The sequence below is a fragment of the Cryptomeria japonica genome, chromosome 5 (genome assembly GCF_030272615.1).
Source record: "Cryptomeria japonica chromosome 5, Sugi_1.0, whole genome shotgun sequence".
Classification (NCBI taxonomy): Eukaryota; Viridiplantae; Streptophyta; class Pinopsida; order Cupressales; family Cupressaceae; genus Cryptomeria; species Cryptomeria japonica.
Window position 1 is genome coordinate 756,868,729 of NC_081409.1, and position 72,089 is coordinate 756,940,817.

The window sequence follows — 72,089 nt, forward strand, 5'->3', positions numbered from 1 at the left end:
TAACTCCCTAGAATATATCTGAATTATAATGCTCGATTACAATAATTTATACGATCCAAGGGGATCCAGTCGGCCAAAAAAGGATCAAATGTTGAAGAACAAGATCAAACGTGTAAAACCAATAGGTCGGCCTCCGCCACAGAGATTCCTCCGAAAAATCCAAAGGATGAAGTGTGGATCAAAGGGAAGGTCTAGCACACACCAAAGAACATTGGAATCAACACACAGGGCTCTGCAAGCTACAAAAGGGATCCAGTAGATTCACCAATGTAAATAAGTCCAAACAGTTCTGGTGCCAGAAAACTATTTCAGAATCTGGAATCGATTACTTGCCGCAAAATGATCCAAATGATCCACGATTTAGGAATAAGGAACATGATCATGTCCTCAAGAAAAATCCAACTCCACAAGATCCAGTGAGCCAATGCAAGAAAATGCATAATGAAATGTTGAAATTGCAAAATAGAAAACAAACAGAAAATAAATACTTTTGGTTGATGCAAGATTGCCATGAACCGAGAATGCTCCTACATCAGACATCCGAGGTTGTTGAAAAAAGTGAGTCTCTCACTTTGTTGGGGTCAAAGGAAAACCAAGGCGATCTACCTTTGCCTGAGAAATCCAAGATGAATCTTCAACTGGCATTTCCTTCCTTTTCACAAGATACTCCTTATACTGACTGCTTTGGGTGCTATGCCCAATCCTATTGTCCAAAATGTCTTCAATCTAATATGGCTCCTTCTAGGGCAACTGTTTCGCCAATTCTGCAATATTGTCCTCACTGAATTCTGGTTCATGATACTGATGTAGATCTGCAATGTCCAATATAGGTGAAGTACTCAAACTATCTGGTAACTCCACTTTATATGCATTTTTGGAACTGAACTTCCTCAATATCTTACAATGTCCAAACTTCCTCATCTGCAACTTGTTATAGGGTCCAACTGGAAATCTCTCTTTTCTCAGATACACCATCACTTCATTGCCAACTTCAAATTCCTTATGTTGTCTCTTCTCATCTACTTTCTCCTTATACTTGATGTTCATATCCTTCAAATGTTGCTTAACCTAAATATGCAAGGCCTTCATGTGATCTGCAAATTCTTCTATCCCTGCACCCAACTTGTCTTCATTACTGACATCTCTTAATTTTGATATACCTCTAGGGTGTACTCCGGTAACAATCTCAAAAGGTGTTCTTCTGGTAGTCTTGTTTACTGAATTATTGTAGGCAAATTTTGCTTGTACAAGAATCAAATCCCAACTTTAGTTCTTTTCTCCAACCAAACATCTCAACAAATTTCCCAAGCTCTAGTTTACTAGCTCTATTTGTCCATCAGTCTGTAAGTGAAAAGTAAAATTGAACTTCAAATCTGTCTCCATCTTCCTCCAAAGTGTTCTCCAAAAATAACCAACAAACTTAGTATCTTTGTATGAAACTATGCTCTTAGGTAATCCATGCAACCTTACCACTTCCTTGAAAAATAGGTCAGCTATATGCACTGCATCTGATGTCTTCTTACAAGGTATGAAATGATCCATCTTTGAGAATCTATCCACTACCACAAATATAGAATCATTTCCTCTATGTGTCTTGGGTAATCCAAGTATGAAATTCATGCTTATGTCCTCCCAAGGTCTCTTCAGTACTGTCAAAGGTTTATACAATCCCACATTCTGACAACTATCTTTTTCAACTTGACACTCTACAACTCTGCACAAATTTCCTAACATCCTTATGAATATGAGGCCAAAAGTAATGTTCACTCACCAATGCTACTATTTTATCAACACCAAAGTGTCTGGCTAATCCTCCACTATGCTTCTCCTTTATCAGATTCTCCCTCATATAACTCTTAGGTATGCACAATTGCACTCCTCTGAATAACATCTCATCCTAAATGAAATAATCTAACCACTTTCTTCTATCTACCATAACCAGTTCTTTACATGCTCTCCAAGGTTCTGCAAAATCTAGGTCATCATCATACAAGGTCTTCAACTCCTCAAATCCTAATACTGTCACTCTCATCTTTGTTAGCAAATTCCTCCTTCTACTCAATGCATCAACAAGCTTGTTAGATTTCCCACTTCTATGCTTCAACACAAAGGTGTAACTTTGCAAAAATTCTACCCATCTCATATGTCTTTGATTCAACTTACTCTGACTGTTCAAATACTGCAAATCTTGGTGGTCAGTATACAACATAAACTCCTTAAGCAACTGGTAATGTCTCAATTTCTTCAAGGCTTGAAGTATGGCATAAAATTCTTGATCATACACTGAATATCTCCTCCTAGTATCATTAAACTTCTCATTAAAATAAGCTACTGCTCTCCCTTCCTAATTCAATATGGCTCCAATTGCAGTTCCACTTGCTTCACAATCTACTTGAAACACTTTATTGAAATCTGGTAAAGCTAACACAAGCTGCTCAGTCACTTTCTACTTCAACAGTTCAAAACTTTTATTTTCTCTGGTTGTCCACTTGAATTCCTTCCTATCTCTCCTCATTGTCTGATTCATAGGGTTACAAACTGAATTGAAATTTCTAATGAACTTCCAGTAGAAACTAGCCAATCCATGAAATGATCTTACCTCTCCAATGCTCTCTGGTGTAGGCCATTCAACAATTGCTTTTACTTTCTCAGGGTCCATCTTCAATCCATCTACAGATATCACAAATCCCAAATAGACTAACTCTTCCTTCATGAAAGTACACTTCTTAAGATTTATCAACAACTTTTCTTCTCTCAACCTCTGCAAAACTTGTCTTAAATGCAACAAATGCTCCTCTTTTGTCTTACTGAAAATCAGAATGTCATTCAAATATACAATAACAAATTTACCCAAGAATTTCTTCAATACCTAATTCATCACTCATGAAAGTACTCGTTGCATTAGTTAACCCAAAAGGCATCACCAACCATTCATGCAATCCTTCATTTGTCTTGAACGTTGTCTTCCACTCATCTCCTTCTCTGATTCTGATATGATGATATCCACTCTTCAAGTCTATCTTTGTGTAGTATTTGGCTCCACTCAAACAGTCCATTATGTCATCCATCCTAGGTAAGGAAACCAGTATTTTACTATGATCTTGTTTTTTGCTCTAGAATCGATACACATCCTCCATTCTCCATTCTTCTTAGTTTCTAATACTGTTGGTACTGCACAAGGACTCAGACTTTCTGTGATAATACCTTTCTTCAGTAATTCCTGCACTTGTCTATTTAGTTCTTCATTCTCTGTCAGTGTCAACCGATGTGTAGCTTTGTTAGGCAAACTAGCTCCAGGAATCAAGTTCATACAATGACTAATACTTCTCACAGGTGGTAATCCATCAAGCACATTATCTGAAATGATGTCTTCATACTCTGTAAGTAATTGCTTTATCTCTTCTGGTTGTTCTTCATGCTCCACATTCTCAATCTTTTTAGGAACTAAGGCAGAACACACATTCTCATGTCTTATTCCATCTAGGAATTTCCTTTCATCCACTAAACAGATTCTAGCATTTGTACAGACTTCATTCTTCAGGGGTTCCTCCAAGCATAACAAGGTATGTTTCATCCCAATTGCTACAATAGTATATGTGTTCTTTCTCCCATCATTTATTGTGTCTCTATCAAACTGCCAAGGTCTACCTAATAAAAGGTGACAAATATCCATAGGCATAATATCACACAAGACTTCATCATGATAATTTCCAATTTTTAATTTCACCAAACATTGCTCACTTACTAACAACTTATGATCATCTTGAATCCATGTTATCGGATAAGGCTTGGGTGTTTCAATCTTTCCAACTTTAATTTATTCACCATTTCTTCTAAAACAAGATTATCCTAACTACCACTATCAATAACTACAACACTTATCAGATACCTTACATCTGGTTTTGAACAAATTTCTCCTTTGCAAGGGTTCCTCGTCTTCTTTGGTATGACACAAAGCTCTCCTCATCATCAATAATTCTCCATCTTCTTGTTTGTTAGTTGATTCGGTGGGGCATTCTTCTACCAATGTTTCTCTACCAATGTTCTCTTTCTTCTTACATTTGAAAGCACGATGTTCTTCTCCTCCACACTTAAAGAAATTTCCTCTAAACACTCTCTTGTCTTGTATTCTTTTATCTTTTCCAAAACCCTCATTCCGGTAGCCATCAATTTCTCTTCTCTGGTAGAAATTTCTATCATCCTTCTGGTATGAAATACCATCTTTGCTTACTTCCTTGTCCTTGTTTTGATCTATACAAGTTCCTCTTCCTCTAGAAAACCTTCCATGTCTACCTCTCTATCTTTGGTCATGTCTTTTGTTCAACTTCTCTTCTGCTTTCAGGGCATATTGATAAACTTCTTCAACACTCTGTAACTTGATCAAACTAAGTTCTTTATTCACAATCCATTCAGATATCTTGCAACTTGTTCAACCTCATCATCGACATGTTCAGACCTGATATTCAGGTTGTAGAATGCTTTAGTATACTCCTTTACACTATATTCCTTCTGCTTCAAGTTATGCAACTTCCAAAATAGATTTACTTGATAATCAACTGGCATAAATTTTGATTTTAATTTGGCAACCATCCGCTCCAATGATTTGATCTTCTCTCTACCACTTCTTTGTCTATCAACCTACAAATGTTTCCACCAAAGAGACACATGACCTTTCCACCGGGTACAGGCATATTTCACGTTTCTTTCTTCTGCGGTGTTCTCAAAATCAAAATAGTTCTCCATCTCTGAGATCCAATCCATCAATTCATCTGAATCCAACTTTCCATCATACTTCGGTGGGGTAATATGTGGTTTGGTGTTTGCCCTACTCAAAACCCTCAAGAACCTTTCTTCCTCTAGATCAATCATCGGTGGATTTGCTACTCATTATGTCGAGGCCCCTTCTTCCTCATCTTCACTCACATCTTCAATATGTCAGCCTCTTCTCTAGGTTGTCTCAATGGCTTCCAACCAGGCTACAATTCCTCGCAACATTTCCATCACAACAGGGTTTTCATTCTCACGTGCTCCACCATTCATATTTCCTCTTCACGCCATCTGCCAGTCCTCTGCAATTGTAGGTTGGATCCACAATCTGCCACCCCACAACAAAAATTCTTAGGACAACACAATATTCATAATGAAATCTCGCTCTGATACCACTTGGGGCAGTCACCAGTTAGAAGAGACCTCAAACACATCAATCTAGACCGGGCAGAAAGACTAAACACAACGAAAACAAGAGGATATGATGGAGAAAATGCAGAACTGAATGAATTAGATCATGAAAACTAGTTACAGATAACCATTAACATCCAAATTGCAAGATTCTTCTCACTGGCCTGCTACATACATGCTCAATTATAGAATTGGTCAACTCTGGACCTCCAAATCTAAGATCTATCTTCTATGTTCTATCTGACTCCCTAGAATATATTTGAATTATAATGCTTGATTACAATGATTTATACGATCCAAGGGGATCCGGTCGGCCCAAAAAGGATCAAACATGTAAAACCAATAGGTCGGCCTCCGCCAAAGATATTCCTCCGTAAAATCCAAAGTATGAAGTGTGGATCAAAGGGAAGGTCAGCCACACACCAAATAACATTGGAATCAATGTATAGGGCTCTGCAAGCTACAAAAGGGATTTGGTAGATTCACCAATGCAAATAAGTCCAAACGGTTCAGGTGCTATAAAATTGTCTTGGAATCTGGAGTCGATATCTTGCTGGAAAATGATCCAAATGCTCCACAGTTTAGGAATAAGGAAGATGATCGTTTCCTCAAGAAAAATCCAATTCCACAAGATCCGGAGAGCCAATGCAAGAAAATGCATAATGAAATGTTGAAACTACAAAATAGAAAACAAATAGAAAAGAAACATTTTTGGTTGATGCAAAATTGCCATGAACCAAGGATGCTCCTACATCACAATATGTGTACAAGTGTCCATCACAGGTTCACTCAACGTGATATCATTATGGAGTCACTCAACATGATGTCCACCATGGCTACTCCCATAGGGTGGATAGCACAAGTACAAGAGAATCATCATGGAGTCTCTCAATGTGATATTGTCATGGAGTCTCTCAACATGACATCCACCATGGCTACTCCTAGAGGGTGGAAAGAACCAAATATCCATCTCAGAGATGGACAATGGCTTTCACCTCAAATTTATGTCTCAAAGAAAAAATCCATAATAGTTGTAGATAGGAAAATGGAATACATCAAAGCAATACTAAACTAGCTCAACCAAAAAAACTAGATTGCAATGAAATTTATCCTATTACACACAATGAAGCTATGAAGAAAAAATGCTAATCAAATTGCAAACCATACAACGAAATCATCTCCTTCATATCTCTCCAGTGTCCTCCTTTCTCCTCCAAATAGCGGATTTGTGGATCTCACCTACAAGTGTAAGAGCAAAATATGAAAGCAAGATCGATTTTGATAGCGTGAGGATACTAGAAGCATGGTTGATTCTCATGAGAAATGCATCTAATTTATAGAAAAATTGGATAGAGGACAATAATTTGCAAGAAATCGATATTAGATGCAATTGGATTCAAAAATGGGAAAAATTAGATTTAAAAAGAAATGTCATTGCACACTTTCCATGCAAGAGGATAAGACTAGCCATCAAATATAATGTTAGGATAAGATGCCATATCCAAACTCATGATGAATAAGGAAACATGCTTCCAAATTAAAGCAGAAAAATAGGAGCCACTTGAAAGAGATAATGAGTTGGAAATTAAGATTTAGCAATTATGAAATTAGGTGGAAATGATGAATTAGAAATTAGGAAATTAGAAAGTGATGAAATTAGAAATTAGGAAACTAGTAAATTAGGTGAATTAATTAATAAGTTTTCATTCTTAATTAATTCACAGAAGAGGGGGAATTAATTAGCCAATTAAATAAATATTTAATTGTGACAAGAAGACTTAGGATAAATGAATAAATTATTTAACCTAGAGGGACAATGACAAATAGGATTAAATGATTAAATCAGAGAACCCTAGGAGATGAATTAGAAATGCAAGGATGATAATTAGGTCATTACAAAAGATAATTGATATAGGGTCGATTTGATCATGATTTAATGATGAAAATTGGATAATTAATAAAGTGTCGATGTTGATTGATAAAGATCAATGATAAATTGATCGATATTGACAAGGATGAAATTGATAGATGCCAATTGATGAGGACCAATGACTAATTAATCCAAATTGATGAGAAATAATTATTGATTGAGATCGATGACAAATTGATCAAAGATTGATAAAAGGTTGACTTGATGAAGGTCGAATGATCAAAGACCGATGACAAATCGGACGCAAATTGATAAGAGATTAATGAATTGATGATTATTTAGGACAAAACACTAATTCGACATTGAGAAGGGTTGATGATGTCCAATTGACATGATAATATTTATAATGATCAAAGATCGCAATTGATAATGATAATGTTGACAAGACCTAATTGAAAATGTGACAAATGCAAGAAACGCAGAAGAATGACAAAATATTGAGAAATAATAAAGATAAAGTGTGCGACATAGAAGAAATGTTAATAGGATGCGAAAACCCTAAAATAAGTTCACGTGGGCATGTTAAAGTATGACACCACAAGCGCTGACCATTTTTAGATGCCTACATTTTGCCCCTCTTTGAGACAATGCGATTATGAGCTTTGTTTCAAAGAACAACCAAGAAATATGCCACAAACAATGACAACATATATGGATGCCCCCTCGAGGAATTGGACAAAAAAATCCTGAATAGAGGCCAATTTATCAAAAATAATACTAGGACTAGACCAAGATGACTACAATGACTAACAAAAGAAATGTTAGTTAGAGAAAATTAGATGGAGAAGAGTTAGTGGTGAAGAAAAATCTTTCTTTCACAAATGCACAAAGAGTAGGTGAGAACCTTTATTTAATATTGCAAAATGGATGCAGTGCATCATGGCATTGAAGGCTAAAGTGATAATGCAATCCCTTTGCGTAAAAGAGACACATTGCAGATAAGGAATGAGTCAAAAACTGCTTAAGACAATACATGTGTCAAAGGTCGAGGTATGTGCGGTGTTTACAAAGAGAGCGTACTTATTGCAGACACCAAAGACATGCGTTCCTCATAAATGTATGAAACACTTCGCAAACAAAAAAGACAAAAACAAAAAATGATCATGAACCATCTCGACCACTCTAAATCACTTTGTGACATCATTGAGTAGCATAGGAATACGATCAAAGATAAATCAAAGAAAAATAAGATTCACAAGTTCAGACAAGTCAAACAGGCTTCCTGATATTCATTGCCAAAAGTGAGAATATTGTGTTTAAAGGACAATCATGTTGTCTAGTTCCAGGGAATGCAGTACCCCGTCTAAGACAGGACACAGTCTAGTTTTGAGTATACTACACCTTGCATAATACCCATGATAATGTTGACAAAGGACCGATAAGGTTGATATTATTGATTGATAGGACAAGTTTGATCAGTTTGAATTCTTGGTTGGTTGAACAGTTCATCTGTTGATGCATGATTTGTGAAGCACAATGTTTGATGTGTTTTTTGTCTAATGTCTACATAGATGTTTATCTATGTACAAAAGGGATAGTTAATTAGTGAAATGAAACAAAAGCATTTGTTTTTGGATTTTTCATGTTTTCTAATTTTTAGGGTTTTTGAATGTTTTATTTTTTGGGCTTTTCTCAAAACATTTTATGATGTTTTTGGATTACTTCATAAAATTTTATGATATTTTTGTAATTATATCAGGATATTTTCTGAATGTTTTTGGAATCATTTCAGGTCATTTTTCAATTTTGTTATTGATTTTTTTAGGACTTTAAAAGTTATGTACATGTCATAGCCTTCGAGTTGTTCACTATGATAACTCTGTCAATTGATCATGACAAGAGATTTGCCCCCAAGTGAGGTCCAGAATATGTATAATGACCAGGAGAGAAAACATATGTACAAGGATTAGCAATCGATCAAGAAAGATGTTAATGTTGGCCAATCATGAGCCTGGAGGACACTGGGTCAAATCAACATGGATGGGCATGATAAAAATTTGTGCTATGTAGAGAGGGAATCATGATAGACAGAGAAGAAATGACCTTGCTACACGTGGCACCTATTTGCCAGGTTTTCACTAGAGGGCGAATGATTTTTCTTTACTATTTTTGACATTTTTTCTTCTTTTTCATTTTTTTTTGCTTTCACACAAGGCACCTATTTAACAGGTTTTCACCAAGGTGATATTTTTTCTTTTTCACTTTTTTTTTCATTTTTTAAGGATCATATTGAAGAACTGCTAAAAGAAACCTATGTATAATACTTCCAGAGGTGCATGTTGTTCACGGGATCTGATAGTGGTTCTCCCTTCGGGGTTGCAAGATGACATGCACCTGAACCATATGTTGCAGTTATGATGAAAGGGTCAACCCAATTAGGTTAAAATTTGCCTTTGATGATCTCAATAGATTGTGAATTCTTAGGGTTGGCTTTTAGGACCAAGTCCCCCACTTCGAAGTGTCACCCTTTGACTTTCTTGTTATAGGTGTGATGGAGACGGTTTTGATATGCTTGCAAATGTGTAAAAATTGTCTAACACCTTTCATCTAGCATCTCAAGTTGATGCAACCTAGAAACTTTGTATGCTTCATCATCTAGCAGGTGTTGTAAGGAGACTCTTAGGGATGGAATATCGACCTCCAAAGGTAAGATAGCTTTCACACCATTCACCAAAGAGTAATGTGTTACACCAGTAGGGGTGTGGATAGAAGTGTGATAGGCCCATAAAGCTAGATTTAGCTGCACATGCCAATCTTGACCAACATCATTGACAATATTTTTTAGTATCTTGATAATGGTTTTATTGGATGCCTCAGGTTGGCCATTACTCTATGGATAATATGGGGTTGAGAAGCAATGTTGAATGTAAAACTTCTCACAGAGTTCATAAACATCTTTATTTTTAGATGGATGGCCATTGTATATGACTATAGAAAAAAGAACTCCATATCGACATATGATACAATTCAAAATAAACTCATAAATTTGTGTGTCAGTGATATAGGTCATGGGTATAGCCTCTATCCATTTTGTAAAGTATTATGTGGTCGTCATGATAAACTTATGTCCATTTGTTGATGTCAGGTGGATCTTTCCAATGAGATCAAGCCCCCACTGAGAAAAGGGCCATGGAGATATGACAGGAAGAAGTTATTGTGTTGGTGCATGAATGTAATCTCCATGCATCTAGCACTTGTAACACTTCTCAGCAAAGTCATGGACCTCTTTTTCCATTGTCAACCAATAATATCCAACTCAGACCAACTTTTTAGCTAGGCTAAGACCATTGAAATGGCCCCCACATATACCATCATGAACTTCATGTAAATTTGTTTGTGCTTCATCAGAATCCAGACACCTGAGGAGAGTTTGGTCAAAGGATCGACGATAGAGGGTATCACCGATGATGACATATTTGGCAGCTTGTCTAAGAAAGGCTCAACGTTGGTTGGCAGAAAGGTTTGGAGGTATGGTTTGTGATTTTACATATTCATAGATTTCTTTGTACTATGGGGAATTAGGACCAACGAGGACACACACCAGATCTGATGTCAAAATTTCAAAAGATGGGACCAACAACTACTCTACTAAAAATTCACATTTGTCCATATTCTAAGGCATATCCAACATAGAGTCAATAGTCACCATAGCATCTGTTAATTTGTTCTGAAGGCGGAGGACTTGATTAAATTTGATAATAGTGAATTTTGTCTTGAAATATTCTACCATGTGCTTATAAGGGAGAAGATTTTCATCTTTTGTTTGATAGTCATCATTTACTTGGCAGATGACTAACTGAGAATCTCCATAGACTTGCAGATGTGTAATATGCTACTAAATTTCTATTCCGAGTCCAGTAACCAAAACCTCATATTTTGCGATATTATTGGTGCAATCAAAAGTTATTCTATAGGATTTTGGAATAGCATCACCTTGGGGGTTACAAATAAAACACCTACCCCTGAGCTGAATATGGTGTGGGATCCATCAAAATATAATTCACATTCATTAGAATATGTGACAACAAAGACTGATTCGTCTGGAAAATCAGTCAACATTGGATGATCATCTTGGATAGGTGCATCTGCGAGGTGATCATTTATGACTTGTCCTTTTCTTGCTTTTCTTTCAGTGTATTCAATATCAAACTCACTTAAAATCATGACCCATTTTGCTAATCGGCCTATTAGAGCTGCTTTACTAAGCAAATATTTTAGTGGATTAGTCTTGGCTACCAACAAGATCTTATGATTTATCATATAATGTCAGAGCTTTTGAGCTGCAAATACGACTGCCAAGCATGCTCGCTCAATAGTATTATAGTTTAATTCATAGCCCACTAATGTTTGACTAATATAATAAATAGCTTTCTCTTTGCCTTGTTCATCTTGTTGGGCCAAAAGAGCTCCTAATGTTGTATCTGTTGCAGAGATATATAAAATGAATGGATTTCCATCTATGGGAGGCATTAAAACAGGTGGTGATAGAAGATAATATTTTAAATCTTGGAATGCCTATCGACACTGATCGTTCCATTTAAAAACTACTCCTTTGTGCAGCAGATGTTGGAAGGGGTGTCACTTGTCTGCCAATTGAGCTATAAATCGTCAGATTGATTGTAACTTGCCCTGAAGGCTTCTTAGTTGACAAAGTTTGGTAGGAGGAAGCATATCTAGGATTGCTTTGACCTTTGCAGGGTCAACTTCAATACCTCTTCGAGAACTAATGTAGCCTAATAGTTTTCTAGATGTAACACCAAACACACAATTTTTGGGAAGAAATCATTAATTGGCCAACTCCTAGGACCCTTGGAGAGGTAAGGAGTTTCCATTGGCTATCTACATTTTATAGGAAGTTCATTAAGAACTTTAGTCAGATATGTGCCCCTATGTTGGAGACAATCAAAGGTGGACAAAGATGTAAGTTTGCATGGACAAAGGTTGCAGGTGTGGAATTTGAACTCTTGAAGAAAAAGGTATTAGAACAACCTATCCTTACTTTTCCTGATTTTAACAAGATATTCACGATTGAGTGTGATGCTTCTAACATGGCTATAGGAGAAATTATCAATCAAGAGGGTAGACCCATTTCTTTCTTTAGTGAGAAGTTGAATGAGGCTAAGAGGAAGTACTCTTCTTATGACTTGGAGTTGTATGCTCTTGTACAAGCACTCAAGAAGTGGAGGCACTATTTGTTACCCAAAGAGTTTGTGGTATACACTGATAATGAGATGCTAAGTTATCTAAACAGTCAAGACAAACTGAACCATAGGCATATGAAGTGGGTGGAGTCACTTTAAGCCTATACAACAAGGTGGCAGATGCATTGGGCAGAAGAATACTCACCATACAGGAAGTGCAATTGAAAAGTGTTGGGATAGATGCACTCAAGACCATGTACCAGGATGATGATGATTGCCATGAGGCATATAAGGCATGTACTGATTTTTCTGAGTATCTACTTCAAGATGGGTTATTGTTTAAGGGCAGTCAATTGTGTGTGCCCAAATGTTCCATGAGGGAATTATTGGCCAAGAATGAAATCAAACATTAGGAGATTTGTTGAATCTTGTGTCATTTGTCAGAGGGCTAAAGGGGTAACCACAAATGCTGGCCTATACCAACCACTACCTATGGGTATGTGCAGGATCATGGTGTGCCAAACTAGGCCCTTAAGTGGCAATGAAATTTCAGAAAATCAGAGTTATGCAACTTGACATGAAAATTAGAATAAGTTGTGAACATTATTTTTAAAATATGTAAGAAGAGAATATATATATAATTGAATGTAGTTTCTAAGCTACTAGTTGTTTTTTGGAAAAAAAAAATCCTATTTGATGAAAATTTCAAATTTCAATGCAGTGGTACTAAAATTTCAAGAAAAAAATAAGAAGTAGACGTATGTCTGACCACCCTAATCATAATCAAATATTAATATTTTTTTATAATATTTATAATATAAGTATTAGACTCATGTCCGGATGTGACACATATTTTTTTGAATTTTTTATAAATTAAATAATTATTTATGAATTTTTTACTACAACTTTTCAGAAATTCAGAAACTCCTACGTCTAAACACCTTAACTTGGTCAAAAACTTATGAAATTTAATTTTTTTTAATTTTTCCCTATAGTAGACGAATCATAGGATGTGACGCATGTTTCGGTTTCAAAAAATGTTATACCATTTGAAAGTTATGAGTGTTTTTCAATCAGTATATCAATCAGGACTATTGTCAGAATTCAATTAGAAAATAAATAATAATTATTTATTAAAGTCGAAATAAGACAAGCCTTATATTGTTGGAAATTTGGGAATGTCCTTAAAAAACCCTTTTCGTTTTATCAATTTTGGTTACAAAAAAAGTCGTCAGCCACCAGTGTAAAGTCTAGCAAATCAAGGAATACTGAAAAACAGATTTTTTCAATTGACTTTCCAGGCTTGTCACTTCCAAGCCAAATACCAAAGCATTCCCGAGCCGAAATTTGAAAATTTGAGTACAAAAATCGGATATCGGATTTTAGTACAAAAATTTGTGGTCACCAAAAAATTTACCGTTGCCGCCATTTATTTGGTAAACTGCCACACAGCAGAAATCCGATATCCGATTAAATTGGATATCGGATTTTATTAGTCATATTTTAGAGAGAGAGAGAGAGAGAGAGAGAGAATATGACCTCCAACGACACAATTTGGTGTCTTAAGGGGTCCTATGGTGTCATTAGGGGTCATATGGTGTCTTGGGATACCATAGGACCCCTTAAGACACCAAATCATGTCGTTAGGGGTCATATGGTGTCTTAAGAGGTCATATGGTGTCTCATGAACCCTTATGACCTCTTAGGACACCATATGACCCCTAATGACACCATATTGGGTCACTTTGGGTCATATTGTGTCCTAAGGGCTCCTATGGTGTCCCAAGATACCATATGACCCCTATAGACACCATATGACCCATAACGATACCATAGGACCCCTTAAGACACCAGATCATGTCGTTAGAGGTCATATTGTGTCTTACGGGGTCGTAGGACACAATATGACCCCTAACGACATGATTTAGTGTCTTAAGGGGTCCTATGGTGTCTTGGGACACCATAGGACCCCTTAGGACACCATATTGTGTAATATAGGGGTCATATGGGATCATTAGGGGTCATATGGTGTCCATAGGGGTCATATGGTGTCTTGGGACACCATAGGACCTTTTAGGACATCATATTATGTCCTATAGGGGTCATATGGGGTCGTTAGGGGTCATATGGTGTCCTAAGAGGTCATAATGGTCCATGGGACACCATATGACCCCTATGGACACCCTATGACCCCTAACGACACCATAGGACCCCTTAAGACACCAAAACATGTCATTAGGTGTCATATTATGTCCTACGATCCCGTAAGACACAATATGACCCCTAAAAACATGATTTGGTGTCTTAAGGGGTCCTATGGTGTCGTTAGGGGTCATATGGTGTCCCATGAATCCTTATGACCTCTTAGGACACCATATGACCCCTAATGACACGATTTGGTGTCTTAAGGGCTCCTATAGTGTCGTTAGGGGTCATATGGTGTCCATAGGGGTTATATGGTGTCTTAGGACACAATATGACCCAAAGCGACCCAATATGGTGTCATTAGGGGTCATATGGTGTCCTAAGAGGTCATAAGGGTTCATGGGACACCATATGACCCCTATGGACACCATATGACCCCTAACGACACCATAGGACCCCTTAAGACACCAAATCATGTTGTTAGGGGTCATATTATGTCCTACGATCCCGTAAGACATAATATGACCCCTAACGAAATGATTTGGTGTCTTAAGGGATCCTATGGTGTCGTTAGCGGTCATATGGTGTCTTGGGACACCGTAGGACCCCTTAGGACACAATATGACCCAAAGCACCCCAATATGGTGTCATTAGGGGTCATATGGTGTCCATAGGGGTCATATGGGGTCCATAGGGGTCATATGACCCCTTAGGACACCATATGACCCCTAACGACGTGATTTGGTGTCTTAAGGGGTCCTATGGTGTCCCAAGACACCATATGACCCCTAACGACACCATATGACCTCTCTCTCTCTCCCTCTCCTTCCTTCTCTCTCTCTCTCTCTCTCTCTCTCTCCCTCTCCTCCTCTCCTCCTCTCTCTCTCTCTCTCTCTCTCTCTCTCTCTCTCCTCCTCTCTCTCTCTCTCCTCCTCTCTCTCTTTCTCCCAATCTCCCTCTCCTTCTCTCTCTCTCTCTCTAAAATATGACTAATAAAATCCGATAGTCGATTTAATCAGATATCAGATTTCTACAATGTGGCAGTTTACTAAATAAATGGCGGCAACGGGAATTTTTTTGGGGACCACAAATTTTTGTACTAAAATCTGATATCTGATTTTTGTACGAAAAACTGAGATATTATAATATATATAATATAATATAATACGTATTATATAATATATTATATAATATATTATATAATATAATATTGTATTATATAATATATTATTATATTATAATATAATATAATATAATAATATATTATATAATACGTATTGTATTATATTATAATACGTATTATATAATATATAATATAATATAATATTATATATAATATATTATTATATTATATTATATTATATATAATATTATATTATATTATATTATAATATATAATATAATACAATATTATATTATATTATATAATATAATACAATATTATATTATATTATATAATATAATACAATATTATATTATATTATATTATATAATATAATATAATATTATATTATATAATACATAATATAATATTGTATTATATAATATACTATTATATTATAATATAATATAATATAATATAATAATATATTATATAATATATATAATGTAATAATATATTATATAATAGGTATTGTATTATATTATATATAATATATAATATATAATATAATACAATATTATATTATATAATATATAATATATTATTGTATTATATAATATAATATTGTATTATATAATATATTATTATATTATAATATAATATAATATAATAATATATTATATAATACGTATTATATAATATATATAATGTAATAATATATTATATAATATATTATTACATTATATATATTATATAATATAATAACATACTATATATTATATAATATGTAACATATAATATATTTTTTAAATTAAAATTACAAATAAAAATCGGATATCCGATTTTATCGGATATCCAATTTGCATAGGTAATTACTAGGCCAAGCAAAAAGTCAACACGGATTTTCGCATTTTTAGGCGAGTGAGGAAGGCTATTTTTTTCACATCGCCACTTTTTGGCCCCCCTTGATCCTGCACTAACCCCTATTCCAACCAGACCTTGGGATTGTGTTAGCATGGACTTTGTGATGGGATTGCCTAGGACACAAAAGGGATATGATAGTATATTTGTGGTAGTAGATAGGTTCAGTAAAATGGCCCATTTTCTTCCTTGCAAGAGTACCAATGACGCCTCAAATGTTGCAGGACTTTTCTTCAATGAAATAGTAAGAATCCATGGGTTACCATCAAACATTGTATCAGACAGAGATGTTAAGTTTGTAGGGCACTTTTGGAGAACTTTATTGAGTAAATTGGGGACAAATTTGTCTTTTACTTTTGCCTACCATCCCCAAACTGATGGCCAAACTGAAGTAGTGAATAGTTCACTTGATAATCTCCCGAGATGCCTTACCAAACAGCATGGAGAGAAGTGGGATACAATTCTGCCTCAGGCAGAATATGCTTATAATGACTCCATTAATCAGAGTATAGGAAAAAGCCCTTTTCGAATAGTGTATGGCATACACCCTAGAGGAATTCTAGAACTCAGGAATTTGCCTAATGATGGCCAGAATAGTGCACATGGTGAACAGTTTGCAGAGAATATAAGGGAGATTGGTGATCAAGTCAAGGCCACATTACAAAAATCAGTAGACAAATACAAAGAGTAGGAAGATAAAAGGAGAAGAGATGTACAATTTTAGATTGGAGATTTGGTATGGGTACATCTCATGAAGAAAATACTTCCTAAGGGCAAGCATACCAAGTTGATGATGAGAAAGATCCGTCCTTGTAGAATCATCCAAAAAATTAGTTTGAATGCATATAAGATAGAATTACCTTCTAACATTGGCATATCACCCATTTTCAATGTTGCAGACTTGTCACCCTATAAAGGGGATGTTGTTGCAGGTACAGAAGCAAGTATCCATCAAGAGTAAGATGAAGAACTAGTCAAAGAGTTCCCACCAAGAAAACCTTTGAAGCTTGAGTGTATTTTGGATACAAAGATTATCAAGAAATCCGGGAGAAAGGTCTATAAATAATACTTGGTGAAGTGGCAGGGACTCCCTAAAGAGGAAGTGGTATGGATGGATGAGACAGATATCATCAAACATGGCAGCAACCTGGAGGAACTCATCTCAAGAGGACTCAAGATCAAATCACTCGAGGAGTATGGTGCAGGAGCACCTTCAAACCAAACCATCACTCATGGTATGTCATGAGTATAAGGATGTAACTATGTGTTTAGATGTGTCAAGGTCATGAGTATGGACCTCTTTTGATTTTGAACTTTTGTTTTGTAATAAGACCCACTTTGTAAGGCCATTGACATGTTTGGCACTTATAAGCCTACATGGTCAAATCTGGTCAATAGGATCAAGAATGAATAGGAATAGGAGCTTTGAGTCTTTTGATTCACTTTGGATCATGTGGAATCCAAATTAGTTGGATTGTTAATATGGATGATCAAAATTATCAAGTTGAGAAGAATGTTGCTTGGCAACATTTTTGACAACATAATGTAAACTTTGTCTTTTGGCCAACCACTCCTCCCAACGGTCATGAAATTTCCAAAATTAGTTGGGGGAGTTAGTTGAGACACATATAAGTCCCACAAAGCTGAATACATGACAGTTAGAGAAGGTTAGAGAAAGTTTGGAGATTGAAATTGAATGAGAACACACATTTTCCTGCAAATTCAGGTTTTTTGTGTAGTTCTTGTGGTGTTGTCAGATTGGGAATGTGGTAATATATGCATAGAAACATAGTATGATGTGTTAATATCATTTTGGCTTTGGTGGAATTCATTTTGGTGGAGTTTGTGACGTTCTAGAGATAGATCTCTGCTACCGGGTTTGAAACCCTCTTCTCACCTAGGGTTTCATGTTCAAATGCCTCTAACTTGACTCTCCCTTGTGGAAGACTTCCGGCCCTGAGGGAAAGACAAGTTTAGAGGATTTATTTTAATATTTTGAAAGCCTTGTGCAAGAGATTGTGGAAAGGTGTGAGAAAACATTGACCCTAGTCGGGCATCCTCATGTGGCCGGCCTATGTTGAGAAGCAAACTAATGCATATAGTGCAGATTTGGGATGGATCAGCCAAACCAATGCTTGAATTAGTGTTGGTAGAGTAAGACAACACTTCCAAAACCATAACCTGACTTGGGGAAGCCGTCGGTTGTATACTTCTTTTTGCAAACCTGTCCAATTAGGTTTATAGACCTAATAGGATTGATTTGGGGTTCAGACATTTACTTTGAGGGTTGGAATCTAAAATTTTAGAGTTTTGAAGAACTTCCAAAAGGGTATCTAAAACCTCCATTCTTTTGGGAAGTCCTTTGTGAGTTTGAATAAGTAAGGTCCAAAATCCTATTACATCGACCTAATCCAATTAGGCCTTCCTCACTAGCCCAATTCGGACAGTCATGGTTGTGGGGTTCGTGGGTTATTAAAACCTGTTGAATTGGTGTGTTTGTGCGTTGAAGAAACCCTCTGACTCACCCCACAAGTTGGTGAGTTTATTTCATGTGTTTAGTGATACCCTATCCTTGTAGGTGTTGGGCTTAAGGGGTAAATAGATGGATCTTGTTACATAAATTTTGGTGTGATGTCCTTTCTTGTATTGAGAAACCTCAAATCTTGTCTTGAGGGGTAAGTGGAGCCTAGTGTGTGTGTCTAGGCCTAATAACACCAAGTTTTCTTGTTGACTTTGCATTAGTCCCAAACCACTGCATCCACCATATCCCTTCTTCTACATTATGGTAAATCATTTGCCATATTGTTCTACTGGCAATTTGATAGGTAGATTTTCTATTGTATCTGCTTCATCTTTATAGAGCCATCTTGATACATCATCATCCAAAGTTTCTTTGTTTAGTTCACCCCACTTTGTAAATACGATGGGAGGTTGATATTGGATGACTGTTTTGGATTCCTTTTGCAACAAATATGGTTTTCCATGTGATTTTGGTGACAGAGGCAGCTTTCCAATAAGGAATGTTTGGGACATTGAATACCCTCCACAGCCTTGATCTTGTATTTTCATCTTACCTTTGATAGATTCTAACAATGTATTGGGATCCACATAATTAGGTGAGGATGCCTCTCTATTTACTGGCACTTGTTGCAGAGCATCCTTCAAGTTAGCAAAAAATTGAAATGGATTAGGATCTCCAAGAATTGTTATCTCAATTCCATTGTATGAATATTTCAGAGACTGGTGATAGGTTGAAGGAACCACTTTCATTGCATGAATCCATGGACAACCTAGGATCATATTGAAAGGGAGATCCAGATCTAGCACTTGTAGCAAAGTGTTCTCTATTGATGGACCTACTCTGATAGGCAAAACAATCACTCCTTTAGATGGGCATTCAGCATCATCATAGGATTTTATTGTTACCTTCCTTGAAGGGTCTATGTCATTTTCAGAGTAACCAAGGCCAATTATGACTCTCATAGTGCATATATTCAGGCCTGCTCCATCGTCTATCAAAACTCATCTGATTTTGCAATTATGGATGGACACTTCAATATGGAGGGGATCATTATGATGGGCTTTATTGCAAGGTATATCTTTGTCTGAAAAGACAACATCCTAGAAAGTTGCAAGGTGTCCTATCCTAGCTTGAAATTGGTCAACATCAATATCAGTAGGTACCATTGACTCAATTAGTGATTAGTCTTGGACAACGTGATGCATGGGAGACATTTTTAACAACTCAAGGATTAAAATTTGTGCAAGTTTTTTTCCCAAATGGTCAAGGAGATTGTACTGGCTTGTTGAGGTTAGCTTAGGAGGATTGGAAGGTTCTCCTTTTAAAACTATTTTGGATCGGTGAGTGGTCACTGCACATGAGGAATCTTATTATTTTATTCTTATGGTTGACACACACTCTTTTAACACGCGAAAGAAATTAATGACATTGTTATGACTTGAGTTGGTATAATTCAAATTACCTTTTTTATTTGAATTTGAAGAGGAGGCTTTTCCCTTGTCATGATCAAGTAAGGGAGTCTTGAAAATTGTATGATCCACGTTAGACGTTCTGGTGGATGATTCTACCTCAATCACACCTTGATCGAGAAAATCTTGAATAAGGTATTTTAAATGAAAACATGACGCAATTTTATGTCCCTTAGACCGATGATCATTCCACCAATGGGGTTTTACTAGTGGCTCATCTTTGATATCCGGCAACTTAATGAAATTAGCCCAAATCAACTATTTCATTACTCATTCAATAGGCTCTCCCAATAGTGTAAATTGATGGCAAGGCTCATCTCTTAAAAATGTAAAAACTTCATTCTGGAGAGACTCTTGGTGAGAATGTCAATCGTTTGTTCATCAGTGCAAATATATCTCAACTGAATAGCTTTCCTCTGTACCATATCTTTGATGTAATAGTATTTGATCTCAACATTTTTTGTTTTTTCATGAAACGCTAGATTGACATATAGCTTCACAAAGCTTTGATTGTCACAGTGAATAACAGTCGGCTCCACTGATTGTCCAAATAATCTTGCAAGGAGCTTTCAAAGCCACATTGCTTCTCGAGTTGTTACACATGTTGCAATGTAATCAACCTCTGCAGTACTAAGTGCTACAAAATTATGCTTCCTACTACACTAAGAAATCATGGTAGACCCCAAGCTGAAGCAACAACCAAATGTGTTGTCTATGTCAGTTACACTCTCAACCCGATCAGAAACAGTGTAACCTTGTAGCTTCAGATCTGCACTGGAAGTATATCTCAAACCATATCCTACTGTGTCATGCAAGTACCTCAAGATATATTGTGTTGCAACTAGATGAATATGTCTTGGCTCACACATAAACTAACTGAGAGCACTTACTGCATAACAAATGTCAGGTCTAGTATTGACTAGATACATCAATGAACCAATCAACTGTTTGTACATAGTAGGATCCACCAAATCTAAACTAGTTGCAAATTCACTCAAATTTTTCAAATTTGTTTCCATAGGTGTAGACATGGACTTACACTCCATCATCCCAAATCTCTTTAAGATATCAATGGTGTATTTCCCTTAACTTAGAATAATCCCATTGGGTCTTTGTCATACCTCCAATCCTAGAAAGTAATGCATAAGAACTAAATCATTCATCTCAAACTCAGAAGCTAACTCCTTCTTACATTGTGTCAATAAGATGATCTTCTCCAATAATAAATAAGTCATCAACATAAAGAACCAATATTAGAGTCTCACCATTAATTACTTTCAAGTAGAGATTTGAATCTGCATCATTCTTTGATAAGCCCAAGATCATTAAGTATCGATCAATCCTCTCATACTGAGCATGAGGAGCCTTCTTAAGTTCACACAAAGCCTTCTTTAGTCTACAAACATGAGACTCCTTCCCATGAATCACAAAGCCATCAGGTTTCTCAATGTATACTTCCTCTTCAATCACACCATTAAGAAATGTTGTCTTCGCGTCCATCTGATGAAGCTTCCATTTCTTTGTTGTTGTAATAGCAATAATAGTTCTGATGGATGTATAATGAGCAACTGGAGAAAATGTCTCCTCATAATCTATTCCATCTTTTTGAGAGAATCCTCTAGCCACAAATATTTCTTTGTACTTCTTCATACTTTCACCAACTGCATGCTTGATCTTGAAAAGACATTTGAAAGATACAATTGATTTTCCTTCAGGTCTCGAAACAATGTCCCAAACATCATTCTTTATAATAGATTGATATTCTTCATCCATAGCATCTCTCCATACATGCTGATTTGAAGCTTCCTCAATAGTAGAAGGCTCAGAATCAATGATGTGACTCATCAATTCTACATAGTCTGAAAACCTTTGTGGTGTCTTGCTTTCTCTAAAGGTGCCTCAAGGAGCTACATACTTTTCTACCTCTTGCATAGTCTATCTAGCCAATAGAGGTCTCTTACAACCTATAAAAATGTCTCTCGAACCATTAGTAGGTTCCAAGAGCTCAACTGGATCAATAGCCTCTACTGGTTCAGTAGACTCCCTCTAAATCTTAGGAGTATGATCAATGTGCATATCCTGATAAGTCTCTTTTTCTTCATTATCTATCTCCATGTGTGAACCTTTGGATCTTTTGAATGCAACATCTTCTTCAAAAGAGACATCCCTACTAATCTCTATCTATTTCTATCCTAAAATATAAATCCTTTAGTCTTTTGAAGATTCACTATAACCCACAAATATTCCTTTCTTGTCAGATGGTTCTAACTTAATTCTTTTGTCTTTAGGCACATGAATATAAACAGGACAACCAAAGATTCTCAAATGACTAACCTTAGGTTTCACGCCTATAAATTCTTCTTCAGGAGTCAATTTTTCTAATATTCGATGCGGGCTTTGATTTTAAACATATATTGCAGTTCTAGATGATTTTTCCCAAAGAAAGGTTTGTAACTCTTCATCATTGATCATGGATTTGGTTGCCTCAACTATAGATATATTCTTCCTTTTTGCAACTCTGTTTTGTTGAGGATTGTAAGCAACACAAAAATCCATCTTAATCCTTGCCTCAATACAAAATTTATGAAAACCTCAAGAGGTGTATTCTCCTCTATTATCAGATCTCAAAACCTTGATCCTTTTCCTGAACAAATTTTCTACTTGTGCCTTGAATTATTTGAATTTATCAAGAACCTATTCAGGTTATCTAGATTTTAAAAAGTAAATCCAAGTCTTTTTAGAGTAGTCATAAATGAAAATTACATAATACCAAAAACCACTCAAGGATGCCACAGACATTGGTCCGCACAAATCAGAATGAACAAGATCTAAAATATATTTTGATCTACTTTCACTACTATGAAAAGGACCTTTAGAATTCTTACCCATTGTGCATCCTTTACAAATATCATAATGCTCTGGACTAATTTTTGGAAGGCCTATAACCATATTCTACATGCATGGAAGAGCTTTGAAGTGAAGGTGAGTAAGTCTCCTATGCCATAGCTCACATGAACTGGAAGAATCATGCAGTAATGCTTAAACTGGGCTGGTGGAAAGTTTATAAAGACTCTCTTGGTGAACACCAATCACCTTAGCTATTTTGATGCTATAGTTTTTCAGCCAGGAAAGAACTTTCCCTTCTGAGAATGCAACTTGATAACCTTTATCCTATAAACCTGAAATTGATATTAGGTTCCTCTTGATGCCTAGTACAAACAAGACATCACTCAAGTGGAGAGGAATGTTTGAATCTAGGTGAAGGGAGGTGGTTCCAGTGCCTTTCACTAAATAGAAAGCATCATCTTTGATTATGACTTGAAGGTTGGTTTCTCTTTCCACCAAATCTGAAAGATGCTCTCTATATCTGATAATGTGTTGAGAAGCACCACTATCAATCAACCATGAGTTGTTATCAGTTAGAACATTGCTTGATAGGGAAAACATGAATAGAAACCCTTCTTTGATGTCCTAGATTCCCTTTGAGGAGATACTTTACCAACAATTGTCATAGAAACATGTTGTTTTGTTCTTGTAGGGCAATCTCGAGAATTGTTACCATATTTGTCACATTTGAAGCATTGAATTTGGGAGAGATTTCTCTTCTTCTTTGAATCAAGAGTAGCATCTGATTTCTCGTCTCTATTCCTCTTGAAATGTCCTTTTCTCCCTTCTCTTCCTTTATTCTTTGAATTTTGTTAGCAAGAACATGAGTGTCTTCATTGAGAGAGATTTGACCAATCCCTCTTGCAGCCAATCCAGATTCTTCTTGAATGCAGTAAGCCCTAAGGTGATCAAACTTTGGTAGCTTAGATCTTCCACTGATACCTTGGATAAAGGGTTCCCAATATTGACGAAGAGTATTGATAGCCAACATCACTAAGTCTTTATCTTCAACTATATCTCCAATAGCATATAGTTGGTCCTTCAACTCGATGATCTTCATGAAGAAGGGGATGACTGAATCTTCTTTAGCCATCTTGATTTAATGTAGTTGTTGTCTTAAGGCAAGAGATTTTCTGGTATTATTGATCTCATATAATCCTTCCAAATTCTTGAACATCTCTCTCGCCCTCTTCAACTTGGATATAATAGGCACAAGGTGATCCTTTATGGAATCAATTAAAATCTTCTTAGCCTTTGTGCCTTTCTTTCTCCATTGAGTTTTCTCATTCTCAATTTCTCATCATCAAGTTCGGTCACTTCCTTCTCCACGAATTCAAGAATATCATTCTCTTCTAATGTAATTAGAACCCTAAACTTCCAAGAGGTGAATTTAGAGGTACCATCAATCCTATCTTCGACATTGAGTCCATTCACCATTTTGATGCAAGGATAGACGCACTAAGAATGAGAAGAAAAAATGAGGATTTGATGCTTAATCAATTCTAATCATGATCTTTCTTAAACCCACTCTAATACTATGTTGTTTTTATGATTAGAAATAGATTAAGAAGAAATAAATTAATTGGAAAACCCTTCTTCTCAAGGGAGAAAAAACCCAGCAGCAATATCTCTTATATATATTGAATAGGATCAATTACAATATGGACAAACATGATTCCAATTTGTAACTATGATAAGAGCTCCTCTTTATCAACAAGGACAAGTATTAATCTCCTTGATCAAGTACACGAACTGTTGTGTGAATGGAGAAAACTGAAGGTGATTATATTCAATGCCAATAAGGAGATCTTCAGTCTCTATATATATATGATCGAAGACCCTTCCTCAAGAGTCATACCTCTTCACAAGAGGAATGACTTACAAATTGATTCGTGTCTCTTCAAGGAAAGAAATAAATAAATAATAAATGCAATTATCGTTTGTATATTTAAATCATGGGGAATAGGTATCTCCCACTGCTAACAATAACATTTACATTTATCAAAGAATAAATTTTGAAACTTCTAATGTGTGGTTTTGGAAGATATTTTGTTAAAGGCATTTTATAAATCTTTTTTCATTTTTTGATGTTTTTTATGTGTTATTTATTTAATCAGATTAGAAATCGGTATGGAAATTCAGTTCCACAATTTGAGTTGAGTTTTTTTTTTTAAATGCCTTTTAATCTTTAAGGGATATTTTGTGATAAAAAAAATATATTTTCAAGTTTTTTTTCAGAGTCTTGCCTTGGATTTCATCACCAAAGAGATGACCTCTAACTCTAACATTTGAATAAAGTAGTGGGGAATTAATTAAAAGCCATGCTTCTTAGAAGAAAAATTAATCATTTAGACCAAGACCCTAACATGTCTATACCTTTAGAAAGTTAAGGAGAATAGTGGGTTACCTTCCCCTCTAGGCTATTTGAAATCATTTATTTTCATGTACACAATTAGGTCTCATGTACCTTGGTGCTATATAGAGCATACCCCTAAAAATCTTTGTGTAGCCTAGCTTAATACTATTGACCATCATTCCTTATGGTGCATCAAATACCTATTAAGATTGAGAAAATACCCATACCATACATTCATAGTGGGGAGATATAGCGAATTTTATGCAAGGCTTTGGCCTGTAATGTATAGGTTGCATAAGTGGTCTATGACCTTTCATTCCTTGGTTGTCCATCACTTGGTAGATAATATACTTGTGGGCTGAAAAGGATTGATACTCCTTTCTTATAAAAATTAGGATTGTTATTGTGTCTTCTTCATTGGGTGTTGTGAATATTAAGTGCTTGTTTGTAAACCTAAAAAAAAGTCAAGTTTTCATAACTAATTATTCATTTAAAAATATCATCCAAATTGATATCTTTAAAAAATAAAAGTTGAAGAAAAGTTAAGAAAAACCATCATTCACAATCTTAGTTTAGCCTTAGTCTCAAAAATCATTTCATGTAGTCTCAAAAGTTACAAAAACCATCATCCACACTATTAGTTCAACCTTAGTCTCAAGAATCATTTCATACTATCTTAATCTAGAGTCAAGTTCATTATCCATATAGTTGAAATGAATACATCTGTATTCCAACCCATAATATATTTCTTGAACTCATAGTCCATATTTCATATCTATAATTAAATATTTGTCCTTGTCCATAATCCAAATTCAATATCTTTCAAATCTTATAATTCATATCCATTACCTTTCAACACCTACTCTATTTCCTAAACCTTAATCCTTGTTCATAGTAAATGTTCTTTGTTCATTGAAATCCATAATCTATAACACCTACCCATTATCCTTTCCATATTAATTATCATCTACCATCCAAATCTTTGTCTATTCTTAATCACCCATCTAAACATCAAACCTAAAATCTTGCATCCTAATCCACTTCTAAAACCTTCAAAACCTTATCTAAATGTAGCATCGTAAATTATCACTGGACCAATTTATACCTCATGTTGATGCCCCTACTTTAGCATGTCCCCTCCTCATCTTCTATCTAGGTCCGTTTTATGCCCAATCTCCAGTTTTAATGCCATGTACACACACTAATTAAATTCTTGGAGGGGTGTCCTTCTCCATGGGGCTTAATGGTGGTCCCTTGTTGAGAAGGACCAGGGTGTGCATCCTGGTCCTAGGACCAAAGTTCAACTTTGTGACTCTGCATGACCATTGGAGGTCGGCCTAATCGGTAAATGGCCTAGATACCCCTATATAAATACATTTGATCAACCTAATTTAATCCTAACTCATTATCTCTAAGAAATCAAGCGTCCTTGCATCAATGAAGCGTTCATTATCAAACATTTTCAGAGATCTTCAAGGCTCCATATTCTCCATTCAACCATTTTGGAGAAAAAATAAATCATTCATATGAAAGCATGTGTGTTTGATTAGGGTCTTGTCATTTCATACAACATATGTGATTACATTCAAGAAGCAAAGCATCATCATCAACAATTTCAGATCTAAGGTATATCTTTTCATTGTTTATTTTAGTATTTGTACTTATTCATTCAAGGTTAATTCCCAAACTAAGGTTTGACTTAGGTAAACCCATATTCCCAACCATTTTCACCTATTCACTGTGTGCAGGAATAGGTACATAGTTGTAACTTTCAATATTGACATAATTCGCAGAGATGAACAAGTTCCCCTTTAGATGGTGAAAAGTGTGAAGGACCAAAGAGACCAACACTCTAGTCCCGATAAATTAGGTCGGCCTTTCGAGAACAAGTATGAACACTCACATATTGCTCAAATCTAGGTTTGTGGCTCCATTTGATGATTGTAGCTCACTGTTTATACATAATTGCTTCAATTTCAACATATTTTCTCTAATTTCAATATCTTCAACAAAATCAATTCAACTCAAGAGAAAAAAGAGGCACATCCAAAACCCCTGGAATCTGATAAAAAAACTAGACTTATTAGGTTTAGATCTATCAAATTCCTATCTTTTACTAATGTAATTGGTCCCAAAGAGAAACAAGTAGTTTTATTACCCTAGTGGTGGAAACCCTAATTTTCACCACATTACACTATATTTCTTTTGAACTAAATCACCCAAATCATAAATAATCTCTAGAACATCCTCATATAATAGTATCCCCCTCATCCACACCAAAATTTAACCTATTCCTAATACCATTTAAATTAGTCTTAAACACTATTCCCCACCCAAATCTACACAAATCATAATCCAAAGTCTACCAATCCTTTTCAATCCAATCATAATCACCATTAATATTAATATAAATCATCATATCATCCACATAAATCCTTGGAAGATCAACACTCAATCAATCCTAAACCTAATTCAAATATCAATTGTCGATATCAAATATAATTCAGTCCAAAATTTATCCTTTCTCCAACATTAATCTCAATTCTTTAGTTATCATTAATACAAATTATCCAAATCAATTCCAAAACTATCCAAAATTCAAATCATCCATGATCTAAAACATCCAAGCAATAAAAATTCAAGGACCTAACCAAAATAATGGATCAATATCCCACACAAACAAAGTCAAAAACCACAATCAAAGCAATACAAAAGACCATATTTCAAGGGTAAAGCAAACACCATGAGCTCCTTAGATCAATTCATATTCCCAAATCAAGAAAACAAAAATATAACAACATTGTTAATCAACCAAAATATGGCCCATGTGATGATGATGGTCTTGTTGACCAAACATAATATAATCCTTATGATGATGAGGATGGTTTTGTTGACTAAATTGAATATCATCCTTACAATGATAATGAAATCATTGACCAAGATGATATTGATGTGATCATTACGATCCATCTTACTATAGATTCTTTGTACCCAAGGTCCACAAACAAATAAGACCCCTTAAACCAATGGCATGCCAATAGTGGCTATCCCATGAACCAAAATTAAGTATTCACAAGCTAGTATTATCACAAAATTTGCAAGGGGAACACTAATTAAGAGAAATATCCCTCATCTCCGAAGTCCATGTCATATGAATTCTCCTTATTATTATCACCCAAATACTTTGAAATCTCCATCTTCACTATTTTTTCTAAATCATTGCATTTTTCTCGTCCTAATAATTGTCACAAATATATTTTGAATCCTTCAAATATTTTCAATCATCATTCTCCTCCAAATTCTCCATCCAATAATATCTAAAAGCTATCCATTCTTAGAAGCTTGACAAGTCTCATCCATTTTCTATATATATTGTTCAAGAGATAATTTAATGGTATAAAAATAAAAATAAATCCAAGAAATCCATGTCCACAACACCTATCAATGAATCTCCTACAACTATACCTATCTCATATTAAACACCATCACACACCCCACCACCTAGAAAGATCACTCAATAGCTTCCTAGATCCAAGGTTATCATTAGCATGTAAAAATCCTAAGTCCACGTGAGAATCCCGAATCCTTATCTAAAACAAAATGCTATAATTTGAACCACTGGATCTATGTCAAAAGAAAATCCTGGAGCATGATGAAATAAGTATTCTTCTAAATTGATATCAAGTTACTCTAACACTTCCCATGGATGGTAATTAAATCCAAGCTAATCCCATATTTGATCAAATCCTATCCCAAGTAATCTGATCTTTGATCATGATCCTACTTATGACCAAGAATCTCATGATGATCATCTCATCTACCTTTATCCCATCCATGATCATTAAATTGAAATTAATCACACCAATACTCCAACAACCTCCATTTCCCAAGTTGAGACACACAAACACTCAAATTTAACTAAATGGATCACATCAAACATGTTGAGACTATTATTTGATTAAAAATCCATAATCCTAAATAAGGAGAAAACACAAACATCATATAAACTTGGTTCAATTACCTTCATATGGTTTGGCCTTCTCATATATGGGAAAATAGACCTCTCTATGATGTCATGGTTATATAAATTTGGAAATGTTGCAATATGCATGCAGCTTGTCATTGATGTCAACTCTTAGGTCAAGAAGTAGCCTGGTATCACTTAGCTTGGTTTGGTTAAGTACAGTTTATGTATATATGGGATAGATATTATCTGGATGATCATATTCTATCTAATGTGGTTTATAAGGTCAAGACATATTATCATGATGTGTTTCTGGAATATATGGTGATCATATTTTTGTTTGGATTAAGGGTTAGTGTATATCAAACTATCCCTTAAAGGTGTTTGTGGATATTCGGTAGCATGCAGAATGGATTGATCTCTTGTACTTGATGAATCCGACAATATACACAATTTTGTGTGTTTCGCATTGGTGGAATCAATTGTTTTTGGTTCAGTGGTAATTCACATGTTACATCTTTTCTTGGTTGACCTCATGATGTATACAATTTTGGTTCAGATGGTATAAATATGTCAAAATTGCTTTGTAATAGGTGTCTATAATGGTGTTGTGATAAGAAGACATATAGTGCAAGAGTGGTGTGAACGTGAAGCTAATCAAAGATCTGAAGATATATTAGAGGAGTCAGATGAGTACTTAAATTGTGAACTATTATTTGCATTTGTTATATGATCTTTCTATTACAGTTCAAAATATATTTGAACACTTATTGTGTACCTTTCCCTAAAGAAGTGATCTTTGGTTTTGCAAGTCCTCTTTTGTATCTTGCCTAAGGTTGTGCACCTTAGTTAGCAAGTTCAGAGAAGTAATCTCTTTAGCCAGTGGCCACAATCACTGTAAATAGTTGATATACATATTGTGAGTTAGATTTTGACTGTGATTTTTCCACATAAAAATCTAGTGTTCTTGTGTGGATGCATTTAGTGTTTCTGCTATTTACTTTCCAACATATTGTTATGAATGAATGGTGAGTTTCAAGTATCTTAAATTGCTAATAGTTTAGTTCATGTTGATTCACCACCCCCCCCCCTCTCAGCATCTAGTAGTTTTCAATAATTGGTATCTGAAGAAACAGCTTAATTGCTAAGGTAGATACGGGATTTTAACACTTTTTTTCAATCTATTGAATGGATAATAAGAATCATCATAAATGGGAGATTGAAGGTGTTGTCAATATGGAATGAGGACTGAGATCTTCTTTGATTGACCTGGATGAGAGAAGATTCATGTGCGAAAAGGCTGAAGATAAAATTAACTATTTAGGAAAGCTACTTTATGAAGAAAGAAAAGTGATGGATGATCTTCATACAAAGCAGAGGAATGTTCCAAACTTGAAAAGGAAGAGCATAAACCTAGGAAGGAATTGAAGGAGGTGGAAGAACAAATTGACAAAAGGTTTAAACCTGAAAGGAGGAAGTGAAGTACTTGATGTTGTACTTAGTGCTCAAAAGCAAAATAATGACAAGGATGGACTTGGTTATGAGAAAGGTGAAAATTCCAAATGAAAAGAGAAGGTTGAGGATACTAACTTCATTCTGGTTCAGAAGAACAAGAATTAGAATGACAAAATATTTTCTCAAGCTGGATCCAGGTATTCTTTTAATGATAGTTTCTTTTCATGCAATATGTTTGCACATAGAGCTAGTGAATGTAGAAGTCAAATTAGAAATCAATCAATTAGCATGGTATGCTACTCTTGCAATAAGGTTGGGCATAGGGCTTCTAAATGCAGAAGTAGGATGACAGCGAATAGATATAGGAGTTTTAATCATGCTTAATCCTTCAATGGAGTGTGTTATGATTGCAATAGGTATGGACACAAAGTTGTTGAATGTAGGTCAAATAGAAGGTTTTGATATAACAAAATGAATGGTGGCAAGTCTCAAAGAGGTTTGGTATGCTATAATTGTAACAAGATGGGTCATCGGTGAAAAAAATTGATATCAATCATGAAAGAGAGAAAATGAAGATGACTCGGGCGAAAAAATCAGATGACGAGACTAAAGAAAAGACTAAAGCTAGATCAACACCTGCTGAAGGTGTCAAGCCCTCTTCCAAAAACTAATTAGATAGCAAGGTCTAAGGGGGGGATTTGAAGAATTATCATACAAATCCCCATGTAGTTTGATGTTGAAGAGTGTTTTTAGCATGACAGTTATTGAAGAGGAATTTGTAGTTTGGATGTCTTGTTGGCTCCACAGTTCAACCAGAGTATTTATCATATTTTTGGGTTTTGTGCATTTATGACTAACAATGCATTGGAAAAATGAATATACTGGTTTTTTGGACTTATTTTGATCACTTGCAACTTGATGATTTAGAGAGCTCACATGCAAAGAAGTGTTAGTGTGCACCTTGTGTTAGAAGAAGCAAACCTTAGTTGCACATACAAAGTCAATTCCGATTGTTGTCAATGCTAATCTCAAGCCATGACCAGTGTTGAAGCCTTACTTGTTTGTGGAAATAATCAAGGATAAGGAAGGTGTATTTTCAAGTGTGCCAATTCATCGTTTATATATAAAGGATGTTTGAAATTAAATTCATGCAGAAATTGGAGAGGTGAGTCATGCAAGCTTTGATGACCTCTGGGAGAAAACATCAGAAAGTGATGAAGTCTCTCTCAAAAGTGAGTATACGAACATCATCGAGTTAGGGTTAGGCATTTAGCGGGTTTTTTCTTGATTTTTCTTATGATTTCTAATGGATAAGGATTATTCTAAGTAGAATTCATGAAGACACGATGTACTTAGATAAACCCTACAAGATTACAAAGAATGACATTAGGACATTAACTGGCTTATGCAACAACAACTTCATTTGAGCAAAAAGATCTGTGAAAAATGATACAATAATTGAGTTGACAGGTGCTAAGTGGGAAGGGAGAGCCATGATGATTGAAGATATTGCTAACCCTAGAGTCAAATATGCAGCCAAGGTTCTTGCATACAAAATTTACTTCCAGAACCATGAAGGCACTGGACTGTGATTGCTATTCACACTACTTTTCAGATGGTTGTGTGTGGAGAAAAATTTGACCTATGTGATCTCCTACTTTAATAGTTAATGAAGAATCTAAACAAAATGAGAAAGAGTAAGTACCCATTCAAGTTTGATGCTTTGATCATTTGTCTTGCATTCATGTGCTTCCTGGAAAACATAATTATGTTTGAGAAAAATTCACACCTATTAGAGCATAGATAGGGTTGTACATCAAGGATTTCAATAGTTAGTCCTACAGAAGGATAGTTGGTGGATGGTTTATGCACTTTAAAGCAAAAATACAGGAAAGATATAGGTTTCTTCATATTTGGTTTTGAAATAAAAAGAGGCATTTACCTTCCTAGTTAGTAAAGACAATTGTTATATTGTGGTTGTTGAACCAAGTATCGCTTGGATTACAGAGTTTCCTTATGAAGTTTCTATACAGTTAGTTGAATCAAAAATTTATGAGATTATTAATATCCATAAGGATCCCAATGAATCCTGCTTTATTGTTGAAGAGTTGGAAGCTAATTTTAGAGAGGAGAGGTCCAAGAAGGGACTACATAAAATAATGAGTCAAAAGAAGTCAAGTCAAAAGAAAGATGGAAAGTAGAAGGAACAAAAAGTAGAACCATCTTTTAATGTGGATGGTCTTGTTAATTCTATGTATTAAAATGAGTTTATAAAATATGTTGTATTTTTCTATGATGAAGCTCAACCTATAGATAAAGAAATAATTGAGAATGCAATGGTAAGATATTTGATTATCTATAATCAAAATTTATGTGATATTCAAGATTCGGTCCCTATTAGTTTATATGAGGCCTTGACAAAGAAAAGAAGCAAGGTTGTACCAAAAGGAAATGATATTCAAATTGCATCTATTGAGAAAGTTTGCAGTCCTTGTTTGAAGACACTAGAAGCAAGATTCAACTTTCTCTCAATCCAAGATTCCACAAAAGGGAGAGAGTAAATCTAATAATGAGTGGAGATCTGACTGACACCAAATAATTTATCAGACAACGGATGATATTGTAGTTGAAGTTTCTCTGGAGGTTGTAAAGTCCTTATTGGATCCTCCAAAAAATGTAAATAAACTTTTTGTATTGGTGAAACTAGTGGAAATATTCCTATGTTGGCGAAAGAACGAAAAACAGAGCATTAACAAAGATCAACCTACAGTAGTTCTGAATAGTGAAGTTCAATTTGAACAAGTGTTTGCTATAGATAAAGAATCAATGGCTGAAGCAGAAAAACATAATGCTAGTATACCAAAGAATGTTCCTTATGATCCATGTGATCAAGTCATAAATGAAGAATTGGAAACTTTTGCAAATACTTACAAAGATGTAAATATGGAGAAGATACTAAAATAGGTATGATGTAGAAAGAACTAGATAGGTATGTTATAGGTGAAAAGAAATATAAGAATGAAAAAGGTGTGGAAGATGTTCAAGAGACAGAAGGAGCATGTACAAAGGAACCTCTCACTATGCCTAAAACAACAAAGTTGAAGATGGTCATTGAATTGGAAATTTCATCTAAGGTACTACAGGTATCTAATTCTCAAGGAAGATTAGATTTAGGGAAATTATCCCCTCAACAAATTCTTGAGCTAAGTAAAACTTTTCACTTGGAAGCAACGAAAAAGAGCTATATGTCCACAGGTTTGGTAGAAAATATTGCCAGGGTAGGAGGTGAAGTAATTGAAGTCACTCTGCAGGTTATAATTGAAATTTCAGGAATTCTTACGAAAGGTGGGCTGATAAACAAAGGTCATATCAATTTTGATGAAGTGATTAATTCCTTTCATTAGGGAGATGAAAGAAATCTTGTTTTACAAGTGCATAAGGGAAGTACAAAAGGTATAAACAAAACCAAACCTGGATGAACCGTGGAAAACTGTAGTCCTCTGGCTCATGAAGTTTTTCACTTGTGAAGGAAATATGGAATAGTTTCGGGCCTAGAAATGTGACTATTGATTCACCAGAGGTATGCAAATACCAGACCTGAAACTCGGGTAAATATTTAGTCTTTTCTATTTTTGCAAATTTCTTCTATGGTAGCTAGGGTAAAAGAGAAAGATGGACAAATAAAATACCTTGGGTTAATTCATATTATTGTTAAACATCACTTTCTAAAGAAAGAAACAGGAAAAGAGAAATGGCTTGAATTTTTGTCCTCACCTATTAATAGAGCTAAGAAAGGGTCTATGTTAAAAAGTTTAAAGATAGAAAAAGGGGAACTCTCCAAAAAAGGGGCAAAAAGGGCATCCGAGAATGTTGAAATTATGGAAGAGGGCCCATCACACAAAAAGGGAAAATTTCAAAGTGAACAACCTAAAGTAACTAGAGTTACTCATAGCTCTACCCAGAAGGCTTCTTAGCCACAAAAGAATGATGAATCAATTCCTCCTTCTGACACCCACAGTGCTCCTGATGACCCCCCTCTAGCAAACCCTGAAGAATTTTCATAGCAAACTATAGAAGAAAGTCTTTTTGCTGTGTATAATGAAGCTTCTTTGTCAAACCCTCCAACCCAAGATAATATTGATGATACCAACCCTACTACCTCCATTGAACCGGTCAACCAAGTGTTGATGATCTACCACTAAAAGAACAAGAAATTGGTAAAGTTCCTGAACAACTGTCTCCTCAAATAATTTATCTTGATGATGATTCTTCTGATGAAGAACAAGCACAACAATCTCCCCATTCTTCTACACACTTTGGAGAAGACACATAAATTTTAGAAGCTCTTGAGTAATTTGAGACTGCTCAAATTTTCTCCTCTCCTCCTCATAGTTTTGAACCTCAAATGCCCCTATCTCCTTCTCAATTTGTCAGAAGAGGGAAAAGAAATTACTCAGACTGTAGATAAAGGGAGAGAGGAGGAGGATGTTGAATTGATAAAATCCATGATGATGTCTCATGTGGAAACAAAACTCTCTAATGCACACAAGAAAATAAGTTTTATGGAAGAAATTCTAAGACAAAAGGATGAGGAAATTAGAAAAGGTACACAGAGCAATGAAACAGTACAAAAAGTTGCTCATGAAAGAGAAGAAAATTGGAAAAAGGTTGTAGAACAAACTGAGGAAGGTTTAAACCAAACCACTGCACAATTGTTACAAAACAATGAAGAAATCAAGAAGTTGAAGGAATAATTGGCAATGAAAGAGCTTGAAATAAGAAATCAAAGACCATCAACATCAACTCAATGAACATTAACTTCTTTTCCCTTTCATGGGAACTTTCCTTGATTATTGAAAAATTGTAGCAAGAAAATTTTGAGCTCACAAAACATCTGGAAAAAGAAGAATAACAAAGAGGTAAAGCAGTTCATCAGATAGAGCAAATAGCAAAACTTTCATCTGCTCTATTATCAATGAGGAAGCCTTCTGGTCTCTATTCTTTGTTTGTGCGTGAAAAAATCCTTAAATGGAAAATAAATCAATTGGTTCTGGATATGAAAAATAGACTATGATGATGACTGTGATTTCCTTGAAGACTTTTACAAAAGTCGCCCCATATACCAAAATCAGATGTGTGAATTTTTCTTGCATGGGTTTTTGTTGGGACATTATTATCAATCCTTCCTAAATATCTATGTGGGTGATGCTCAAGTTAGAGATTTTGTGTCCTTATTGTAGAATCGGGTAGATTGGGAAAACTAGTTAAGTCGGTACAGGGAAGCACAAAACACACTAGGCCTTCCTATAAGAGATGGAACTTCTAATTCCTTGGCCTTCTGATTGAAATTTATTTCAATTTCATAGCTATGGAAATTTCAACCTACATATTCCAGAAACCTTGAGAACAGTATAAGGGCATTTAGAGACTTTCAAAACCAGCTCCCGTATAGAGCATTGCAAGCAACAAGAGACAGGTATGATACTATATGCAGGAAAAGTGGTGCAATGAAAAGTAAATTACAAAAAATATTCAAAGACTTGCCCACACACCAATGGGACTCTTGGTGCAAGTTATGGAGCTATGTGGAATAGCTCAACTTCCCAAGGGGTGTTCCATTGTTCTCTATCTCACAAGAGCCCTCAAGCCAATGCCTTTTCTCTCAGATCACTAAGCAAAGTGACTTAGGGATGACAATTGTAAGAATGAGGGATGATTTTGATCAATCTTAATATGAATGTATCCTATTTATGCATGATTTTAGATATGAACTAAACTAGTGATGATAAGATGACAAGATTAGCAAAATACTATCCTAACATGATATACTAGTTTATATGATTTAATTAAGATGATAGAAATGCTTCCAAAATGATTATTAGATTTATTTCTATTCCAAAGAGAGATTAAATGCTTTGCTAAAGTTGAGTATAAGTGTGATGCTAAAGACTTGGATGATGAGAATGAGGGAATGAGGGCTCTATTTATAGGAAAAACAGGGCAATGGATGGTCAAGATTGGATAATCTTATCAAGGGCCGGGATTTGAAAGTTATCAATCCATGTTTACAATTGTCACCAATGAAATGGTGACAATTTTCAACCTAAGACTTCTTGAGAGGGGATGTAAGAAGCATTAAATGCTTGAGAAGACCTCATGGTTACCTTAGGAGGTAAGGGTTAAGGTTAGGTTAGGGTTATCCATTGGATAAAGCTTTTACCCAAAGGATAAACTCTTGTGCAAGGGTTAAAGGGATAACCGTGGTCAAAGAAATAAATTCTTGATGAGACCCCTGGGTTAGATGAGGGTTGAGTTAGGCAAAAATTCTCTAACCATGCCACAAAGGGTTAGTTAACCATTAATGGTTTAAAAGACTTTGGGGACAAATTTCTAAGAGTCCTTCCAAATTTGGGGGTATTCAACAGGTTAGCTTGTTCAAGGCATAAAGGCTTTAATGCCTTTGGAAGACTTTGCTCCAAATTTGAGAAGTGACATCCTCAAATTTAGGGAAAGGGGTTAATTGAAGGATTTAGGCTAATTGATTAGGATTAGATGGGTTCTAGAAGAATTTAGGAAGGAGATTTAGGAGGCAAGTGGGAGATGTAGGAAAATGCAAGTGGGTGAGGGATAATAGAATTTAATTAAAATAAATTCCTTTATTTCAATTGTGGTTGCAAGTGGAGGATTAAATAAATTAGATTTATTTATTTGGGGTGAACTATTTAATTAAATGTAAATTTAATTAAAAGTAGAGAGAAGGGATTTGAAATGATTTATTCAATTAAATGATGTGAAAGGTTTAAGTGAATTTAAATAAATAAATTGAATAATTTATTTAATCAAATAGAGGAATGTGGATGATTTAACTAAATAGAGGAATGAACATTAAATATTCATTTAGGAATATGGTAATTTTTATACATCTACATTTTGCTCCTCTTTGAAGTGACGTATGTGCACATGTTGATTCAAAGAAAATTGATGTGTCATCAAAATTTGATTATTATTAGTGTGATGTCGTGTATCGAGATGTCTATGTTGTGCCCCAGATTTGATAAATGATGTTGATAATGCCCCCTCGGGAGATGAATCAAAAAATGAAAATTTGATGTGATTTTAATAATTGTTGATAAATTTCACCGCATTTTAAAATTTGTCTATGTTGAATGTGTTAATTTGATTCATCTCCCGATAATAATGTTTTTTAGGGTTAGAAGCGAGACCACGAGCAATTTACATGTTCCTCCGCCTAACCCTAATTTCCGTTTACCCTATAAAAAGGTAAAAAGTGGTTTTATTTGTATCATTTGTGCTTATTGACTTTGGAGAAAGTGATATTTGGAGAGAAAGACAAAATGTCAGTTCCCCGTGCTTCTCATCGATTCGAGTGCGTTCGTCGGTACTAGAGGCCTGCCATGTATGGACCACTAGTAAGTCATCAATTTTTGCCCCTTTTTGCTTTTTGTTTTGTCATTTTTGGTCATGTTTTTTATTTTTTACCATGGAATTTAACGAGTTAGAGCGTAGGGTCTGTACCTTAGCACATACGATAAAAACTGTAGCGCGTAGAGTGTTAAAAACTAAGGTAGCATTGGGGTTAGGGTGCGTAGCGCATAGGCAGCTTAGGATAGCGCATCGAGTACTTTTAGCACAGAGGGCTAACAGGCTAGAGCTTAGGGGGGAAGGGGAACATATAGGTGAAACCTAGTGCATAGGGTCAACAGGGTTGCGCATGGGTAGAATAAGATAGCGCGTAGGTAAAACCTAGCGCGTAGGGTTAGGGTTGCAGTGCATGGGTGGATTAGGATAGCGCATAGGGGTTTTCTAGCGCATAGGGTTAAAGGGGTGGCGCAAGGGTAGAACAAGGTAGTGCATAGGTGACTTTTAGTGCATAGGGTAAACTCGGTAGTGCATGGAGGGATTTGGCTAGCATATAGGTAGCAGCTTAGTGCATAAAAAAAAGTTCTTAGCGCGTAGGCAGAAAATGTAGTGGAAATTAGGATTTGTGAAGGGATCTTTGAGATGAATGAAGATAGGTTGGGGTAAGTAGGTGTCTGCCAATTTTTCCTGTATGGAGGCAATAGTCAATTTGCATGCCTATTGTGTGTTGTTTGAAAAAAAAATTGATGTCCGATATGAATTCCGATATGGTTTTTTTGATATGGATTTTTGATAGATAACTTGATTTGATTTGCGATGTTTCAAGTTGAGAGATGTGATGTTGATATGGATTGGATATGCTGTGAATTTTGATATGAAACTTGATTATATTTTCAATGTTTCAAGTTGATAAGGATGTGAAACTTGAGTTGTTTTTCAATGTTTCAAGTTGATATGGATGTGAAACTTGATTTGTTTTTCAATGTTTCAAGTTGATATGGATGTGAAACTTGATTTGTTTTTCAATGTTTCAAGTTGATATGGATATGAAACTTGATTTGTTTTTCAATGTTTTAAGTTGATATGGATTTGATATTGATATGGATATGATGTTGATATGAATTTTGATATGGAACTTGATTTGATTTTCAGTGTTTCAAGTTGATATGAATGTGAAACTTGATTTGTTTTTCAATGTTTCAAGTTGATATGAATTTGATATGAGTTTTATATGAATTTTTTATTTGATGGGGGGACTGATATTGGACATGTTTTTCTTGTGACAGGAGTGGCTTGGTGTTGTGCAGTCGCGAGAGTGATTTCTGAGGCCGTGGTCTCTAATTTCATGATTGACACAGACAGATAGGGACATTATTGAGAGATGTGGATTATCCTCTTTGTTAGAGATGCCCCGATATATCATTAACTGGGGTTTATTGACAGCTTTGGCAGAGAGGTGGCATAGCGACACCAACACCTTTCATTTGGTGATAGGTGAGATTATCGTGACACCAAAGGATTGCTATCGGATTTTGTGGATTCTTGTGGTAGGTGCACTTTTGCCAAATGAGCAGACTGAGGAGGGCGGGACAGAGGCTCTTCGCCGGATTTTGTATGATGAGCATATTTGCGGATATGAGATCCCGTGGCAGGAGTTCATTGATTTGGATTATGCCCCACTACCATCAGTACTAGTAGGTTTCGTAGGTGGCTTCTTGTGTCCTAACCATAGGTTGAAGGGACTGGCAGTAGGATGGGGGTTGGTCCTGGAGGATATGGTGACACAGGGTCACCGGTTTGCATGGGGGTCTACTATGTTGGCCCACCTATACAAAGACTTGCATCAGGTGCTATACTTGGGGTATAGCAGTTTATTAGCCAGGGTTACTTTGTTATAGGTATGAGCGTGGGAGCACATTCCCGCAGCGAGGCCACTTGTAAATAGAGATAGTCCAGTTGGATAGGCCTATACATATGGATATATAGAGGGATAGTTGTCCAGCGTAAGCTAGGCAAACTAGAGCATTGGAGGAGGGTACTTGATGATATCAATACGGTTGTCTGGAGACCTTATATGGAGTGTGAGGTGTGGGAGGAGGATGGGCTAGAGATGCCCTATGTGTACATGTCTTGGTTTTTGATAGGGAGGATGCCCTTTGTGATCGAGAGATTCCTGCACAGCCGAGTTCAACTGCAGTATGGACGATAGCAGGGTATACCACAGGGAGCATGTTTATAAGCTTGATGTAGGTAGGATGTGCCAGAGTGGTGCCCAACCATTGACAGTGTTGCGGCGGTTGAGGAGTATATGCACCTAGCTGGCCAGATATGGGACTATGCCTATGGGGTAGTGGATGTGGGAATGACTGAGGAGTTTACAGCGCTCTTTGTGGCTCATGTTGTAGCCCGGATATCGGATCCAACAAAGATGATTCCTATTTTTTATGACGATGAGGATGAGCAACCCGAGAGGCTAGGGAGATGGAGAGAGGAGGGAGAGGAGTTTGATGAGGGAGGTAGGGATGGTGGAGGAGGTGGTCGAGATTGGCATGGAGATAGAGCGGGGAGAGGAGATCGGGGGAGGAGAGGAGATAGAGGTGGAGTTGGTGAGGATAGAGGGATACGAGTTGAGAGAGTAGTGTGGCGGGAAGTGGAGGATAGAGGCAGGGGAGGTTTGCCGATTGGAGCTGGGGGTGGTGGGCAAGCAGGGGATGTGATAGCAACTATGGGTGGGATAGATGATTTCAGACTACCTACTCAGAGGAGGAGATTAGATGTTCTACCCCCACCATTACCGAGGATAGGGAGAGGGATAGGGGGTACCACGACACAGGTACCCCTCCAGATTTGGATTCCCACTCACTGAGAGGATGCTCATATTAGATTCTTATAGTTGTCAGTGCAACATCTACAGGCACAGTTACTGGCACATCAGTGTCAGATTACACAGCTGACCATAGAGCGTGATATAGTTTTGGAGCACTTGGGTCGAGCAGAGGCTTGAGCAGATAGTCTGGAGAAAGCAGTAGCTAGTGGCTCGATGAGAGACACTTTGAGGGAGATGCAGTATATAGCCAAGGAGGTTGAGTACTACCGGCAGCTATATGAGGAGTTGGTGCCTAGGGAGCACAAAGCTCCTAGTTTTACGACAATGAGATCTAGTCGATCTAGGCAGACCGGTTCGAGGACAGAGAGCAGAGGTGTGACTAGGCCGACTCGTCAGGATCCACCTGGAGATCCAGGTGCTGGGACATCTACTACGAGATCGTCACCCTCAGGAGATAGTCATACCTGAGAAACCTTGTCTCTATTGTATTTTGATCATTTGTTGTATTTGGGACAGACATGACATTTTTTTGTGTACTTGATCATTTTTGAGATATATATATATATATGACACTATTTTCTTTGATCCACATGTGATGTGTTTGATGGATGATGCTTTACATATGATCTTGATTATTTTGCAATGCTTAGATAGATGGATGTGATTTGATATTTGATGGATATGATATGATGATGCATGATGTATGACATGTGAGATGTATCTTGAAAATGAGATGTATGATAATAATATGATGTGAGATGTATCTTGAAAATGAGATGTATGATAATGATATGATGTGAGATGTATCTTTAAAATGAGATGTATGATACTGATATGATGTGAGATGTATCTTGAAAATGAGATGTATGATAATGATATTATGTGAGATGTATCTTAAAAATGAGATGTATGATAATGATATGCAACTAATTGATCATCCTCATTCTTTCGTTTGTCATTGTTGTATAGTCACATCTTGTTGCTTTTCATTGTGTTTATCATCATTGAGCATTTGGGATATGTTTGAAAATTTATACAATCATAATGGTATAATTGAACCATAATGACCTGAGAAAAATTTACATGATTTTTTATTTTGCAAGATGGCACAAACGTCGAGGTATAATTGAACCAAGATGACCTGAGTGTGGCTTGCATATAAACAGACAAGATTAAACCATTTGTATGCGCAAAGTGGAACCATATCTTCAGTGATATGCTTTGAATCACATCGCGAGATAAGTATTTGCACAGTACAAGTGATCGCTTCACAGACAGAAAACAAAAAAAATATTGGAGTCCCAATTACTTTCTCTAGCTCAATGCATTGGTGAGAAAATTTAGAGGATCCAATAGTTCAAAAAAGTTTAAGTGCAAAAATAGTCAAAACTTCATGCAAGATGCAAACATTTTATACTTCAGAAAATCATCCACCATGTGTTGTCAATCTGTTAAGTCTATCAATGTTTTGTTCTCTTGATTGTTGAATGCTTGTGTTGATATGATTTTCTTGGTCTGTGGCAAGTTTTTACTTAGGACGGAATGTTGATTAATGTTGCCCCTAGCTAATTTTACCTCCTTACATGGATATGTATAGTGATTACCAAGCCATGGTGGGATATGATGAAATGATTTTTGAATAAACTAGGATAGTGACTACGCTAAGTATATCCTAGATAATGTTATTTTGATAAAGTGTTGGGCAATGGTCGATAGTGCTTGATTGTGGATATAAAAGTTCAAGAGTATAGATAGATAGAGGAGTTGTCCTCTCACAATAGCGCCTGTTGCCAGGTTTTCACAAGTTGTTTTTATTGCACCTTGCTTTTTCTGATTTTTATTTTTTTGTAGTTTTTTATTTTTTGATGTTTTTGATTTTTTGAGTTTTCCATGCATTGACTGCCCAAGTGTAGTATTTCTTCAAATGGATGTTGTTTGTTGGTTCATCGAGCACATATCCTTCTAAAGTTGTTAGCTGATAGGCACCTAATCCATAGGCTGATATGATGGCATAGGGACCTAACTAGTTAGGTTCAAACTTCCCTTTCTTTTCTCGATCTTGTTGATTTCTGGGATTTTCTTTGAGTACGAGACCACCAATTTGAAAAATCCTAGGGATGACCTTGTGGTTGTAGCTTCGGCACATGCATTTCTGATATGCTTTGAGGTGAGTATAGGCATGTTTTCATTTTTCATCTAGAAGTTCTAGCTCTTGCAGTCGGTTTACTCGATACTCTTCATCTGGAATGAGGTGTTTCAAAGATACTCTGAGAGATGGGATTTCTACCTCCAGGGGTAAAATTGCTTTTGATCCATACACCAATGAATATGGTGTAGCTCCTATAGGTGTGCGGATGCTATTTCTATATGCCCAAAGTGTTGGATTGAGTTGCACGTGCCAATCTTTTCCTGCATCATTTACTGTTTTCTTGAGGATTTTCAATATTGTTTTGTTGGATGCCTCGGCTTGACCATTTCCCTATGGGTAGTAAGATGTAGAGAAATGATGTTGTATTTTGAATCATTCACATAGTTCTCGCACATCCTAGTTTTTGAAAGGTTGTCCATTATCCGTGATGATGGAACTTGGAATGCCATATCTGCAGATCAGATAATTAAGAATGAAAGAGGCAATTTGTTTTCCAATCACTGTGGTCATGGGGACCGCTTCAATCCATTTGGTAAAATATTTTGTTGCAGTGATAACGAACTTGTGTCCATTTGAAGATGAAGGGTGTATTTTACCTACTAAGTCCAATCCCCACTGGCAAAAAGGCCAGGATGTTGTGAATGGCTGCAATTCCTATCTTGGTGCATGTATAAGATTGCCATGGATTTGGCATTTAGGACATTTCTTTGCAAAAAGATAAGATTCCTTTTTCATTGTCGGCCAGTAATATCCCATTTGTAGAAGTTTTTTAGCAAGAGTAGGACCACTTGAATGTGTTCCATGGATACCTTTGTGAAGCTCTTGTAAAGAAGAGTCAAATTCATTATGATCAAGGCAACGGAGAAGAGTACCATCTAGACCTTGACGGTAAAGAGTATCAACAGTCAGAGTGTAACAGGCAACTTGTCGGATAAAGTTACGTTTTTTATTTTGAGATAGGTCAATGGGTAGGGTATTGGTTTTGAGATAGTCGTATATTGTGTCGTATAATGGAGAATCTGAACCGGTTAAGGCATAGATAACATGGGATACAAAATTATCATAGGCTGGGGAAAACAGTTGCTCTACCAGAAACTCGTAATGACTCTTTTGTTTTCAAATTTGTAGGAGTGAAGTGATAGTAACCATTGCATCGGTTTCTCTATTCTCCAACCTGGGTATTTGGTCGAAGGTGATGTGTACAAAATATTGTTTGAAATCATCTACCATTCATTTGTATGGTAGCAGCTTGTCATCTTTTGTCTGATAGTCATTGTTGATATGATTGATGACTAGTTGTGAATCTCCATAGACTTTTAATTATGTGATTCTCCATTCCACAACCATTTTGATCCTTGTAGCCAGTGCCTCATATTCAGCAATGTTATTTGTGCATGGAAACATGAGCCTATAGGTCTTGGTACGGTGTGTCCGTCAGGAGTGATGAACAGAATGCTAGCACCTGAGCCATGTTGAGTGTAGGAACCATCAAAGTATAGGGTCCATTGCTTGGTGGTAATAGTAAGAACATCATCTGGAAATTCAGTCGCCATTGGTTGTTTATCTGGGAGTGGTGCATCAGCTAATTAATCTGCAATCACTTGTCCTTTGATAGCTCGACGCTCTATGTAGTGGATATCAAATTCGCTGAGAATCATTACCCATTTAGCCAATCTTCCTATGAGAGCTACTTTGCTGAGTAAGTACTTTAGAGGATCAATTTTTGCTACTAGCTTGATTGTGTGAGCTAGCATGTAGTGTCGGAACTTTTGAGAAGCAAATACTACTGTCAAACAAGCCTTCTCAATGAATGTATAATTGAGCTCATATCCATTCAAAGTTCTACTGATGTAATAGATAGCTCTTTCTTTTCCTTCTTGATTTTCTTGTGCTAATAGAGCCCCCAATGATACGTATGTTGTTTATATGTAAAGAATAAGTGGCTTGCCTGCTATTGGTGGTACCAAAACTAGTGGGTTCATTAGATATTGCTTGATTTGATAGAATGATTCTACACATTTGGCTTCCCATCTGAATGGTACATTCTTATGTAGCAAATGATTGAAAGGTAGGCTTTTATCTAATAGTTGAGCGACGAATCACCTGATTGACTGGAGTCATCCTTGCAAGGATCTGAGTTGGCTGATGTTCTTAGGTGGTGGCCTCTCCATGATGGCTTGGACCTTTGCTGGATCTACTTCAATACCTTTTTCTGATACGATGTAGCCTAATAACTTTCTTGATGTTACCCCAAAGACACACTTCTTAGGGTTGAGTCTGACTTGAAATTTCTCCAACCTTTCAAAAAAAATCTCTAATATGCTACTCGGGTAAATGACTTAGCTAGTAAATCATCAACATAGTCCTCCATGAAGGTATGCATCATGTCATGAAAGATTGTTGTCATTGCCTGTTGATAAGTTGCCCCAGCATTCTTTAAGCCAAAAGGCATGACATTCCAACAGTACGTTCCCCAAGGATAGGTAAATGTTGTTTTATCTTGATCCTCTGGAGCTATCTTGATTTGATTATAGCCAAAAAAACCATCCATTAGTGATAGCATTGCATGGCCTGTTGTGAGGTCTACAATTATGTCGATATTGGGTAGAGGAAAGTCATCCTTTGGACAGGCTTTGTTGATATCTCAAAAATCGGTGCATATCCGGATACTACCATCTGGTTTTGAAACTGGCACAATGTTAGAAATCTAGAATAGTCGATAGGTAGAATAAATCCGACGTTTATTAGTTTCTTTAGCTTTATTAGTTTCTTTAGCTCAACTTTGACCATGAATTCTACATGTGGATTCATCTTTCTCAATTTTTGCTTAACTGGCTTGGCTCCCAGAGCAATGGATAAATGATGCATGATTAAGTGTGGATCAATCCCCGGCATATCTGCATATGACCAAGCAAAATTGATTTGCTTCTCTTTGAAAATTTTGATAAACTTTGTTTTTTCTTCCTCTGTCAGAGATTCTGCTAGGTGTATGTTTTTGGCTACTTCTATTGTACCAATGTTGATTGATTGAGTGGGTTCAATCAATATGGGTGATCACTCCTGATAATGTCCAGGAAGAGCGTCAAGTCTCTCATCCTTAGGTGCCTTAAACATGTTTTCACCTGCAGATGCATCCTTTATTTTTACTTTTTTGTGATCTAGTGCTGCCATTGACTGGTTTTCAGCAGTAGATCCTTTATTTCATTCATTTTTGTGACTGAGAGACTTGACACTCCCCTGATTGCAGATGTCGTTACTTTGTTCACTGGTAGAGTTTTTTTCTAGGTTGACGGTACATAAGTAATGGATAATAGAATCATCATTTGGGAAAATTGGTATCATGATTTTTCAAGTTCATTCCAGTCTATGAGGTCAGGAAAGATGAGTGGTAAGGAGTCATTGGGTGGGTCGAGTTCAACTGTTGTAAGTGTTAGGATGGAGGTATCATCAAGGTTGGTCGGGATATTAAATAAGTTAATGATTTTGTCAAGGTCTTCGATGGTATCATCTTCCATGTAGACTTTCTCATAATGTCACTGCTCATTTTCCTTGGCGTCATAAATATTTTGTGGACCAAATTCAAGTGGTCTAAGCTCTATGCCTTGTTCTTCTTGAGAAAGGGGTGTATGACTAGCATTTACAGCAATATCTTTAGTAACATTGGAACAGATGCCCCATTCATATTCATTTGAATCAGTCTCAGAGGTATTATACCAGATTCTTTCAGTATTGTGGACTAGTATGTTGTAGGGTGAAAACAGGTCCTTGATAATTGATACTAGTCTGATAGTTTTCTTTGATTTGGTATCAGATCCTGCTTCTACTCTTTGCATTTGCTCATTTATTATCTCTCCTCGAGGAGTAGTGATGTTATTAGGGGGCGATTCTTCTTTGTTTGAAATAGGTTCTTGAACATGATGTACTTCTGCACAAGGTGCTTCTTTTCTTTGAATGGCCAACTCCTCGTGTTGTTTCTCTTTTTCCTGGTATTCACGTTCTTTTCATATTGTTTCTTCTTATTCAAATAGTGCCTCTTGCCATGAATCCTCCTTGTATTTCTTCTTTGCTTTCCACTGAGGTTTTTGATATTTACTTGGTGTCTTCTTTAGGGGTAGAGTGTGTTCATAGCCCAAACCTATTTTGTCTTTATAAAACTGGGAAGGAGGATCCAATGGTTTTGTGACACCTTCCTAACACTTGTTGATAGGTCCTCTGCCAATATATCCCATTTGTTGCATGATCAAGTAGCCTTTTCCATACAGTTGTGTTGGTATAGCTACTTCCATAGTAGCTGCTCTGACTTCTTCTTCATCTTTGTATAGCCAACTAAGGATGTCCTTCTCTTTTGATTCATGTGCTAGTGTGCCTAGTTGAATAAATTTGCCATCAAACTTGGTGATGGGTTGTGTTGCTTGATGTATTGATGTCGAAGGTAGCCCATGAGATTTAGGCGATGCTTGCAAGTTTATTAAACACAAGGGTTCCAAAGAGTACTCTCCCATGCCTTGTTCTTTGATTCCATCTTCTGTTTGAAATCCATAGATAAAGATTTAGGTTTTTCTGGTTGCAGATTTGGTGTTGAGGAAATTTGTTTTTCTCTGTTATGTGGAAGTAAACTGTCTTGGGTTGCCCCCATAGCATTACAATGTTGAAAAGGGTTATGATCTGCTGATATAGAAATCTCCTGTCCATTGTAGGGGAACTTAACACACTAGTGATAAGTTGAAGGTACTACTTGCATTTCATGTATCCAAGGTCGACCTAATAAGATATTATATGTGAGGTCTATGTCTAAGACTTGGTACATAGTGTCCTTTTGTATCGATCCTACTTGAATTGGCAAAACCACTGTTCCCTTGGATGATCTTTCTTCATCATCATATGCTCTGATAGTGATCTTTTTGCATGGATCAATAGACTGCTCAGAGAAGCCTAATGCACGGATAAGTTTTAAGGTATAGATATTGAGTCTAGCTCCTCCATCTATTAATACTCTTTTAACTCAATGTTTGTAGACCAAGACTTCAATATGGAGTGGAGTATTGTGTGGATGGCTTAATGAAATATTATCCTGCTTAGAAAAGGTGAGATTATGAGGCCCTATCATGTGAGCCACCATGGCTTGGAATTTGTCAGTATCCAGATCCTGAGGTACATTTGTTTCCAATAGTGCTTGTTCCAAGATGTCCTTGTGTTTTGGTGAAAGCTTTCGTAACTCAAGTATAGATATGTGAGCAGGATTTTTACGCAGTTGACTGACCAGATCATATTGAATTTTGGGGATGATGTTTGCTACTGATGTTTATCCCTTCAAGAAATATTTTTTAGCTCTGGTGGTTACATTGATTGAATCATGTTCGCGTTTGTCCTTGATTTTAATAACATTTATTTGATTTTCATTGGTTGATATATGATTGATGGTGTTATTGTATATGTGATTGATACGAGCTCTACCTGTATCGTTTGATGTTGAAGCTCCATCCTTGTTGTAGTTTGGAAGAGGATTTTTAAAGGACCCATGGTCACCATTTGTCTTGAGACCATCGACTGTTAAATCACCTCTATCAATCATGTCTTGAACAATGTTTTTCAGCCTCATGCAACCATTTGTTTGATGTCCTTTGTTTCAATGAAAATCACAAAAGTGTGATTCATTCCACCAAGGTGGTTTGACTTGTGGTTCAAAGTTGTTGATTGCTAGTAATGAGATAATTTTGTTTGGCAAGAGCTCTCTGAATGCAGACTCTAATGATTGCCCTAATGGTGTGTAAATGCATTTAGGAAAGTTGTTGGTGTTACCTCATGAGTTTGTATTAGGTCCTCGATTGGTGTTATTGTTTTGGGTATTGTTGGTGTTGTTCACATTTGAAAGTTCTAGATTGGTATTTGGTGCATAAGTGTCAGTGCCTTGGTTAGCACCCTTTTGATTCTTGGTAGCCTGAGGATTACCTGATAAGGCCAACACTGATTGTTTGGACTTCACATCATTAGCCTCGTTTACTCATTCATTTCCAGTATTTTTGTTTTTGGTCCAGAACCTGGATTTGTCTAAGTTGTTGTTGTTGTTTTGGTTATTGTAATGAGAGTTGGATGAATTTGTTCCTTCTTTGAAAAATTTCATTGTTCCTTTCTTTACACATGCCTCCTCTACTTGGATGCCATTTTCAATCAATTTAGAAAAAGATGGTATGCATTGGAGCTTGAGTATGTAACTCATCTCGCTATTCAAATTGTCAATGAAAATTTCCATCTTTTCTTTTTCGAGCACATCTCAAGGATATTTTGAAACCATTCATCGCCAAAGTTGAAGAAACACCATGAATGTTTTGTTGTTCTTCTATTTGGTATTGTAGACATCTAGCATGTTGATGGCATGTTGAATGTTGTATGAGTATTGAGTGATAAATTTGTTGACTAATTCATCAAAGGATCTGATAGGAGGTGTGATTTTGGATAACCATTCCATTATTTGTCCTCCCAAGCTTATGGGGAATAACCTCATCAAATAGGTGTCATCATGGGCAAATTCCAAGCTCATGGTACAAAATTCCCGAACATGATCACGCGGATCGCTTTTCCCATCATATTTGTCAAATTTGGGAATATCTGAATTTGGGAGAAAATGTACCATGTTTAATCTTCTGTCAAAAGGATAAGGATAAATTTCATTCAAGGAATACCATACTGTTGATCCTTGTTGCATGTCTTGCATTTGCTTTTGCAGCATTTGCATTTGTTGTGTGAGAGAAACCAAGGGTGCATTTGTTTGTCGAGGGAAGAGTTCTTCCTTCTCATTATTTCTAATTTGGAATGGCGTGTGTAGTGGTATGTTTTTCTCAGGGATGTTTTGCTCAGGTATGTTTTTCTCAGGTATATTTTGCTTAGGGTTCCATGTGTCCTTTTCTCTTTGTTGTTCTTGATAAGTATAGAGTTGAGACCTTGTTCTAAAAGTGTTTGTATCAAAGTCTTCAGGAATCCTAACTCCATTGCTTGTGAGCATGAGTAGGTATTTTTCTTTGTCATCCTCTATGAGTCTTTCCATAAGTCTTTGAAATGAGGCACTTTCTTGACATTCTTGGAGAAGCTCTTATGTGATCTCTATGTCTTCAAGATTCGGATAGCCGAAGGAATTTTATAATCTTCGCCCCATAATGGACTCTGGTTGTGTTTCGCTTTGTTTGTTTCATTGAGAGCGAGTGATAGCGGGCATCTAGTAAAAACTTTCAGTTATGAAGGGAACGAATTCCTCATCTATGTTTTGTTCAGGAGTTGGCGGCTCTACTCGAGGTACATTGTAAGTAATGTGAACTTCTGGGAAGAAAGATGGATTGATTTTTCCTCCGTGATTCAAGCGCTAGTTGAATGTCATTTTTTGACAGAATGCTCTACTCCTCAATGGTTCCTCATCAAATTTGTTTAATTTGTCTTGAAGATACGAGCGCATGTGACAGAGGAATGTTTGATGAGATTTGAAGAGTTGGCGATTGATGTATAGAAATCTATTTCGTTTAGCAAGTTTCTGGGAACTAGGTTGTTGTTTCCTTAACTCGGTGTTGTGGTAAATACTCTTTCTTCTCAGAATATGAGTAGTAGTCATGCATAGGTGATCAATAGTTTCCTTTGATTTTTTTTGGATTCAAGATAGCTTGTTTGGAAACTTAAGTCTACTTTTATCAAATGAAGGTTTAGATGCCCCCTCACGACAAAAGTGTGCCAAATGTTATGGAATAAGAGCTTTCCTGATATGGAAACTCGATTCGACAACTTTAGTTTGAAACAAGTATGTTTTTGGGATAAAATTCATTTGATTGGAGGACCTTTTGATGTGTGTGATGATGTTACCTTATTTTGATAGGAAAAATGTGTTTATCTTTTGACTAGTTTTTTGATTTTGACAACTTTGTTCTAAGAAAATCTTGTTTTTAGAATAGTTTTGATACTCTGATTTTGAATTTCTGCCTGATGGTTTTTTTTGTGAGGAAAAATGGCTTCCTAAACTATTTTAGACTTTTTCAAAAAAAAGTTTCAGTTTTGTTCTCTGTTTTCACAGTTTCGGCTATGCGCTAATCTAGAAACCCAATGCGCTACTGAATGTTGTCAATGTGCTAGAGAATGATTTCAATGCACTAAGCTGCCCTTTTGACGCACTAATTCAAAATGTTTGCTTCTGATTAGTTTTGGAAATTATGTGCTAATATGTTTTGTCGACGTGCTAACTTTTGACCTTAACATGCTAATGTTTGATATCGATGCGCTAAGTTGTTGTTCCAAAGCGCTAGGCTATTTTCAATAAGCACTAAGGTTTGAACTGTTGAATGCTTGGATTGTTTACGCACTAAAATTCAGAACTGATGCGCTATGTTGAAGCTTGCAAGCGCTAAAATATGGTTCCAAAGCACTAAGATGTTACTCTGATGCACTAAACTACTCTAGTTTTTTGTTTTTCTATGATTTGTAAACTTTTTCTCAACTGTGATGGATGATTTTCTGAAGTATAAAATGAAAACACAGCATGAAAAAGATAACCATTTTTCTTCGTCTAAACAAAGAGTGTATATTCTACGAGGATGTGTTCAAATCCCCAGTGTTTTGACAGGTTTGGATACAGAAAATACAATTTAGTTAGACTCTTTATTCAAGGGTCATCGACAATACCATAGCCCACTATTCTCGATACTCCGTCAGCTCAAACAGCCTTGTCACCCCCTAGGGGGCACCCATTTTTTTGCCTTTTGCTAGAAATTAACTCAAAGTGAATTGCTTCACAATTGAGTAGTTATCTTGGGAGATATATGGTGAGTAATCTTGGGGGCAGATTCTTCCCCACCCTTGCACTATGATATTGCAAATGTCTAGATACTGACTCAGCTTAAGGTTTATAATGCTAAGGTTTGTAATCAACCTTCATGTTCAGCCATCAGTGATAAACTCCCTCAGGAGGCTTACCAACCTTTAGAACAAAGGCTTTACGTATCATAAAGATATTGGGGGAAGGCTAATCATTGTGTGCAACCATTGAAAGGGACTTTCGTCACCCTCCACTTTTGATTATAGTGGGTTGGAACACTTAGCGTCAAAGTTGTTTCCCACTTAGGTCGTTCCCCTCACACCGTCCAAAGAATAGCTTTAAAAGTTGTTAACTCCTCGGGAGGGCTGGCCTGCTAAAGGATTTAAAAATGCTTTAAAACAGTGAAAGCGTAAGAGTGGTTTGGCTTTTTGATCACCCAGTTAAGGGGAGAGCATATACCTTCCACTTTCGAAGCAAGGCACATAAGTGTTCTTTTTATCCTTTTATCACAATGATTTGTTAAAGTCTATATGGAGATATTGCTCCACAAAAGCATGGTGTTTATTTTACTTCCCCAAATCAGTGATTTTCTAATCTAGTGGAAAGAAACCTGATCAACAAAGCAAATAGTTCGACTTGATCAACAAAATAAATCGATAAAGGGGAAGAATTTCCCTCTTTTACTTTGAATAAAATTTGACAAGTGAGGTTCTTTTACTTTGAAAAAATTAAAATTGCTCCTTTTAAACACCAAAGGATGGTGAGGTTCTTTTTAAAGCTTTTTGCATAAATAAAAGTTGTTGGTTTTTTTAGATGCCCAAAATAAAAAATTTCTCCTAAGAAAGCAAGAAATGTTTTTGTTGTTGTTCTTTTTAGGTATTCAAAGTGAAATGTGAGTTCAATTTTAGTTTAACAAGAAATGAAAGAAATTTTAACTTAACTAACTTAACAAAGTTAGTAAAATTAAACTACTTCAATCCTTAAGTAAAATAAACTTCACAACCTGCAATCAAACTGTCAGTCACCTACAGAAAACCAGTTAGCCAAAAAAATCTATTTCGTGGACTTCTACAAGTCTACTTTTTGAGATCTCTATTACAATTCATTTCCTACTTTCTATTTGTGATGTGCTACAGACTGCACTGGATGCGCTACAGAAAACACGTGATGCACTATCAAAAAGACCCGACGCACTGAACTGTTTGCTAGATGTGTTGGGTTGTTAAATTCAGGCGCTGAAAGATACAGGAAATATTAAGAAGGCTATGTGCTAAATATGGGTTCCTACGCACTAAGAGATGAGTCCAACGTGCTAAACAGTAGACCAGATGCGCTGAAGTATCAACCGGATGCGCTAGGAAATGTTTTCTACGCGCCGATTCTCATTTCCCGCGTACCTACAAAGTTAGTCCTATTCAAAAACTGATTTGATAAATAGGGTTATGCCCCACGATGGGCGCCAGAAATGTATGTGGGAAAAGTGGTGCAATGAAATAGAAATTACAAAAAATATTCAAAGACTTGCCCATACACCAATGGGACTCTTGGTGCAAGTTATGGAGCTATGTGGAATAGCTCAACTACCCAAGGGGCGTTCCATTATTCTCTATCTCACAAGACCCCTCAAGCCAATGCCTTTTCTCTCAGATCACTAAGCAAAGTGACTTAGGGATGACAATTGTAAGAATGAGGGATGCTTTTGATCAATCTTAGTATGAATGCATCCTATTTATGCATGATTTTAGATGTGAACTAAACTAGTGATCATGAGATGACAATATTAGTAAAATACTATCCTAACATGATATACTAGTTTATATGATTTAACTAAGATGATAGAAATGCTTCTAAAATGATTATTAGATTTATTTCTATTTCAAAGAGAGATTAAATGCTTTGCTAAAAATGAGTATAAGTGTGATGCTAAAGACTTGGATGATGAGAATGAGGGAATGAGGACTCTATTTATAGGAAAAACAGGGCAATGGATGGTCAAGATTGGATAATCTTATCAAGGGCCAGGATTGAAAGTTATCAATCCATGTTTATAATTCTCACCAATGAAATGGTGACAATTGTCAACCTAAGACTGCTTGAGAGGGGATGTAAGAAGCATTAAATGCTTGAGAAGACCTCATGGTTACCTTAGGAGGTAAGGGTTAAGGTTAGGTTAGGGTTGTCCATTGGATAAAGGTTTTACCCAAAAGATAAACTCTTGTGCAAGGGTTAAAGGGATAACCATGGTCAAAGAAATGAATGCTTGATGAGACCCCTGGGTTAGATGAGGGTTGAGTTAGGCAAAAAGTCTCTAACCATGCCACAAAGGGTTAGTTAACCATTAATGGTTTAAAAGACTTTGGGGACAAATTTCTAAGAGTCCTTCCAAATTTGGGGGTATTCAACAAGTTAGCTTGTTGAAGGCATAAAGGCTTTAATGCCTTTGGAAGACTTTACTCCAAATTGGAGAAGGGAAAGGGGTTAATTGAAGGATTTAGGCTAATTGATTAGGATTAGATGGGTTCTAGAAGAATTTAGGAAGGGGGTTTAGGAGGCAAGTGGGAGATGTAGGAAAATGCAAGTGGGTGAGGGATAATAGAATTTAATTAATATAAATTCCTTTATTTCAATTGTGGTTGCAAGTGGGGGATTAAATAAATTAGATTTATTTATTTGGGGTGAACTATTTAATTAAATGTAAATTTAATTAAAAGTAGAAAGAAGGGATTTAAAATGATTTATTCAATTAAATGATGTGAAAGGTTTAAGTGAATTTAGATAAATAAACTGAATAATTTAATTAATCAAATAGAGGAATGTGAATGATTTAATTAAATTAGATTTAACTAAATAGAGGAATGAACATTAAATATTCATTTAGGAATATGGTCATTTTTATACGTCTACAAATACCATTCCACTTCCATTGAGGAGAAGAGAACCTATTTCTCCCACAAACATGACCTGGAGTCTAAATAGAGTAAAGTGTTATAAAAGTAATAGAAGGGCATGAAATGGAATGGGTCAAAATGAGATTCAAGCCTCCATTAATTCGTATGCCAGTACCACAAATTGATGCACCATCCAACTTTGCAGGGGCAACCTTAAGGGATTGGACAGATGAGGTTGAGCAATGGAAAGATTATGTACCTCCCATGAGGTATCATGAATATAACTTTAATAAGTTAGATTTAACCTTGTGGATTGAGAGGCAGAACAAGAATTTACTAGATCAACCATGAGGACATGGTTGGAATTAGGAAGGGGGGAAATGATGAAGGCTCATCTTTGCACTGTTAATCATACTTTATGTTTTAAGTTTTTGAATTATCTATGAACTAATATGTCTAGCGGCATCCTTATAACTTGCATGTTTATTCATGTTTTCTATTATACTCTACTTATTAGAAGTAATATTAGAAATGATATCTTATGGCTATATGTTTTGCTTTTTGATTAATTTGCAAGTTTAAATGTTGTTATAACCAGAATATATTGCTTTGTTATGTTTGATCTTCATAAATTTATTTTTTAATATATTTAGTAAGAACATGTGAACTTCAATATTCAACTCCAGACCATTGACCACATGTATGATGATGGATCTTGAAGAATTCTAGATTAAAGATCCTCTTGATCTCCCCTATGTCTATTTCATCAGTTGTCTTGAAACTTTAACTTCCTTCTAAAGTTTAATTATTTGATATTAAGTTTTCTCCAATTCGTTTGTAGCCATTACTCCATTTTAAGTAGGCAGCGATAGTTCAAGAATTTTAATTTAGGTGGATATCTATAAATATCCAGTTGAGTCATGTAGAATGTAATAAGAAAATTAGTCAATAAGTTAGCCAGTAGTAGAGCTCCATATTGTGTAATTAGCAAGTTTCTTTTTACTTCCTATTGGAAGTACATTTCAATAAAAATCAAAATTTGATCTAAGAATCTATGTATTGTGGATACCACCAAAGGAAGAACAGGGCCCGCTCAACCGAAGGGAGGTGATCATTGTGTTATTTCTTTTTCATGTTTAGTTTTGCATATTGGAATTTATCTCACATTTTTTAAATCCTTTGTCAAATGCATTATGATGAAATTAAGCGTTGAATTTTACAAGAAATAGTTGTTTAGATTTCCATTTAGACATTGATTCAACAAATGCATGTTAAGAAGTTTAAGTCTCCTGTTGTTATTTAGTTTCTTTACAGTAAGTGAATGTAGTTTCTCATTTTAGAAAGATGAAGAATTTGAGACTAAGAAAAGAATTAAAGCATTGTTGGATTAACTCATGGAATTTAGTTGCTTTCTTGTTGTTTAAATAGACTTCATTTCTGCAATTGGAATTTAGATTTATTTCCTGCAAAGCGTAGTTTAGATTTCACTTTCAGCAAGCATAAAATAGGTTTACTTCTAGCACTTAGTCGTAGATTTAAAGTTTAAAGTTAACTAAGCTTAGGATTAGAGAATTCCATGAGTAAGATCTTAAAATCTGTTATGTTTGAATCCTTGGCATCAGATTTGAACTCTTCTCATGATAGTTAATTTTCTTATTTATATTTGCAAAGCGTCTCTAAGTTCTAAATTGCAGTTATAGGAATAGTTCCTGATAGGTCCTAATAGCTCTTGATGGAGTATGATCCAACCCCAGTCATTGTTTTATAGTCCACAATGCCCCACCATTGAGACTCTCCTTATTGCAGACAACTTTGAAACACACCCCAAGTCAATGATAAAAAGAATTTGAATGATGCAAGTTGTGACATCAACGACCTTGCCCATCAACAGCAACACGAGATTTAATATCTCTTAATTATTAAGGGAAGGATCCCCTTATGATTCACTACTCTATTCTACTAAAATAAGTTACAAATCTCTAACTCCTATTCTAATATGGGTGGCACATCATCTTATCCTTTTTTTCAAGACAAATGTTATTATTTTCCTCTTTTTCAGGAAAGAATTTAAAACATAGACCAGCAATAATTCTTACAATTTCTATGTTACAAATTAACTTGGAAAGCAAGAATGATATAATATAGACAAGAAAAGAAACAAAGTGTATGTAAAAGAGCAATGTCCTCCATGGCTTCTTCGGGTCGGGAAAGAATGCTCAAGCTCAAAATCTTGAATTCACTGTTGTCCTATCAACCTTTTTGTAATTTCTTTTGCAACCCAAAGAGTTAACTAAGAAAACGAAAATAAATATCAAAGTCTTTAAAATGATTCCTAGCTTCACCTTTGATAAAAAATTTGTTGTAGTAATATAAAGCTGAAAGTCTTGAAGTTACCAATTTTTTTCCAAGATAACACAATCAAACACAAATTCTTCAAAGTGAAACCTTAATATATATGTGTCCACTATTTCTACTTGAAATATCAAAATGAAGAACAAAGTCTTCAAAATGATAATATGATCACCAATTCCTAATTCTAACAACAATAGTCAAAATATGACGCAATGTTCACAAGTTAACAACTGCCTCTACACTTTAATCATATTCTTTCAACACATCTTTACTTGAGTAAATAAGCTTTTATAATGAAAATGACATAAGAACACTCTCACCATAAACACAAATGAATCCAACATGAAGTCTGGATGCCAAAAGTTTTCTTCTTATTTCATCAAATTCGTAAAGTCACAAGAGGAACACAAAGTTTCACTTTCGCTCTTCACTTCGGTAGAGTTTTGGCAATAAGATTAAAGATAATTGATCCAAATTACATAGAGAAACCTCAAATTTATAGAAGAGAGGTGCCGCATGAAATTATATAAGTTACAACTAATTTATGACCAAGTCAAAGGTAGAGTCCTATTTGACTTAGGACACATGCATTGCCTAAATGCAAAAACTAAAACAACAAAATTGACATTGTATTCAAAAATGCATCTACTTATGAAAACTACTAAGTGTCATGAAACACTCCATTCTGATCTTGCTTCATGAGCTCCTCAAACTTTTGCAGAGTTGCTTTCATTTGTTCATGTTCAGGTTCTTTAGTATGACTTGTGCTAACCTTGACCCTAGTAAAAGAACCTTTGAGGCTCATGTAGCTCTTCTTGTGTTTCTTTAGAAGCAAGGTCAAATCATCTAGATTCACTTAGATATCTACTAGCTTATCAATAGAAGATAGTGAGAAAGCTTGTTTGTCGACCTCTTTGCCAATTAACAGATTAAAATATTTGATGATTATGTCTTCATAAAGAGGCTTCTGATTTTCACCAAGGAAAGTATAAGGAAGAGCTGATATTTTGTCAATGATGTCCTTTTCTTTACCATTACATTACTTTAGTGTCTTTCTCAAATCTTTGATAAGGACCTTAATTGTGTTTATTTGGTGTTCTAGAATTTCTCTTTGTTCAATGTACAATCCCTTGAAGGGATCACTCCATTATCAACTAGAACATCCAGCTAGAAATATTCTAACTTCAACCAAGAGTCAAGTCTTTCTCACGTTCTTTTAAATAATTAGAGAACAAATTCAAAGTTTTATCAATCTCAACTTTGACTTCCTCCAAATTCTTGACAAAAGTAATTGTTGAACATAAGAGATGTTTACCTTGACTCAACAGCCTTTCCATCCATTCACCAACTATTCTCCCACAAGAATTCACTTGTTCAGCTTGTTTGCCAATTTGTTTATCGACTGAAGAAGAGACTAGCTTGACTACCTCTGATGATTTGGTAATCTTGATTAGGATCTTTGTGAGTTGATCAACTTGCTTCTTCAGTTTATCTTTCTTCACTTTCTCTTCATTGAACATTGTGACAAGATGTTGGAATCATGTTTGAGCATCTTCAATTGTTCTTTCATGTGTTTTCTTGCCCAAATCAATTCTCTTGATAACATAATCAATATCTAGTTCTTTGTCCAAATCTGTGTTGGGAGGAGGAATGGCCATCTCTATATACTTATTTTTGGATGGATCTATCCTCAACCTAGATATGTCTTGGCCTTCTTTGTGACCTTGGGCTCAAATGGTACTAATTTACTTAAATCAAATTCATCAAGAGAGATAGCTTGCTTCTTTCTCTTAGGAGAATTTGACACTAGCCAAGGTGGCAAAGAAGCATCTTCATCTGGAACTCTAGAAGTCAGAACTTGAGTTGCCAACTCCTGAGACTTAAAATTTGCAGTAACAATAGGTGGAGTTGAGGTAACAACAGTGGGTGGATTTGAAACATTTGAAACTTGAGGAGGGACTTGGGTTTATGATATAAACTTATCAAAATCTTCTAACATAGAAGATGTGACCTCAAACAAATTAGGAAGGAACATAGTATCAAGGTTGTCATGAGGTGTATCAAGGGTCGTCTCACTTGTGGAAGTAGAAGAAATAACATGTACTTCAAAAACTTGTGAAGGAATTGACATAGTTGTACTCAAAGGAATAACATCAGAGATAGAGACCAAACTAGTGTCAACTGGCCATTTGGAGGAATTGATTGTGTTGCATTGATTTTTTGTCATTGATGTCAATACTAGTTGTTTTGGTTGCTTTATTAGTATCCTTCTGGTCTCAGTAAGATGTTTGGTTTCTGGTTGGTTTAGATCCAGTATGATCTGGTGTGCTCCAGTTTGTTTGGGTTATGGAATTGGCTTATTCATGCTACTCATATTCATGCTCAATCGGTTGGTTTTGATATGGTGATCAAATGTTATTGTGCTTGCTGGCAAGCTTGGTTTGTTGTTCTGGCAAGGGTTTCACCAGAAGAGCTTTGTTGAATATCTTTGATGATATGCATAAGTGGTGTTGGTGTGGCTTCTAGTAAAGATTCATGATGCTAATGGTGACCGTGTTAGAGACTTAGTTGATTGGGATCATTGCTTTAGCATGTGTGGACCTATATTGGGTCCCGATATTATCTAGGTTATGGACCGACTTAATGTAACATGTGGAATGGACTTCTCAATGTGTTTCCGGGATGTCTTGTGGGTTGGATATTATTTGTTTGGTCTCAAGCCAAAATTTTTGTAATTATGTAATTTTTTATTGTCTGGTGGCCGACCTTATTGTTTATGGTCGAGGGTTTGTATATATATATGATGTAAGATCTCATTGTAGATCATAAGGTATGGGATATGGAATATAATAGGAGAGAATAATGTAATAATAATTTAGGCAAAGGATTTGGTTGATCATTGGTGATCGAGTTGGGTTTATGTAAGAGGATTTAGTCCTCCGTTATTGAGCTTAATCGGAACTGTACTCAGGCATAGGAGATTATATATTTGTAGTTCACTCATTCCTCCGGATTGTAGTCTAGATTTTTGTGTAGTCAATGAGACTCCTTTTGTGATGAGAAATGTGCTCTAGGTTTTTTGTTTTCCTGCAAGTGTAGGACCCTCAATTGTAATTCACATAATTACTGTAGAAGTATTATTTGACTGTGGGTAGGCTTCCCACTATTTTTTTCCCCTTTACCAGGTTTTCCACGTACAAATCTTGGTGTCATATGGATGGTATTTACTCTTTGATTATTGTTTATGCTTAGTTAGTTTATATTCTATTTTGGTATTTGGTTTATGCATTCTGGTATTGATCTTTTGGGTTCTGGTATTAAAGTTTTAATTTCTTAAGGTTCTGATAATCTGGTGACAATTGATTCAGCCCCCCCCCCCTTCAGTTGTCTTCCAGTTATTTAAACTGTCTAACAACTAGTACCTGTGATATCACATGATGAAGGAGGAATACCTTCATCTATCTCTTGAGAGTGAGAAGTACTTAGGATTTTAGGTAATCCCTCCTCATCAAAATCTCCTTCTTCTTGTTCTTGTTTATTGTCTAGCTCGTCTTCTTCTTGAAGTTGTTCATCTTCATTTACTTCTTCTTCTCCCTCAACTTCATCATGAACTTCAGTCTCTTGTGTTGAAGAATCGCCTTGATCTTTACCTTTTCCAATAGTAAATTTGAACTTAGGACCCTTAGGAATTATAGGATCTTTCTTATTCTTGGTTCTTAATTCAGAAGTCTTTCCCTTGGGACTTGCAGCATCATCTTCAAATGACTCGGTTTGGAGAGGCTTCATCTATACGCCATGCAGATTTAGCCAAGCAATGGTATTTTCAAGAATTTCCTTACATATAACCCTTATAGAAGTGTTCTCCTTTTGGAACCATTGTATGAGAGCCAGAGGTAATCCAACAACTTTGTTTCTTTCATATGCAGGATCAAGGATATCACCATTTTCTTCAAGATCTTCAGGAACATCAGCACGTTCAAAGTTTTCAATTTGTTCTACTGTCAAACAATATTAATCCATTCTAAGTATTTCCTCTTCAGTTCTACAATCTACCCACACATCTTCAATTCAATCAATATGTGTGTAGTTTTTATTAATCTTATTATTCATGCCTCTATAGTCAAAGAAATTTTTGGCCTTGAATAATTTCATGGTCACTCATCTCATCTCCTCTTCCATGGCATGGGCTTTGTAGATGGAATTGATAGAATATCTTGTTGGCATATGTTGGATTTGGTTTAGTGTTGACATTGATGTCAACACTGTATCTTGATTAGAGACTATCCTGGTTGGACCTATCTCAGTTAGTCTTGCTGATCATCTTGGTTTTGGCTATGATTCTGATCTGGTATGATCATTTCTCTGGAATCAGTTTTGGATGCTTACTTTGGATGGTTATATGTTTGCCACATTTTGTTGGTTTATGATTTGTTTCTCCGGTTTCTATCACTTTTGTTCTCGGTTGGTATTTCCTTGATACCGGTTAGCGATATTTGATATTTTGGTCAAACGATTTTGGTCCGACTTATGGGAATGGTTTCTATCATGTTTAAGGTGCTTCTTGATCATGTCCTAACTATTTTGTGGCTTTGCATTGGCTGGCATTTTGTTATGGTGGTCCTATTTGGATTTGGTTAGACTTTTTGTGTTACTTCACTAAGGGTTTCTACCGGTTGGTAAAGCGTGTTGGATTTTGATCTTAGCAGAATTTTCGATGGATAGAATTGTTTGGTTACTTAATTTAGGTCCATGCTATGTAATGTAAATCATAATATTGGTCTGGTGATACCATGTAATGTAATTTTTGTTATTATGGGTTTTTGGGTTTAAGGTTTAGCTGACCTTGTCAATAAGGTTGATGATCTATATTTATAGATGACTTATTCATGTAATTGGTATGGATGGATGGTTATGGGTTAGCTATGTCTGCATCATCAGAGAGTGGTTTATGTGTGAACAAGGTTATATCATTTAGTGAAGGCTTTGTATTGTAGGGCAGACATCTATGCTTAACCGAAACTGTATCAAGCATTAGTAGATGCTACTTTCACAATTCATTCTTTCCGGATTTTAGTCTGATGCTTTATAAGTTAGTGAGACTTCCCTTTTGTGTTGAGAAGTGAGCTCTAGGCAGTTGGCCTGATTGCAAGTGCCATCCCCATTGTAATTATTTTGCATACTACTGCAGAAGTATTATCTGATTGTGGGTAGGGTTTCCCACTGTGGTTTTTCCCTTTACCTGGTTTTCTACGTCAAAAATATTGGTGTTGTGTGTACTGTGCTTTCATTTTTTATCCTTCTTTGTGTTGTTTTCTTTATGCTCTAGTTCAAAGGTTTTGATATGCAATAGTTCTTATTTATGATAATAAACTGATTCACCCCCCCCCCCTCGCAGTTTACTCTCGATATCAGATCTATCTAACATATCTCCCTATAGAGATGGAGACCTTCAAAGATGTCTTATGAGCTCCAAACTGACGCATATGGATGGAAATCATTTGTTGATCCATCTCCATAAGGATGATCTTATCAGATGGATATCTGGGGAGCATGAATGGTTCTCCATCAAAACACCCAATTATGATATATGTGAAGGTAGGAAACTGAAGAAAAATGCAACCATATTCACTCACCATATTCCATGATTCATCTGACACTCTTTTGCTATGAATCTCTTTGTCAAACAAACACATGTAATGAGAAAAGAAAGCATCATTTACCCTCCTGAAATGATGTAAACTCTCTGAGAGAGTCAACTGAGAGAAGTACTTAAAAACAAGAACCTGACTCTCGTCACCTATTATTGATAAATCTAGAAAATGCCTCATCGACGTAGCTACATAGAAAAGATAAGAATTCATATAAAATTTCAAGGTGGTGGGCACCTTGGTCAACTATTCACATAGGGCATCTGCAATTTGTTTGCCCCTAAAGATCTTCTTCTTATTCTGCCTTATGACATGGATATATTGATACATCCACTTGTGGTAGGTATTTGAAGTTGGGAGGCCTTTTACTCTACTGAGAAGAGTAATAAGATCATTGACCTCCTCAATGAAGTCACAACAAGGAATAGCTTTAGGGTACCTTGAAATGGTAGGCCTAGGTGTTTTCAGCCAATTCTCATTCATGTTCTTCCTGCATTTCTTTGAATTTTATCAAAATATGCCACTATTGATTGCATATCAATATTTGCATATTGATCGATAAGAGAACATTTGAAAATGGTCTCAAAGAAATCCTCATCAAGTTTGATGAGCATTTTTTAATTTGCATCCTTCCCTGATCTGGTGGTAGAATCATATTTATTAGTAAGAGCCAATACAAACTCCGAATTATGAGCTAACATGGGAAATGCGGCCACTAGATGAATTTCATTATTTATGGTGGGATCCATCCTATAGGAAACTCATGGTGATTTAACCATCTTTAATAACACATCGAGATCCACATGACCGATCTGGGTATCCCTGATATTGTCAATGTTTAACATCATCGAGAAAGAAGGCAACGCTGGATGTATTTCTTGCTTTTTAAACTTCATTGATTTCTTGCTCAGTGAGGGTCCTAACACTTGCATTAGATGTATTGCATCATGAAAACATCATTATTTTAAATGATTAGCCTTCATAAAAAATATCCATTTGATACAAAAAATTCCATCGATCCATCACAAATTGATTAAAAATCATCAATTTGCATGTGTGTTTTGGGTCCAAATCGGACTTATCAGTCTGATTTTCACTAGAACAAGTGAAATCAAAACCAAAATGCATATCAAACTTATAAGTCTGATTTGCATTTTAATGCAATCAAAAGACAATGCATTTCGGACTTATATGCATTTTAAAAAGAAATCATATAATAGTGTACATTGGAATTGTAACTCTGAAATACACAACAAAATTAAAATGGCAGAGTGCATATCGGAGATACAACTCTGATGTGCATTTAGCAACAAAGGAAAGCCAAAAGGGGAGTGTCGGGTGGGTTTTAAACCCCGACCCACACTAAGAAAGCATTGAATATAGATAAGGTGTCAGGCAGGGTTTAAACCCTGATTGACACTAAACAAAGGAAGGACAGTACAATAAGTGTCGAGCGGATTTTAAACCCCACAAAGAACCCTAACAAAGCAAAGGTTAAAACAGCTAGTGGTCGGATTTGTAACCTCGACCACCATCACTACGAACAATGGTGGGTGTCGGGGTTACAAACCCGCCCATCGATATTTGCAGAGAAAGTTAAAATGGGGGTGGTCAAGGATATGACCCTGATCACCACCACAGTCAATAATTGTGGTGTGGTTCAGGGTAATATCCCCAATCAACATTGACTGCAAAAATAAATCAAACAAGGGAAGGAAAAACGATGGGGTTTGTGGCAAACATATAGTCCTGTCACCTATGATGAAATGCATTTTTAATCAAGAAGATGGGTTTGTAACCTGATGCATATTGTGATGTGTATTGGATTTCAAACTCGGTTTCAAACAAAAACTAGTGCATGACAAAATCGAAAGGGAAAACATAAAAATCCAATAAATATCTCAAATAAATGAAAAGAGCCTGAGAAATCAAGCTCCCCAATCCACCAAGAAATCAATATAATGAAAATATTAAGGCCAAATTAGAAAATAAATGGGTGAAGAAGCCCAATTTAAAACATACTCCAAAACATTTATTGCAAAATCATGTATATTTAAAGTGCAAATCAGACTTATAGGTTCGATATGCATTTAAAAGACCAAAACGATGTAAATCGGACCTATGCATTTGATTTGCACTCAAATTGATTACTTAAGGGTAGTTTCGGACCTATAATCTTATTTTACACTTAGCAATCAAAAAATGAATGCAAAATTGGAGTTAAAACCCAATTTTACATCAAAGCAGGGAAGTTCACATATTAAGTTAAAATTTTGAAATTTTAACTTAAAGAGGTAATTCCAACATTGAATAACGCATATTCGATGACAAACAAGATGAACAAAATGTCTCACTCTCTTGAATATGAAGGAAAAGAGGATGAATTATGAAAAATTAGTAGGGGCTATTTTATTTTCACTAAAAACGAAAATGAGGACAACACAATGACAAAAGGGGAGATTGTTGTGCAATATACCCATAGCTTGTTATTGATTTCAATTCTTAGGTCCGAAAGTAGTTGGGTATCACTCAAATTGGTTTGGTTAAGTACAATTTATGTATATATGGGTTATATATTATCTGGATGATCATATTTTATGTAATGTGGTTCAGAAGGTCGAGTAAGATTATCATGATGTATTTCTAGAATATATGGTGATCATATTTTGGTTTTTATTTTAAGGGTTAGTGTATAGCAATTTATCCCTTAAAGGTGTTTGTGTATATTTGGTAGTGTGCGGAATGGATACATTTCTTGCAATTGATGAAGCCAACAACATAAACAATTTTGTTTGTTCCACATTGGTGGAATCGATTGTTTTTGGTTTGGTGGTAATTCACACATTACATCTTTTCTTAGCTGACCTTATAATGCATGCAATTGGTCTAGATGGTATAAATATATCAATTTTTCTTTGTAATAGGTGTGTACAATGGTGTTGTGATAAGAAGGAATATAGTGTGAGAGTGGTGCAAACCTAAAGCTAATCAGAGATCCTGGGGTATATCAGAGGAGTCAAATGAGAGCTTAAATTGTGAACTATTATTGCATTTTTAAGATGTTCTTTCCATTATTGTTAAAATTATATTTCATATTGTATCTAGTAAATTATTATGTACCTTTCCCTAAAGAAGTGATCTTTAGTTGTGCAAGTCCTCTTTTGTATCTTGCCTAAGGTTATGCACCTTAGTTAGCAAGTCCAGAGTAGTAAGATTTTTGGTTGGTGGCCATAATCATTATAAATAGTTGATATGCATATTGCGAGTTAGATTCTCACTGTGGTTTTTCCTAGTTTGGGTTTTTCACATAAAAATCTAGTGTTATTGTGTGGATGCATTTATTGTTTCTATTATTTGCTTTCCAGCATATTGATATGAATAAATGGCATGTTTCAAGCATCTTAAATTGGTAATATTCTAGTTCATGCTAATTCACCCCCCCCCCTCTTAGCATTTGGTAGTGTTTAAAAGGACATGCATCTTAAAAAAAAACATATCCTATTGAAAACAAAAAAAATATTAAGTATGGGCTTTAATATTATGTGATTGGGCCTTCATAAACAAGGTATTTTGGAACTAATGTCAATGTATGAAAATCATGGGTATAAAGGTATTGGATATACAACTCCTAGGAAGAAACATAATAATAACACCTTAATAATAGCTCAAAAAAAAATGAAATAACAAAATGGAGGACATTCATAGCTCCTGTCATAATCCCATTACCATGAATCCTTTCCTTACTCCCTCCACCCATACTAAAATTATCATCCCAATATCCTACATTCCTTGATTGGGGCCAATAAAAATGTCTATCATAGAAAGAGAAATCATGACCAAAATGAAGCCAAAATAAGTGCAAAATTCAAATGAAGCATAAACCCAAAACAAATGTAAAAAATGACTCGCATCCACAAATAAAGAATACAAAAAGGTGACATGGATCCCAAAGTAAATTGAATTGGTGAACCTGATTAAAGAAAAATGTATAAATAAATCAATCCAAATAGACATATATTTGTACGTTAGGAAATCGGAAATCATCAAAGCAAGTATCAATTAATATTAGTTCAATCACAAAAACTAAAATGCAGTGATAACAATCCTAAAAACATTCAATGAAAGCATGAAGACAAGACATTCTAAATGAAATCTAAGCAAACCAAATGCAGATGTCTCCTTCATGCGGCTCCATTGTTCTTCTTTCCTCTCCAAATAGCCTTTGTTTGTGGATCTCACCTTCAAGTGCATACACATGAGATGAAAGCAAATAGACAAGATTATGGCGCAAGAGTACTCGAAATGTGATTTGACAAAGTGATTATAAATTCGATAATTTGATTAGGGGATTTGATTGAAGAAATTCATCCAATTTATAGATAAATTGGAGAGAAGACAAGATTAGCATGATTCAATCCAAATGGAAATTGCAAATCAATTATGTCAATTATGACAAATTATGACAACGTATGCACTTTCTATGCAAAATTTGTTGATTGATGATTTATGACAAATTATGACAACTTCTATGTCAAAATTGATTGATTGATGATTTATGACAAATTATGACAAATTGAAATGTCATTCCCATGAAATTAGGAGAAAAATAGGAGGAAATTGAATTAGAAATTAGGAAAATTAGAAAATTGGGAAAATAGGAAATTAGGAAATTTAGTGAATTAATTAATAATTTTTCATTAATTAATAAATTCATTCACAAAGAGGAATAATTAGCCAATTAAATGAACATTTAATTGTGATGAGAAGACTTAGGATAAATAAATAATTTATTAATCCTAGAGAGAGAAATGCCAAACAAGATTAAATGAATAAATCATAAAACCTTGGAAGATGAATTAGAAATGCAAAGATGACAATTAGGTCTTGACAAAGGATAATTGATATCGATTCGATCATGATTTTGGATTGATAAATGATTTGATTGATAAATGCGCCAATTGACGAGGAACAATGACTAATTGATTCAAATTGACATGATTGAAATGGATGACGATCGATGTCAAATCGATCGTAAAACGACGAGATTGACAAGTTGATAAGAGATTGACAAGATCGACCAAAATCATGATTAAAGATTGTTATCGACAAGACCAAATTCGAAAGTGAGACAAATGAAGAATGCAGAAGAAAGACTCGATGCTCGCAAATGATAAAAACCAAGTGCGTGACATAGGAGAAATGTTAATGCGACGCAAAAAACTAAAATGAGGCAATGCGCAAATGTTAAAGTATGACTCTGCAAGCGTTGACCATTTTTAGGTGTCTACAATATTATGTAAAATAGGTGTGCATTGCTTTCACAATATCACAAAAAACTTCTCGATCCAATAAAATTAATGGTCCTTATCCTATGCTTAATCCTGAATCTAATCTCCATCTCCTAAATCTAACTCAACCTCCCAATTCCAACATCCCTCATCAATACAAAACCTATCAATCCAAATCCCACTTCTCAACCGTGCAACACAAAACCCTATATCCTCATCCTAGATCCAACAACCCAACACCTCAATTTTTTCATTCTCTTGTAGCCACAATTCACCACAAGGATTTAATGGCACTATATCAAGATGTTTGCATTTAAATAATCCCAATCTAGCTATCAAAGAGCATCATCACACTTGAATATTATATACTAGTACAAAAATACCAATAAATCAACTTTGCAACACAAGGTACTACACATCATGATATGTGCATCCATTTGAACCATATTAGATAAACCTATACTTGACACTTGAAGCTATATAAATCCAAAAGTCCACACTCCAAAAATAGAAAAAAATAAAAAATAATTATAAAGAGAAAAAAAACTTATCCAATGGATAAAAGAACTTCTTGTGGCACCCTAGATAAGTACCATGATGAAAATATACGCATGGGCATCATCCATAAAATAAATCATCTATGTGTATCATTACAAGTGGGTGGCATGTTGTCACATCTATTCTATCATGCTTGTTTAATTTATGCAACACAAGTACCTGCAAGATCAAATAAATGAAGAACGCCTTCCACAAACAAGAGCAACAAAAAGATATGCTATATTCCTCAAAAGAAAAGATTACATAATAAATATTACAATGCATAACGACTTGCTTTATAGAAAGCAAGAGAAGCCCTAATCCAAAATTATAAGAACTAAAAAAGGCATAAAGGAGCTACAATAATGGTTCCCAATTTCACCCGCAAAGGAAAAATGTGAATGGGGGGGGGGAAATTTTGAGGGTGTTCGTTCGTACTATGGGTGTTCCCCCTACTTCGATCGTACGGGTTCGCTCAACCCCCTTTCTATACTTCTCTCCCTAAAACTCTTCAACTTTCTAAAGAATTCTGGCCTTCAAACCTCTGGTTAAAGGCTCAAATGGAACAATCTTGACAACACAAAATGTAGGATGGTAGTCCTCAAAGCAAGCTTTCCAATGACTATAATTTTATTACATATTGAGTTTATTATGATCTTATTTTTTAGATTTTACCAAACATAGGTTTTTACCGACATGAACTTTATGTTCAACGCATTTGGAAAATAGTAAACTAATTCAAAAAAAAAATTGAAAAATATGTATGCCCTAGGAACTGATGTCCTCTTTCTAACCAAAATAAATAAATTTAATTTCAATATATAGATCAAGTTAGGTGTTGAAACGTACACCTATGTCTAAATTATAATTAGCCCAACTTAAAAACTTAATAAAATAAAAAAATATTCAACATATCATTATGCAACCAATTGCATGCCCTAAGAATTGATTTACAAACCTAAATTTGAAAGAATCGAGTTTTTATCATTTATAGAAAAAAATTATGCATTTGGAAATTCACATTACTCTGGAAAAATGTTGTTTGCTATTAAAAACTACTTTTCAAATGAGATGAAAAATATATATATATATATATATATATATATATATATATGTACATGGATAGAGAGAGAGAGAGCATTTGTAGACACAATGTTACAAATCACTAGTATACATCATCTTCAACTTCTTAATGGTTTAAAAGTTATAGGTGTTGGAAAGTGGAGGTTTTATTCAAAATTTTCATTTAAGTGTCAAAGTTGGCCAAAAAGTGTAGCCCACTATTGCGAGATCACCAAACTTGCTCAACTAAGTGAAATTAAGCTAAAAAGCATCTATTTAAATATAGAATGCTCTAACACCCCCTTGAGTGAAACTTAGATAGAAGTAAAACTTCTCTAAATGTATGAAATGAAAGAATAGGAACTAGCAAAAAAAAGCTTAATGAGGTACCCATGTACAAAAAAGATCTCTAAAACCTAGAGAAAAGGAGAAAAAACTAATGGGAGTAAACTCATCTCCAAAAGAGAGAAAAAGAGAATGAAGGAATAAGAGGCCTCCAAGAAAATGTCCTAAAAAATAATATGAACATGAAAAAATCCTCTGAAGCATGAAAAAGTTGTAGACAACTATCAAAAACCTCCTTTGAAACCAAGATGAAGACCAAGATCAAGAAGACAACAATATACATGATTTCTCTTAACCACACTACTCGAACAATGGACAGATGACAAACAAAGAAAGAACGTTTGTTATAGTCAAAGATACAGATGACACATGAATCTACACAAGTGACCCCAACGACACTACTCTACAATGATAGAGTAAATTTCTAGTAAAAAACTATAGGTGCTAATAGTCTAAAGAATTGATCAACTAAGGATAATTCACCTCCACAAAACTAGAATAAAAGAGTGTGTATATGGTAAAATCTCCTTGTCATCAAAATATATACATAGGAACAAATACTAAATAGATATCTCACTCCAAAAGTGAAACCAAGGAAGCATTAGCACCAACAGTAGAAACTCCCTCATAATGTTATCAATGAAGAGAGATGTTAGGTCCACTAAAAATTTGTCACCAAGTAGTACATAAAGGAGAAGAAACATCTAAACGTGCACAAGAAAGTACCTGCAACTAAAAAATGGTATGCAACCAATGAACACATGCATGGGACAAGAATCTCTAGGATTCAATGGCATGATGGAGGGACACTCATCAAACAAAGGTGCAATGGTAAAACAAAAGGAACTACACAACCTCCCCCCCCCCCCACGACACTTTATATTATAGTGCATGTACAAAATAAGGTGCAACAAAATGTATAGAATCCCCCAAAAACCATACATAAGAGTTAACTTTATCTTAGTGCATCTACAAACAAAGAAGTGCATGAAAAAAATTCTTAAAATTCCCCAATAGGACAAAGTGCTAGAAATACATGCAGAACAACCCCGAGGAAGTCATTTATCGCAAACAAAAAGTTTCCAAGAGCCAAAATGACCAAGTATTCAACCATAAAGTGAAAGTGCAAAATACTGAATAAAAAATACCTAGGAATTTTAAAAAATAAAAATAACAGCAAATCTAGAGAGAACACTAAACAATCTTTCCAGAATGCTTACTCATTTGTGAAAAAGAAAGTCCAAATGTGGAGGATATGGCCCTTGTAGCATCCTAAAATTATACATACCCCTTTGCAATTTTGACCACATTTGTGGCCCTCATCTTAGTGTTCTCATCCCTATGCATAATTAAGTCCTGATTATGCCTTCACCATGCAAATTGGGCCCTATTGTCACTTCATGCACCTCTTAACCCCTTAGGTTAGCCCCAAAATAGGGTAGGAGTAGGGCGTGGCGCCCTGGTTCTCCTTAATTGGGCCCTATCTTGGTCCTCTCTTGCATCTTCAAATTTGAGTGGTAAATCTCTCCTTGTATTGGCCTCTATTGGAAAATTAACATTATTTTCGATGAGCAAGTATATAAGGAGGTTTTCCCCTCTCATTTGATCATCACATCATATGCATCAATAAGGAGATCATGATACAAGCATTCAAGCATTGAAGCATTCACTGTCAAGCATTTCTAGAGGTCTTCAAGGCTACATTCTTCATTCATTTCTCATGGAGCAATATAAGTTAATTCATTTGCAAGCATGTG